Source organism: Rattus norvegicus, chromosome 7 (assembly GCF_036323735.1).
Source record: "Rattus norvegicus strain BN/NHsdMcwi chromosome 7, GRCr8, whole genome shotgun sequence".
In the NCBI taxonomy this organism is placed as follows: domain Eukaryota; kingdom Metazoa; phylum Chordata; class Mammalia; order Rodentia; family Muridae; genus Rattus; species Rattus norvegicus.
In genome coordinates, this window is record NC_086025.1 from 125,937,125 (window position 1) to 126,007,889 (window position 70,765).

A 70,765-nucleotide genomic window follows, 5' to 3' on the forward strand; every position below is an offset into this window, starting at 1 on the left:
TTTGTTCTCATGCTGCTGCAGGAGAAGGATCCACCACCCTTCTTTTTCTTTTAGGTGAGGAAACATGAGATAACTTTTACACCATCTCTTAGCTGACAAGCGGGCATGGTCAAGAATCACACTCACGTCATTCTGATTCCAGACTTACTTTATACAAAGATAATGTTTTACGAACTATTTCTCTTCATGAGTTCTTAAAACTTGTAAAGTAGAGGCTGGAAAGTTAACTTAGTGGCTAAGAGCACTTGTTTCTTGCAAAGGATCGGGTTCAATTCCCAGCTCCCACATGGAGACTCACCCCTTCCTCCGGCCCCACACATGTATGTGGTACACAAACATATATATGCTGTCTGTGATGGTTTGTATGTGCTCAGCCCAGAGAGTGGCACTATTAGAAGGTGTGGCCCTGTTGGAGTAAGTGTGTTACTGTTGGTGTTGACTTTAAGACCCTCCTCTAGACTGGAAGCCAGTATTCTGCTAGCAGCCTTCAGATGAAGATGTAGAACTCTCAGCTCCTCCTGCACCATGTCTGCCTGGATGCTGCCATGTTCCTGCCTTGATGAAAATGGACTGAACCTCTCAACCTTTAAGCCAGCCCCAATGAAATGTTGTTCTTGTAAGAGTTGCCTTGATCATGGTGTCTGTTCACAGCAATAAAACCCAAACTAAGACAGAAGTTGGTACCAGGAACTGGGGTATTGCTGTGATAGGCCTGACCATGATTTTGTTTGGAAGAATGTGGATTTTGGGAGTTTGGATTTGGAAAGCACTGTAATGCTCTAAGAGGGACTTAATGGACTATCCTAGAAGGAATATAGAAGACTTTGTTGCTGTGAGCGATTTGAACTGGGCAGACCTGGCCCAAAGGGTTCAGAGGAGAAGAATTTCAGTATGTGGTGTAGAGAATATTTTTGTGGTATTTTGTCTGAAGAGTCTGCCTGAATCTAAGGTAAAAGAACTCAGATTAATTGCACTGACAAATGAAGTGTCAAAAGCACCCCACTTCTGGTACCAACTTCTGTATTAGTCAGAGTTCTCTAGAGTCACAGAACTTATAGGTAGTCTCTATATAGTAAGGGAATTTGTTGATGACTTACAATCTGTAGTCCAACTCCCCAACAATGGTCAGCAGCAGCTGTGAATGGAAGTCCAAGGATCTAGCAGTGGCTCAGTCTCACAAGGCAGATAGGTAAAAAAAGAAAGAATCTTCATTCTTCCAATATCCTTATGTAGGTCTATAGAAGAAGATGTGTCCCAGATTAAAGGTATGTACCACCATGCCTAGATCTGAAATTTGCTTTGTCCCAGATGACCTTGAACTCAGAGATTTCCTTGCCTTAGTTTCCTGGGATTCATAGCCACTATGCCTCAAAATGTTTGTTCTCTGGTTAAGTCTCACGAAGAGCATTTTAAACAAGCATAGAAAACTGAGAAAGGAAAAATATAAAATATATGGTTCAAATATTAAAGGGGAACCAGGAAGTGAAATGGAACTGAATTCTGTGTTCAAGGACATTAAATTGAATTAAGGGAGTAATGACCTTGTGGCAAGATTCCACCTAAATTTAGGTCAAGGCATGGTAGTACAAAAGCCTTTAATCCCAGGAGGCAAAGACAAGCAGATCTCTGAGTTCAAGGCCAGCCTAGAACAGAGCAACTCCTGCAAAATACTCATACACAATAAATCAATCTAAAACAAAAAGAATATACTTTTAAAAAAGCCACGTAGAGTAGCAAAATAGATTTCTAAAGTTTTGTAAGGTATCTTAATACATAGAGGAAGAGGGTTCTTCTGAATGTACTCAGAATGAAAGAACCTCTGATAATAAACTGCATCCTATTAAAGGTAGAAATTGTCACCTGATGTCAAATACTTGTCACCCATGTGAGAGATTCAAAATGCTTTGTATTTTCTCCCATGGATAACCTTTCAAAAGATGTCATGATAACCTTTCAAAGGAATCCCAAGTTCGCATGGTAGTGTTTTTTTCCTATAAGAGCAGAAAATATAAATGTAATTTTAAAGAAATTTGAGACATAAACAAGAGTCATTAAGTTGTCAATAAGCTATAAGGCTTTCGCAGGCTTTTGACACATTATGCAATGCTTTCAGATAATTTTATTATTTTGGCCATAATCCTCTAATTGGGCACTCAGAAACTAAGATACTTGCCTTAACACAGAGCGTAGGAAGCTCAAGAAGGCCACGATGCCTGTCCTGTCCCAGGCAACATGGATTTTAAATGATGTTGGTAGATCCAGCAGAGGCTTTCAGACTGTGCCCAGATTTAATACAAATGAATGTTTATTGTTTGGAGACATCAAGTACGAAACAGGAAACCCTCATGTACGAAGCCCCAAAGCCCCTCCCCACAAACAGAATGGTGTCTGGGAGCCCGTCTGAGTTAGAGGATAATACCCCACTGCAGAGGACCTCACAGACATGGCCGAGTTGCACAGTGTAGAGAAATGAGTTGGAAACTGAGTTGTCCATTTTTCTCTCTGCTAGCTAGGGGTTTCGTTGTTGTTGTTTTTGTTGTTTGTTTGTTTGTCTTTGTTCTCTTAAATTATCTATTTTATTTTGGACATTATAGCAAAATCACCTCATTTCCCCCTCTTTCTTTTCTTCTTCCGATCCTCTTAAATAGCCCTTCTTGATCTTTATCAAACTCGTAGCCCCGTTTTCTATTAATTGTTGCTATAGGTATGCACATGTACATGTATACATGAATAGTCCTACTCGCTCAGTATAATGTTACTTGCGTGCATGCTTTCAGGGCCAACCATTTGGTACTGGGTAACCAGCTGGTGTGCTCTTCCTTGGGGAAATCTCTTTCTTCATCTCTCAGCATTCTTCACTTGCTCGTTGGAGGACCCGGCTGAGGGTAGCAGTCCACCATGTCAAGATAGCTCTCTGATCTCGGCTCAAAATGGAGGACTCCCTTTCTTGGTGGGGCTCCCTCTTCTCTGCCTGACCTTAATTACAGAGTGTGTCTAGCACAGATTCCTAACCTTTTTGGAGGATGACCCCACACTGCGCTTCCTGTAAGTGTTCCATGAGTCAGCATCTGAGTCTTGCTCTTTCCTCCCGCCCCCCCCCCCCATGATAATGAGACACTGTACTATGACCTTTCCGGCCTTCCTGCCCTTATGATAATTGGGTGCTGAGTTACTACCCATCAGCTCTTCCCACCTATAGCCCTAAGAGCTCTTATATCCCTCACCCCTGGAACAATAAAACGAGCCGTCTCTCTGTAGCTGACTCTGTCTTACTCACGGCTGTCTGATCCTTGCTCACTCCTTCTTCCCTCTCCCTAGTGGGCTTGTGGCTGATGACCCACAAGGAAAAGGGAGACCCACAGTTTTCCATTGCTCTTTGTGTAGGTTCAAAGCCTAGTGGGTTTTTTCATGTCTACTTTGGTATGTCCGTTGCTGGTGCTCTTGTTCAGCTCGTGTTTGGGCATCCATGTTGCTAAGACTTTATGGGCGTAGCTCCTGATATGACCAGGAGGCAAAAATATTATAGCAAAGTCACTGACATTCTAGCTCTTAAATTTATTATTCTACAATGAGGTTGTGTTGTAGACTCACTGGGACTAGGCTCCATAACTCTGCTTTCTGTTTGATTGTACTTTTCTATAATGGTCTGTTATCTGTTGCCAAGAGAAAACTTCTTGACCAGGGGGAAAGACTACACTTATCTGTGAGGATAAGGTCAAATATTTATGCATAGTCCCTAACAGTGTAGTTATGGGTTATCCTGAGTTAGTAAAGAGGTGGTTGTAGGTTTACCTCCAAGATTCATGACTTTACTATCCTAGAGTGGTTGGCTAGGTTTCCAGTGTTAGGCATGATTTCCCTCTCGTTGAGTGGTCCTCATGCTGCCGCAATGTGTATGTCATGACTGCACCTTCAGGGTCAGCACATCATGCCAGCCGTTGCCATGGTTCACAGTCATCCCACCTAGGTAGGACTGTTGGTTGATTCACTCCTTGGGAAGTTTGCATGGTGCCTTCAGACACCATGAAAGATATTTCTCAAGAAGGAGGCTTTCAGGTCCGTTCTAGCTCAGTGGTCTCTGGGTCCTGTTTCTAAAGTACATGGTGTCTTCAGCAACGGTGACTTACCTTCCACCCTGCCTTAGTTAGGGTTTCTATTGCTTGGGATGAAATACCATGACCAAAAAGCAAGTTAGGAGGAAAGGGTTTATTTGGCTTATACTCACTCAGTATAATGTTACTTGTGTGCATGCTTTCAGGGCCGACCATTTGGTACTGGGTAACCAGCTGGTGTGCTCTTCCTTGGGGAAATCTCTTTCTTCATCTCTCAGCATTCTTCACTTGCTCGTTGGAGGACCCGGCTGAGGGTAGCAGTCCACCATGTCAAGATAGCTCTCTGATCTCGGCTCAAAATGGAGGACTCCCTTTCTTGGTGGGGCTCCCTCTTCTCTGCCTGACCTTAATTACAGAGTGTGTCTAGCACAGATTCCTAACCTTTTTGGAGGATGATCATAATGTATCATTGGAGGAAACCAGGACAAGAACTGAAGCAAAGCCGGTACCTGGGGGGGTAAGAGTGGATGCAGAGGCCATAGATGGGTGCTGCTTACTGGTTTGCCAGCATTCTTAGGGAACCCAGGACCATCAGCCCAGGGATGGTACCACCCACCATGGGCTGGACCTTCTCCTATTGATCACTAATTCAGAAGATGAATTACACATTGCCCTTTACCACCCAAGCAATGGTCCCTTTCTACTTTCTATTTTTGTTGTTTCTCCACATTTAAAACTTTGGATCTAGGAGCAAACCACATGGAGGCATTTTCTCATCTGAGATTCCCTCCTCTCTGATGTCTCTAACTTGTGTCAAGTTTCAGACACACAAAACCAGCCAGTACATACCTCTTGAAGGGCAACCAAGGATAGTAACTATAGTCTGTAATTTGGGGGAAATCTTTTGGACAACACTGACTAACAATTCAAAAGAGATTCTCATGTCTGGTGTTAGGGCTTATTTTGTTAGATGTTTCTGACCCTGGCTGGGGCAGGGGGACATTTTCTGTCCAAATGTGAAGATTTTATTTAAAACTAAATATGTATATTTACAAAGACTCACATGTATTATACTTAAATAGTTAATATGGTTCTTTATGACTTTTTCAGAAATCCTGATCATTATTTTACTATCATTACTTACTCTGTATTTATCTCCCTGACCCTTCCCTAATTTCCCATTATCTGATCAGATTACTTGAATCTTGTTACTCTTCCTCTCTATTTCCCGTTAACACCCAAGCAATGGTCCCTTTCTACTTTCCAGATTTTTGCAGTTTCTCCACGATTGAAACTTTGTACCTAGGAGCCTCTAATGACAATGGGAATTTGACATTTTGCTTTCTGAGTCTGAGTTACATTACCTCATTCTGTATTATCTTTCTTAGTCCCATCCACTTACATGCAACGTTCATAATTCATTCCTCATTACATATGACTATCATTCCATAGTGTGTATCTACTATATTCTCATTATACATTTGTTGTTTGAAGGATATTTGAGTTATTTCCATTTCCTACCTATTGTAAATAGAATGTAAATTAACATAGATTAACAAGTACCTGAGAAGCATGATGCTAAATCTTTCTGGTGCATGTCAGGGGATGTTATACATGGGCCATATGATGGATTTATTTCCAGCTTTTTGAGGATTCCTGAGACCAATTTCAATAATGTCTGTGCCAGTTTTCAGTTCTACAAATGAACAAACAGGGTCCCCTTTCCCTACACTCCTTCCAACGTTTCTTCTCAGTTGTTTTGTTCATCTCTGTGTTTCTGACTGTTGTAAAATGAAATCCAGGACTTGTTTTGATTTGCATTTTTTCTAATTGCTAAAATTGATGCACAGTATTTTTTTTTTACATATTCCTTAGTCATGTTTTCTTCTTCTTCTTCTTCTTTTGAGATATGCTTGGTTCCAGGCCCATTTTTTCCAAATGGGTCATTCATTTTTTTGACTTTTTTTTATTTCTTTATACATAATAGATACTAATCCTCTGAAAGATGTATATCTGGTAGGTATTGTATCCACTCTTCACCTAGCTGATAATTTCTTTCGCTGTGCAGAAGCAGCTTTTTAGTTTTATGGAGTCCCACTTTGTCAATTGTTGGTCATAATTCTTAGGCAAATGGATCCTATTCAGAAAGTCCTTTCCCACTTCTTTATCTTATAAGGTCTTGTCTACGTCGTTTTCTAGCAGTTTTAGTGCATAAGGTTTCATATTCAGGTCTTTGATCCATTTGGAGTGAGTGTTTGTGCAAGGCAATAGATCTCTGATTTAATTCTGGTTAAACCTCTGGTTTCATTCTTCTGCATGTGGACATCCAGTTTTCTCAGCACCATTTGTTAAAAGATGCTTTCTCTTCTGCGGCTTATATTTTCAACATCTCTGTCAAATACATGTGGCTGAAGTTACATGCGTTCACATTTGGGCCTTCTATTTTATTCTATAGGTGCACAGGACTGGTGCCCATGCCTGTCGTGTGCCAGTACCATGTTGCTCTTGTCACTATGGCTATGGAGTGTATCCTAAGATCCTGAATGATAATCCTTCCAGCATTGTTTTTGCTCAGGACTATTTGGCTACCAAGGATCTTTTATAGTTCCGAGTGAGATTGATGATATTCTTTTCCTATTTCTGTTCATTGGGATTGTGTTCACTCTATAAGTGGTTCTTGGTAGAATGGCCATTTTCACAGTATTAAGCCTTTCAAATCAATGAACGTGGACCCTTTTCTATTTTCTTGTATTTTTCTTTCACTCTTTCATCTCACTTTTAAACCTTTCGTTGTAGAAATCCTTCACATCCTTGGTAACATTTATTCCTGGATATTTTTTTAAAGCTATCGTGAAGAGGAGCTTATTCATAATCTCTGTCTCCATATGGTTTTTCGCTAGTACATAGAAAAGCTGTTGATTTGTGCAAGTTGATTCTGTATCCTGCCACGTTGCTGAATTTATCATTTCTAGAAGTTTTCTAGTAGAATTTGGGAGATCTCTAATGTAGAGTACAATGTCCTCTGAACATAGGGATCGTTTGGTGTCTCCATTTTCTATTTTGATCCCTTTAATTTTCCCTTGCATTGTTGCTCCAGCTAGTATTTAGAGAATAATGCTGAAAACAAGTTGAGCTCATTGACTTCCCTGGTTTGTCCTGGCTCCAGCTGGATTGTTCCAAGCTTTGCTCTGTTTGTGACATTGTTAGCTGTGGGTTTCTCACATATGGCTATTATTTTGCTCAGCTGTGTCCTCTCTAGACCTACACTCTCTGGAAAATTTATAATGAGGGCATGTTGTATTTTGCTACAGACTTTTTCTGTGTCTATGGAGGTGTGGTGTTTGTCTTTAGGAATATATCTGTGGTTTACTATATTTATTGACTTGAATACATTGAACCATCTCTGCGTTTTATGTATGATGCCAACCTTGGTCATGGTAAAGAATATTTTTGATGTATGTCTGCTTTCTGTTTGCTTACTGGATACCTAATCTCTATGGCTATATGGATTGTACCACACCTACTGAAGGACAAAAGCTAACATCCACTTATAAGAGAAAAAATGGAATATTTTCTTTTGGGGTTTGAGTCACCTCACGCAGGATGATTTTTTTTTCCCTGCTCCATCCATTTACCTGAAATTTTCATAAATCATTTTTCATAAAATTTAATTTTATTTATAAAGATGTATTATCTGTAAATCAAGATGCTTTGACTTCTTTTTTCCTATATTTACCCCCTTGATCTCCTCGGTAGTCTGACTGCCCTTGCTAAGACTTCAAGTACTGTATTGAATAGATATTGAGAGAATGGGCCACCTTATATTGATCTGGTTTCAGTGGAAATGCTTTGTGTTCTCCAAGTTTATATACGTGTTGGTTATTGGTTTGCTGCAAATTGCTTCTATTATTTTGACATATGTCTCTTTTATCTCTATTCTCTCAAGGACTTTTATCATAAAGGGACGTTAGATTTTGTCAAAGTCCTTTCCTACATCTAATGAGATGATATATGAGTTTATCATTTACTCTGCTTGTATGGTGGGTTATATTTATCCATTTATGCATGTTGAACCATCCCTGCATCTTGGAATGAAGCCTATTTAGTCACAGCAGATGATCTTTTTGATGTGTCCTTGGATTCAGTTTCCAAGCGTTTTATTGAGATTTTTTGTGTTCACGTTCATAAGAGGTATTGGTCTGTAATTTTCTTTCATTCTTGGGCTTTTGTATATCAGGGTACTTGAGGCCTCATAAAATGACTAGGAAATGTGTCTTCAGCTTCTTCGTTATGGAACAATTTGAGGAGTACTTGTGTTAACTTTTTTTTTTGAAGGTCTGGTGGAATTTTACACTGAACCCATCTGGACAGGAGCTTTTGGTGTTGGAAGACATTCAATAACTATTTATATTCCACTAAGGGTTATTGCTTTGTTTAAATGATCTTGATTTAACCTTGTAAGCTCTATACATCAAGAGATCCATCCACCAATTTACCAGTTTGCAAGAGTACAGACTTTTAGAGAACGTCCCTATGGCTCTCTGGATCTCTTGCTGTCTGCTGTGATATCCCCATTTTTACCTGTAGTTTTATTAATTTGGATATTCTCTCTTTAATCTTTAGTTAATTTAGCCAATGATTTATCAATCTTATTGATTTACTCAAAGAACCTACTTGCTTCATTGATTTTTTTAATTGTCTTTTGTTTGTTTGTTTCTGTTTGTTGAGTTCAGGCCTCAGTTTGATTTTTTTCTTGACATTTACGCATTTGAGGTACAACTTCTTCTTTTTGTTCTAGAGATTTCAGATGTGCTTCTAAGTTACTAATACAATATCTCTCCATTTCTTTCTAAATGTGGACACTTAGTACTGTCAGCTTGTTTCTTAGAATTGCCTTCATTGTGTCCCATAGATTTGGGTATGTAGTATTTTCATATTCATTCATTTCTTTCCTAATTTCTGCATTGACTTGTTTTTTCATTCAGTAGTAACAGACAAGTTTCTATACATTTGTATACTTTTTGTTTGTTTCTGTTGTCCATCTTCCGCTTTCATTGGTGGTGGACAATTTTCAGATAGGACAATTTTCTTATGTTGAGCCTTGCTTTTTGAGGAAACGTTCTATAGTTATCTACTAGGTCCATTTGATTTATGATGTTATTTAACTCTAGAATTTTTCTAAGTTTTTGTCTAGATAATCCATCTGTCGGTGAGAGTGATATATTGAAGTCACCCTTTATCATTGTGTAAGGGTCAATATGTGATAGATTTTAGACACATTAATGTTTCCGTTATAAACATGGGTGCCCTTGAGTTTGATGCATAAATACTTAGAATTGAAATATATTCTTGGTTGATTCTCTCTTTGATGGGTGTATAGGGCACTTCCCTATCTCTTCTGGTTAGTTTTAGTTTGAAGTCTGTTTTGTCAGACTTTTAAAATGGTGACTCCTGCTTGCTTCTTGAGTCTATTTGCTTGAAATACCGTTTTACATCCTTTTATCCTGAGGTGGTGTATATCATTGATGGTAAGGTGTGTTTCTCAGATGCAGCAGAAAGACGAATACTGTTTTCTAATCCATTCTGTTGGTCTTCATCTTTTTATTGTGGACTTGATACCATTAATATTGACAGTTATCAAAGGAGTGTTTACTATTCCTGTTATTTTGTTATGATATAGGCTTTTTCCTACTCTTTTGGCTGGTAGTCTGGTAATATTTATCCCTGTGTTTCCTTAGGCATGCTTTACCATGTTAGACTGAAGATTTCTGTCTAGTGCCTTCTGTTTGGTGCCTTCTGCAGAACTAGATAGGATACTGCTAAAATTTGGTTTCACCAAGCTGCGTTTTCCTTTCTTCATTGATTGTAACCAATTATTTTTCTGAGTTGGTACCTGTGGCCTCTTGGAGTTTGTAGAACTTCTGTCCAATCCTTTCTGGCTTTCAAAGTCTCCATTGAGAAGTCAGGTGTTATTCTAGTGGGTTTTGCTTTTGTATATTACTTGATCTTTTCCCACTGTAGCTTTTCATAGTCTTTCTTTGTTCTGGAAATTTGGTGTTTTATTATATGTCAGAGACTCCGTTGAGAAGGCAGGTGTTATTCTAATGGGTCTGCCTTTATTTATTTACTTGATCTTTTTCTCTTGTGGCTTTTAATATTGTTTCTTTGATCTAGACATTTAGTGTTTTGATTATTATATGTCATAGGGAATTTCTTTTCTGGTCCAATCTATTTGGTGTTCTGTATATTTCTTCACAGGCATTTCTTTCTTTAGATAGGGGAAATTTTGCTGAAAACATCCTCTGTGACTTTGACCTCATTCTTCTATTCCTTTTATTTGTAGTTTGGTTTGCTCATAGTTTCCCAGATAGTCTGTTTCTTTATGAGGATGGGGGGTGGCTAACATTTCGCTTGAGTGAGGTATTGATTTCTTTTACCTTATCTTCAATGTCTGAGGTTCCATTGTCCACCTCCTGTACTCTGCAAAGCTTACATCTGAGGTTTTGTTTGACTCCCTTTATTTTTCATTTTCAGTTTGGGCTCTTGTTAGTGATTCTATTTCTTTGCTAAATTCTACTTTCATGTCTTGAATTTTTTATTATTTCATCCCACTGGGTTTATTTTGTTGTTGTTGTTCTCATAGACTTCATTAAGGGTTTATTCGTGTCTTCTTTAATGTTCTTAAACGTAGTCATCGTTGCTATTTTTGAAGTTTTTGTCTTGAGCTTCAGTTATATTGCATTTCACAGGTCCTACTGTAGTAATGTTACTGGGTTCTCTGGTGGAGGCAAATTGTGCTGGCTGTTAACGCTTGTGTTTTTGTGCTGGTCTCTGGGCATCTGAGTTATGATCATTGAGGTGGTTCAAGGTGTTGTTATCTTGTGTTTGTTGGGAGAGTATTCCATACCTTTGTTTTAATGGCTGTCTTTGGATCTCAAGTAAGTGCTGTGATTCTGGTTTCCTGGTAGAGAGCACTTTTGCAGGTCAGTGGGTAACAGAAAGGAATAGAGATGAGAAAAGGCTAAGAGAGGCTGTAGGAAAGAGATAAAGGTCCACACCATGATGTAGGTCCTCAGGGAGTTAGAAGGAGGAGGAGATGTTGGTAGAGATAAGTTGCAATAAGACAAATAATACATCTAGAGGTACAGGGTGAAAATGCTAGGGATCCCTGGGTCTGTACCAATAGTTGGAGCTTCCAGTGAATGGAGATGAAGTACAAGAATGGACATCTGAAAGCAGGTTGCTACAGAGCCTAGAATAAGAGTGGAAATATCGTAATGGAGGACAGAAGGAACAGTGACATTCACTTACCTGACTGAGTCCAGCCCCATGTGGTCACAGTGTTTCTAGGTTATCAGCAGCTGATAAAAATGAATAGGGGTGAGTTAGAGATGGGAGAGCTGAAAGGGTCCACCAGGTTCACCAGGAAATGGAAACTATTTATTTTATAAGTTGTTTCGGTCACAGTGACTTATCACAGTAATCGAAAAGTAAATAATGCCAAAGTCAGTATTGAGTCTATTGCTGTGATATCTCTGACCAGGTTGTGTTGTTTGCTTTTGCTGCTGCTGCTGCTGCTGCTGCTGCTGCTGCTGCTGCTGCTGCTGCTTTTAAGCAATGTGGGAAACTTTTACAACTTTGTATAAAAAAGTGTCGGGATGCTGTAACGGTGCTGAATGAAACATCCTAACCAGAACACAGGAGACAATCACACTAAGAGCAATGCAGATTTGTGGATGCCAGATCAAGAAGTCTTATGGGGAACAGGATTAACAACTGTGCTAGATTCCTGTGGCAAAGAATGTGTCAACTTTTTGCCTTTGTGTTAGGACTATGCCTGAGGCTAAATTGAAAAGTATGAACTAATTTCTCTGGCAGAGATTTCAAGACAGCCTAATATTGGTTCCCCCACACGGTTATTAGCAATCACTCCTATGAAATGAAAATAAACATGTGAGACAAAAGCAAATACAAAATGTACAGACATTGGCTTAATGAGGAAATAAAAAATCAGAAGTTGTATTTGCAGGATCCACACACATTTTCAGACATTCACTAGAGGAGCCGCTTATAATGTATCATCTTGGATAAGGGAGACTCGGATATTTATAGCACAGAAATGGGTCAACAATACGAATCAGGACTTTCGCATCACTATGGTCGGTTTCGACATCAACCTGCCTCTAAGATCTCTTGAGTAGGGAGCCTCAGTGGAAGGACCATCCTGATTGCCTGAGTGGATGAAGGCAGACTCACCTGTATTGTGGGCAGAACCTTCTGCTATCATAAGTCTAAATAAAAAGTATGCAGAAGGAAGATGGCTGGCCACCTGCCCAGTCAGCCTTCTATCTTACTGTCAAGGTGATTTATGCTGTTCCTATAGCCACCGAGGCCAGGTTGCCGTCATGGATTGATGACCAGAGGCCCTCCAGAAGCCTTTCAGGTTTGTGGTGTCAAACTGACACTCCTGAGGCACCCTGTGAACTGAGCAACTATCAGGATGCCAACCTCCCTCCCCCACTGAGAGAGACAGCTCCTGTGGGATTATTCCTACTGCTGCGGCACCCAACCCTGAGGATCAAATGACTACTGATTTTTATACTTTTGGTTATGATTCAGACATTATTCTTTTGGCGTAAACTGAACGTGAATCCTCTAACATAATTAAATTCATCCCATTGGTTCTGCTCCTCTACAAAACCCTAACCAATACACCCACATATATTACACATGGTAAATCGTACACAGTAGAACATCACTACACACTCAGTATGCTTTGGTGTCCTAATAAAAAATAATAGCAATGACTTCTTTGTTTAGGAAAAAAAGACAAATGGGGGCGTATATAAAACCATAACTGGCTAAAAGTATCCCAGTGACATTGAAAGGTGTGTCGCACCTCCATTCTGTCAGAGATGTGGAATGCTTCTTTATTGGTTCTCTTTTCTATTTCTAGAAGTAGCTCATTAGGATTCATTTTATAGCTAAGTTCATTAACAGAATAATAGCAATAGGTTTCCCCACAGGGACCATGACCTATCGAACCTCAGGATCTTAATGTCATAACAGTGTGAGGTATGGATTATACTACACGGACTAGGACTTTTAAGACAATCAAAAAGTGATTGGTTGCTCAATTACATTTACGTCACTATTGCACCTGTAAAGTTGGGGGCATCTATGGGACATCACTGACTGAGAACTCAAAAAGAGAGAACTTATTCTTAGTACTAGGGTTTTTATTTGGTGTCATATAGTATCTAATTGGGGTATCAGATCCCCCATTATACAGTAACCCCATTTAAGCTCTGTTTTAAATCTATGCAAACGTTTTAGGAATCTTCTATAGTAGCAGGCTTCCACATGGCTTTCTCAAAATGCCTCTAGTTAGTTTTACCGTTTTGATAATGGCCCTATCTCACCATAAACTTGCCCCTTATTCTTTTTCACTGACCTGGTGTCTAAGGGGTAAGAACCAATAAGGGGCATCAGGAAAAACAGGGTCCCTGTTTCAAAACTCAAGAGAAAATGGACATCAAGGTTGATTAATAATATCCAGAGTATAATGTTATATTTTATAACTACTAGAACCAGAGTTATGTAGGTATTAAAGCTACTTTTGAGTATCAGAGGTTGAGTATCTCCCTAATGAACTTTGCATACCTTTTAAGCATCTGAGATAAAGTTTAGGAAGGGAAAATGTGACATTTCATAGCAGAAGAACTACCGAGGTTCCAGAAGCAAATTCAGTTGTCACAGCCATGTGAGATCACTGATTTGCTATGTTCATATTGTGTAGACAATATGTGATATGTGATATGCAGTTTATTATGTGAACTATCTGTGCAAGAGCAGAAACTACATTCATTTGAATGTACTTAGAGTAACAGCCAGCACAGATCCAAGCCTGTTTCCTACATTAAAAAATAATGACCGGGTAAATACCATATTTTAAGGGCTTAAAAAAATCCTCGCCTATTATATTTTTTATCATTTAACCCTTTGGTAGAGTCATTTCAGCTAATGAACCACGTAGTTGAATGTTGCTATCAGATAGCATCAGGTAAGAGTGACTCAGTTGAATAAAATCATGAAATGCAAGCAGAGTCATGCAAGCCAGAGATACAAACGTCAGAAACGCACACCAGACTACCTTAAATTTGCCTCAAAACCTTTCTTCTTTTTCCCATGCATCCTATGCTGTGTCAGCTATCTGGTACTTTTAAGTTCACCTAGAACCTGAACATGTCCACAGCAAGTCTTGGATCCTGCCAGTCGTACCACTCCGCCCTTAGCATTGGTGGCTGAGTAGTTTTAGATGCTGGGCAACAATGCCAGCTGATCTTGCCACCACCCGTGGACTTACCTGACCTACCAAACAATATCTCTGCTCTACTCTCCCTCCACAGAGTTTCTGATATAAACTTCTCATTTTCCCCATTCTTCTAAAGCCCTATACATCTTCACTGTCACTGAAGGATGTCCTGTCTCCTATGTATTCAAGAAAAGAAACGCTGCCCATACATGAACTCTCTCTACCTCCTTCCGCTTGTTAGCCACTCATCTGCACAACACCGTGCTCCAAATACCTGTCTTTTCCCTTGGGGTCTTCTTTCCCTCTCTCCCTCTGCAACCTCACGAACTCACACAATATAATAGCACAGAGATCTATCTCACTACATGTTCCCCTATGTTGTCACATGACTGTGAGGTATTCTTAACTAACTCTTTACATTCTAACACCTTTACATACTCTCAAGTCTCCTCTACTTGTGCAGAAGTCAAGGGCAACTATACATTACTGAGTAGTCATCTACAGTGAGCGTTCTTTTCCGTGCTTAGCACCAAAACTCATAGTCCTTTCATTGTATGGGCTCTACCAGACCCTTCGACTTAGTCCAGTGGTAAACTTGCTTTGGCTGTTTTACTTAGAAGCTTGCTTATGCTCTGAAATGAACTTGGCGTTTTTCTTCTCCTCCTGCTGACTTGCCTATAAATCTCTTAAATGATAACCTACAGTTGCTATAACACTCCTCTGTAGCAGGCTCCCAACACTGAGGTTGGACCTATATTGAGTAGGCCCAGCTCTTGAAGGCCATGCCAGCCAGCTGTCACCAAATGTTTCCAGGTGGATGTCTCGGCTAATCGACAGACCCGGTGGAGAACAAATCTAAATACAGTGACTCACAGCAAAGACAATTCCCCATTCTCTTCACAGTGCAAAGGCAAGGTGCCCAATGCAGCAGGTTGCATGTTTTTATCCATAAAAGGTATCATTTGTCAAAATCATTTTCTTTGGACACTTTAATGGAAACCTTTGGCAGGTACACACTAATGTTTCATCCCCTACCCCTTTGCACAGCTCAGCTTGTCCTAGCATTCTGCTTCCAAGCCATTTGTCAGGGCCGTTTTCCAAGGAGAAGACTATCTCCGCTCTGTCTGAAGTGCACTGAGGCTCTCCCTGGTGTGCTATGCCGAGAGCACTAGGAAGAGGCCCATTGCCTCTGGTCCGCTGTTTGGTAAGTTCTGGCAAGCCTGACCCATGTAGCCCCAGAACAGCTGAGAAGAAAAGCCAGCCATGAGTGAGGCACAAGGAAGTGAAAAGCAAGTTTTCAAAACTGAGAATTTTTTTTAACCAAGTATACTTTATTAGGGGTGACTTCTGAATTTTACAAATGTGGTTAGGATGCTGCCGAATGTTAGTTTCTTCGTGATTTTCAGAAATAAATCTCGGAGCAAATATTTGTAAAGCCCTTTGTTGATAGTGATAATCTGGCTGCCAAGTTTTAAAATAAGAGAGTAGGAAAAAAAACAAAAACAAAAGCAAAAAAGAGGTATGTTTCATTTCTCACATCAGATACCATGAGAGCAAGCATCAGGGTCCAGTGCCCTGAATCGTAAGCTAAGTAACTGATCACATTAAAATTCATGTCACATCCAGGTCTGTTTCTGCTGCACACCGCTTGATCTGATAACTTATCAGTCAGATTTCAAGTAGCACTCCTCCTTTTACTTCTAAGAACTCGATAAGGTCTCCTGTCGAGCCATCAGACTAATTTGGCTTTTCTGGTTTTCTCATTCCAAACTGCTTTTTGCCAAGGGACTAGGTAGCCCTGGGCAAGCCTTTGGCTCCCAGGCAAATGCTGGCTGCCCTGCCCTCACTCCAGCCTTCGTGTCCTCCAGGCCTCCCTTGCCAAAGGTAAGCCATACAAACTCCATAGCCACAACATGGTTTCCTCCTTTTCTCTCTCGGCCCATGAGAAATTCTCAAAGGGGTTTTATTCAATGCCCCGAGAGGCGGAAGTGGTACAGGAGCGATATGGTAATTGCATGTGAGCTACAGTTCAGGCTTAATGAACATTATGTTTATGAAGAATGTAGCTCTGATTTCTAAAAGCACTTTGGTAAATTATACAAATTAAATATTCATTACTTTGTACTTCATCAGTTCATATTTGGAACACTTTTTCTTCATTACAGTAGGCGGGAGTAAAAGCTTTTAGAAATACCGTTTATTCTGTTATTTTTCAGAAACTTTTTACTTACATTATTAGGTCCAAAGTGCCTCCCCTCCCCCAATACCCAGGGCCTATGCTAATCATAATTCCTCTTTTAAAAATAATTTTAGAAAAGGCAACTGGATATTTATTTAACACAAAGGAAGTAACTATGTTGTCTGTCTGTGATTCTTATTGTTAATGGTCAACATAAAAACGGGCAAAGCTTGAATGCTAGCTTTTATTCAAAGTGTATTTATTTATTTATTCCAACAAAAGAAATGTAATTTCATTAGGAATAAACCTCGGAACTAAGCTAAGGGACGTGCGTTCTCCAGGATTAGAATAACCTTGCCAGGATATTTCAGTCTTCAGGCACCAGCGTAAAAATCCTTTAAGCAAAAGCTGTTTGTCTGAGGTAGGTGATAAATGGCAGCCTTTCTAGTCACGTGGATGTTAAAACAGAAGGGAGGATTATGATGGAGCTGCTTGCAAACACCCTAGTCAGCTAAAAGTGCATTCTTCCTGGGAAAGACTCAGCAAACTGACAAGAAGCCCTGGCCAAGAGTTGGCCGCACTGTAAACAGCCGGCATGGAAATGGATTGAGGGTGTGCCCATGGGGCCTGGCACAAAGGTGGAGGTCAGAGGACAACTTGAGAGCTCCCGGGAATTGAACTCAGGGTTTCAGACTTGGCAGTAGGTGCTTTTACCCACTGAGCCATCCTGCTATCCTTTGTTTCTTTTAGTCTTTGCAGCATCCCTTAATCTTGTGAAACGCCGATGCTCTAGAAACTGACAATATCCGCCTCTGGCTTGCCGTGCAGGTATAGTGAGATTATAAAGTTGGTATAGAAAACAAAAAGTCCCTTGGAAACCAGGGGGTTGGAATGATGGCTCAGCAGTTGGCCACTGTCTGCAACCATAAGTAGCTAAGCTCAGAACCCAGCACCCACACAAGGTGAGCACAGTCTCCTACACTCTAACCACAGTGCATGAAGGGCATGGGGTGGGGTCAAAGAAAAAGATAGCTGGGATCTGCTGGTTGGCTGGCTGCCAGCCTAGCCCAAGGCTCACCATGCTCTAGGTGCAAGAAGAGATGGGGGACATTCAATGCCTTCTTCCTCTGCCTTCCTTTGTACATGTATGTACAAACACACATACCCAGACACACAAACACAAACACACACTATACCAGAAAGAAAAACTTTTCACATGTCAAACGCTCCATATATTCATGACATTAAAATCTCAAACCATATCCACACACTAAAATATCCCTAACCAAATATGAACTCCAAGGAACAACACTAAATAGACATGACAAGTTGTATTTGTCTGTTTATTCATGTATATGTGTAATGATACTAATTAAAGAACAAGGAGTAAGAATTTGAGAGAGAGTGGGGGAACGTGAGAGAGGATTGAGGGAGGAGAAGGAAGGGGGTGATGTAAGTATATTTTGATTTAAACCAAACCAAAACATGAACTCTGATTGAAAGCAGACGAACTGAAGAGACCTTGGCAGCCAGGCAAGCATCCCTTCTCAGTGCTAAGGAATCCTATTTAGTATGTAAACAGTTTACATACTGTTTAGTATGTAAACATTATTCGTAACTCGTAATCCATAAGCCTGTTAGGGCAAGGTGGTTTTACATCATTTAAAGGAGAACTTATTCTTTTGGGTTTTTTTTTTTTTGCTTTTGTTTTGTTTTGTTTGTTTGTTTGTTTTTCTTTAGCATCTATTTCAACTAACTTTCCAGCCATAATTTTCTTTAAAAAAAATACAGTTTAAGAGGGGTCAAATGATGTTGGGGGGAGGCAGGAGGACACCTGGTATGGAGATAGGGAGGAGGCTCGGGTGGGTGGGAGGGTACAACATGAGGCAGGGATGAGGGAAAAAAGAACAAGAACAAATGTGTTTGAAGATGTCATAATGTGCCCCACATGAATGGAAAACAGAGGTCCAAGAAGCTTAAGTAGGAAAATGAAAGAAATGAGCACAATTAGCCCTACAGGTAAACCTAGTAAGGTCCAGAAAGGGGAAGGGGGAGGGGAGAACAGAAACAAGGTCATGACACAGAAAGACTAGAAGAACAGAGCTGTCAGAGTTTGCTTGTGTGACACATTACAAAGGGTGAAGTCACCAAGGGTGAAGCAAGCTCAAAGGGAGGGCTCCTCTCAGAAGACTGCTTAGAGACTGGCTGGAACCAGTCTTCTGCATGTTCCAAGGAGAATGGTGGAAGCATAGTAAGAGAAGCCAAAACGGCAGCCTATATATAAAGTCTGACATCTTGAGGATAGGAAACACAATGTATTCTTTGTCTTTTCTCTCAACACAAAATCTCCATGATCACTGGTAACTGTACAGATCTTCCCCCACTCTCCAACGAAGAAGGCAGCAGACACCTGTGGGGGTCTTCTAGTTCACTTTCAGTTCTGACGCTGTTTACTTAGAGATTGCCACAGATTCCTCAGGTCCCCAAACTGCCCCCCTCAGGTCCCCAAACTGCCCCTTCCAAAGTGCCCTGGGTGGCTTTTGTCAACTTGACACGACCATAGTTACTCATATCTGGAAAGGGGGGGATCTTAATTTAAAAATAAAAAAGCCTCCATAACATTGGTTTGTGGATAAGTCTATAGGGCATATTTTTTTATTAAAATTGATGTGGGAGGGCCCAGTTCCTGGAGGCAGTGCTACCACTGGGCAGGCGGGCCTGGATTGTATTAAGAAAGTAAGCTAAGCCAGCCAGTAAGCCATACTCTTCCATATTCCCTGCTTCAGTTCCTGCCTCCTGATTTCTGTCTTGAACTCCTATCTTGACTTCCCTTCATCATGGACTATAAGCTGAAACAAACCCGCCTCCTCCCCAAGTTGCTTTTGGTCATAGTGAATCACAACAATAGAAAAGTTTCTAAGACAAAGTCAGTTATCAAACCCAGGTTGCCTCTACCTCCCATCAACTACCTGCAAACCAAGGTTCCCAAGGTTCCTTCTAAGCTTGCTTAAGTTTTTCTGGAGCAGCCCATAGACCTTGGGAAAATTATTTTCATATATCCACCTATTAGAAAGCTCACGGTAACAAATGCAAAGGAACACTGATGTCAGAAAGCTGCATGGACGAGCCACAAGGAAGGCTCCGAGTTCCTATCTTCTCTGTTCGGGAGACATCTGCTTGTTCAGCTTTCTGGGGCCTCCGCAAAGTCAGTCCTTTGGGGGATTTAGGACTGCTTTCTCCCACAGATGTAACTGAAAAAGAAATTATCCTCAGTTAGTCATCACCTCAACAATCCAAGCTCCTCTCCTTTCCCCAGAGGTTGAAGGTGTGGTTTTGAAGATCCAGGACCATTAACATCTTTTTCTTTGGTGAACCAGCCGATTCTCAACTACCTAGGAACCCCCTTTACTAGGTATCCCGCTAGCATACAAAGGAAGATCCCAAGGGTTTTAGAAGCTATATAGCAGGATATGAGGACAAAGGCTGGGTGTCCGTTTCACAAAATCTCAAGCATCTGATAGAACTTAGGAGACAGACGAAGGAGGAAGGGGTTGCCCTAAGTTTGAGGCAAGCCTTGAACCCTTCAATCTTGAACAGCGGGTTACACTGTGAAACTCAAGTCTCAAAAAGATGTTTGAAAAAGAGGGAAGGAGGGGAGGAGGGAGAGAGGGAGGGGAAGGGAAAAGAAGAGAAATCAGCATCAGTCAATTCATTTGAAGAATGGAGATGGGGAGCAGTCAGATATGGGGAAATTGGAGGTCAGAATGAGAGATCGGATAAATATTAGGGCTAATGCAGGCTCGAGGGATAATGTGATCTTGTTCTCTCTGCTGATTAATCCCTGAAGATTTCCCTTTATTTAATGAGCTTTTCAGAAAACCACAGAATCTCAGCCTCTAGCAACCCCAAGTTGTTCATCTAGCCATCTACCTTTCAATTTCCTCACTAGCATCCTAGCCGGGAGTCTGGTTGTTGTGTAAACATCCCCAGGATGGGTACTCACTACTGACTAAAGCAGCATACACCACACTCAGCAAACTGCTTCTGAGAGAAGTCTGTAGGTTACAGTGAAATTAAACTTGGGTTTCTTCCCATTGGGCCATTTCTAACTCCTTCAGATTTTCATGCTAATGTCCACCCGGTCTCCTGAGTTCTGCATTCCCTTACTACTCACATTGAGCAAATGTTTACGCAGATGTGTCCCCTTGTATTTTCGGAGTGGTAACAGGGGTCCTCCACTAAGCTCTGTGGTTCTGAAACAAGCACACACTTCATACAATGGTTTGGACAGAAAATGGTTCCCCGAGTCTCAGGTGTTGAAGGCTAGTTTACCAGTGCAGCTGGGTTTAGGGTTGAGCTTCCTGGAGGTGTCTGGACCAGAGGACTCTGACCTCATATGTAGATTAATCCATGGATGGATTCATAAGTAGATGGCATTACTGCATGGTCGTGGAGACTTCTCTTTGGCCTATTGGGAAGAAATGGATCACTGGAGTGCCCCCCTCCTCTGTGTGTGCGTGTATGTGTCTTTCTCTAGCGCACGTTTTTTCACATGTGTGTGTTTACCAAATAGCACCTTTTCAAACATCCTTAGTTATCCCTTCTCCCCACCGTGCCTCTCTGCCTTCCCCTCCCACATTCCTCACCACTTAAGCATCTCTGTTACCGGCAGAGCAAGAGTCACAAGTTATCAGAGCATTCGCCTCTGTGGGCTCTAATGAGGGGACAAAATTCAATGATAACTAACATGTTTCTGGGAGATCAGTACGGACAATCTCAGAGTTAGGTCTCTCAGGGAGTAGTCACAAGGTACCGACGATGACTATCAGACAAAGGTTCTGCTTCTGATCCTGCCATGAAAAAGAGGAAACTGAACTATAATTATCATCATCATAATTATTCTGATGATAAGTGTGTGTGTGTGTGTGTGTGTGTGTGTGTGTGTGTGTGCACTCACGCTTGCTGTGGGAGCTGGCTTATATGCATGTGTGCATCAAGGTCAGAGGACAACCTCAGGTGTTCAGGAATGTCACCAACCAAGGGCTCTCTCATTGGCCTGGAGATTACTGTTAGGCTGGGGCAGCGAGCCAACGAACCCTGGGGATCTTTCTTTCCCTACCTCCCTGCGGTGCACTGGGCTCTCAGGTGCACAGCAGCATGTCAGGAACTTTCACTTGGGTTCTGGGGAACTTTACTGGATGAGCCATCTCCTCACCGTGGAAACCTATTGCACACCACAGTGCTTTGCTTTAGACTGGGGATGGGGTGAGGACCCAACTCCAGATCCTCTTGCCATTGTGCCCCATATAAAGGTGGAGATGCCCTCTTGTGTTAAACTGGGAAATGGATAAAGTTCAAGGTCTGTCTCCCAGACCCTGCATAAGACCAAGACCCAATCAATGCCCATTCCTTCTCCTACAGATTACCACCACGTCACTAAGGATCTACTTGCCAAGTCTCTTCTTTTACACAGTATTTCATGTCCTTTGTTCAACAAGGAAAACCAAAGGGCAGAGGGGTAACAAAAACCACTCAAAGAGGATGAACAAGTGTAAGACCAATCAGATATGAAAGGGACATTGGTAGTGTCAGACAAGAATTTTAAAGCAGTAACTGACATGCTGAGGTTCAGTGGAGACACAGACGGCCTGAAAAAAACAACATAAGCAGAAATGTGAGACTCCTAGGAAAAACCTCAGAACAGAAACGCTTGGGACATACAACCCATGACCGAACTAAGAAATGCCTTAAAGGTGGACAGCCTAACCAAGGAAGGAATCCCTGAGCCCAAGGACATGACAGGAGGAAAGGGAAGGCACACAGATACCCCACTGCTGCTGGACAGCTCCAAGTGGGGACCTACACAAGTAACAACAACTGAGCCAGGAAGAAGAAAATAAGAAAAAGCACTGAAGGGCATAGCAGGTGACTGTCTCCCAGGTTAACATCACACAGCCATGGATGCCAGATATTCTGAGAATAGGCACCAAAGCACCAGTCCTAGGAATTTTATATTCAAAGTTGAGAAAAAGTAGAAAGGGCCAGTGTTGATCAAGACCAGGCACATCTATTTCCCTTATAAAATACAAACTTTGTAGTGTGTGTATGTGTGTGGTGTGTGTGTGTGTGTGTCTGAGAGAGAGAGAGAGAGAGAGAGAGAGAGAGAGAGAGAGGGAGGAAGAAGGGGAGGGGAAGGGGAGGGGTAAAGGAGAGATATCTTATTTTGGAACTATTGCATCTTCAAGACAATTTCTTTGAAATATTTCTTGGTGTTGTCGTTTGTGAGGACTTAGAAAAGGACAAAGATCACATTTTCTCAGGAATATAGAGTAGTGAAAATTGCGTCAACAATTAACAGTGTCAGAACTTGAAACTGTGCACAGGAACAACTGAGGGGAGGGAGAGAAGTGGGTGAGGGGAGGAGAGGCAAGGGAGAAGGGAGAAGGCAAGGGGAGGGAGGCATACCTCCTGGTTTTATCTGTAGATATCATTCTGAGTTTCAAGTTCTGACAGTCCCTGTTGAATATTTCAAATTATGGTCATAATAAGCTATGCTCCCAAATGGCTACGTTATCAGCTATGTAAAATCAGAGGCATAATTTCAGAAAGGGAGGTAAGAGAGGCGCTTTGTTACGCTCACACTGACAGAACAATGCCAGTAGTGCAAAATACAGTCCTCTGCTTGCCTCATAATTGTGCAAATCAATAATACATGAGCATGCAGGGGTTCCTTTAACGATTTGAAATTTGTTATAAAACTGTACATTCTTTGAGAATTCTTTTTAAGTGAGGATACCTTCTATATTCGAGAATCAGGGCGTTCTGGTGCATCGAGAAAGTAGCTTTAAAATTTGATCATTGAAACAGAATTCACTAAAACTGATTTGAGGGTTTTGAAAGCCTTCAACTATTGGATTTCAAAAGTGCACTTTCTATTGCTTAGAGTTACTCTCTGTCCTGTGGGAATTGGGACACTGACACTAGGCCAGGTCACTTCCATTACCTCAAAAGCCAATCAGAGCTGTGCACTTCTCTTACCTTCAGTAATGATTACTTTCGCCTTGCATCTCCATCGCACCTAACAGCAGAAGCCTCATCTTTATGAAGGAAGAAGGAAAATACTTTTCCTTACCAATTTACACTGTTTCCTTGGCAGACAGGATCTTGTGCACAAATTTGGGACAGATTTTTAACAAAGGCTTTTACAAGCCTGTCTGGGTCTTCGGATTGTCCCCATGCCTGCTACATTAGACAGTCTTCAAACAGAATCCAGAAGGCATCCTGTTTTTCACCTGGCCGCCAGCAACAAATTTTAGGCAAGTTCCATGATTCTTTTAGGTAGCCATATCTTCCCAGACCACCGCTGTGTCCCTCTTTGAAACGTGGGCTTACAGACAGGATGGTAGCAGGATGGCTGAGGTCTTCTCGGGAGCAGTTATACCCTGAGGGTGAAGCCCCGTAACTTTAAGCAGAGTTCTTAACGTAACTTCCTCAGAAATCAGGACATCTGATCTCACCACCAAGAAGGGTTCAGGAATGATCTCAAATTATGCTTAAAAATGATGGCTGAGTTTAAGCCTTGGGCGTGCGATGGGATGTTTTAGTGGACACATTGTGCCTTATGTACTCATGGGAGTCTGGTGCAGAAGTCCAGAGGACTGGTTAATTTCCTTCTGCCTCAGAAAACAGGTGCTGAGCAGAATCTAAAGGCCCTGTTCAGGAAAGCCCATTGTCCTTCCCTTGGAATCTTTATCTCTCTGTGACACAAAGACAAGCTTCCTCGGAATCAGGTACTTCTACCATGGAGATTGTCTCGCAAAACTCTTGACCTTAAATACTGCCAGGTCCTAGACTTCGAAACCAAACTCGAAAGGTATTGAGACTCAAAGAGTTCTCTGTGGAACTTTTATCTCTACCGTACATTTAAAACATTTATTAAACAATTTAAAGACTTACTAGGTAACTTGAAACATTCCAGAAGTGTAATTTATATACTTCCCCATGTTTTAACTTTGAAACATTTTGAGCCAATCTGGCTGATTATAAAATGAAATTGTCATTTAATGACCAGAAATTACATAGGTAATTTTCTCTGAGTTGTCAATAACTTTAATTCAGCATTACATTTTGTATACTTGATTGGAGAAACTGGAGTCTTGTCAGATTGTTTTGTAGTCTATTTTCTGATTTCCTCTTAGCATAAGCACTTTCCTAGTAGTTCAAAATTCATTTTTCTCATGCAAATGAAATTTTAACCATGAAATTGGGTTTGTAGCAAGGGCTAAAAAATATCTCCTCTATCCAGATTTTGGACAATGTTGTTAGCATCTTCAGGTTATTACAAAATTAAGCTTTCACCCTCACTTAGCAGTACATAATTTCTGATAATTTTGTTTCACCTATATTATTTCTTAAGAAAATTTATTTCAGTTAATTTTACCCAAACTAACTTCCGCAGGGAAAGGCTGAGTCTGCTTTCCCAGATTAACAGACTACAAGTTAAAATTTTGCCCCATAATATAAAAACATCTTTATTAGTTTCTAATGTGTTAATCCTAGTCTGTCCATTCGTAACTCCAGACCCATGCTTCTCAAAGGGCTCTTCAGTTAAACAGAAACAAAGAAAACAAAAACCAAAAAAGGAAAAGCAAAAAACAAAAACAAAAAACACCCACGAAATGCATAAGTATATTAACAAAAATGTTTTTAAAAACTATGACTTGTAGATAATTTCTGGCTCAAAACCATCATTGGCGGAAATAATGAATAATGCATATTTGTGATTAATGTATCAATATCTAAGAAAATAATAAATGGGCCCTGACACTCAGCAAACAACTGTCTAGGTAAAGATATATAAGCACACACGTAGGAGTCCTTTAAAATATGATTTTGCAGCTTTATTCCAAAAAACCTCCCATATATTACATGTATTCATATTTTCAATGGAGACAGAAATAAAATCTTTATATCATAAGGCAAATAAAAATGAGTTTTGCCCATATCAATATGAGTAGATCTCATAAAGATAATGTTAGGATAAGAACACAGGACAAAACCTCAGATTAATGCAGAGTCTGGTGTGAATCAGACGCATTTGAAAGTGCGGAAGCCATCGCAGTGGGATGCTGGGACACAGAAGACACATAGCCAACAGAAAAGGGCCCTTAAAAATACAACCGATAAGTTTTTTCATGGACAATACGGATCATTTAATGAGGAAATAACCATCTTTGTAACAATGGTGCTGGGCAAACTGGATATCCATGCACACACACCCCCCCACACACACACATGATATTAACATAACTCAAAATGGAATAAACACCTGAAACTACAAAACTCAGAAGAAAATATTGGGTTATTTCTTGGCTATGATATCAAGGGTCCACATAATAAAAACGGTAGATAAAGTGGAATCTGTGCAACACTATCATCGGATACTATTGATAAAGACGCTGTGTGTGTGGGGGGGGGATACCAGCAAATCATTTGGTCTGATAAGAGACCTTCCTAGTTTGGTTTCTGTCGCTGTGATAGACACCATGACCAAAAGTGACGCGGGGAGGAAAGGGGTTACTTGGCTTTCAGGATATGGTCATCATGGAGGAAGGTCAGGAATCTGGACACAGGAAGAAGCAGAGACTGGAAGATGATAACGTACTGACTTCCTCCCTGTGACTTGCTCAGCTTTCTCTCCTGTACAACCTAGTACAACCTTCCTGGGGATGACACCACCCACAGTGGTGTCATTAATCAAGAAACCGTCCCCCAAGATAGGCTCATAGGCCAATCTGATAGAGGGAAGTCGTTAATTAAGGTTTCTTCGCCCCAAGGGACTCTAGTTTGTGTCAAATTGACAGAAACCAAACATCACGACTGGGCCCTTGTCAACCAGAGAAACAAATACGTCAGCATTATACCATTATACATTTTCTTTCTTATATAACCCCAAGATCTCATGTTAATATCACAGTATAAAACATAGTGTAACTTTAAAAGCCCCGTAGTCTTTGCAAAAGTCAAACCCTGTGGGGAATGTCAGTCTTTTTAAAATATCACAAATTTCTTAACTGTTAGTCCTTGTGAAATCATAAACAGGTTAAACATTTTCTTGCTCGAAAAGGGAAGAACCAGAGAATAAAATAACCACACTTAAGCAAAAAGAAAATCCTGCAACATACGTAAAATTCTGAAACTTAACATCCAACGTCTGGACCTTACTCCTGATCTTCTGAGCTTCAAACTGCTCTCTGCTGTACTGAGTTTGGCCTAATGCTGCTCGTATTCTGATGTTTATTTGGGTCCTCCAAACCGTACATAGCTTCTGGAAACCTGCCCCCAGTTGGCTCTGATTGGTAAATTAAAATACCAACAGCCAATAGCTGGGAAGGACAGACAGGGTGGGGGAGTGGTGGTGGTGGTGGGCGTGGGGTTGATCTTCCTGGCCTTGGGACCAAGAGGAGGGAAAGAAGGAGGGGGATCCCATGCCAGGAGAGTGTGGAGGAGAGGAGAGATTCCATGCCTGACAAGACTGCAGGACAGAGAGGCATGGCCGCCTTGTGAAGGAGCTGGGAGAGCTCAGCCCAGAGCGTGGCCCAGTGGGGCAGCCCTCTGGGTCCAGAGCTGCCAAGATAGAATATAGTGTTTAGTAATACTATATTATAGTATAGAGTAATAACTCGGGATTATTGGTGGGGGCGGTGGAGTGGCTCAGCTATTGAACTGATTAAGGCATATCAAAATATAAAGGCTGTGTTTTTCCTTTGGGAATGTAGAGCATTGAGGTGGGTAGTGAACGCCACGCCGGGATCAATTAATTAAATAATCAATTCAACAACCTGCGGCACACAGAGCTTGCTGCATAAGCTCACGCCACCTCACCCTACACCCTGAGCTGCCTTGGTGCTCACCCCGTGGTTCAAGCCATCCTGCTGCAATCTCCATGGCAACTGAGGCAGTCCTCAGCACGTTATCTTGTCCTCTTCAGAAACTCCTGCCCTGACATAAGGTCCTAAGCCTCAGCTTCTCTTTCCTGGACCCTTCAGTCCTCCAGCTTCCACTGAAACGGAGACTCCATCTTTACCAGTGGCTTCTTCCGGACTTTCTTCCAAGATGCTCTAGCTCCTACCACACAAGGCCAAGTCTCGGCTGCTCTCCACAGCCCTGTCATGCCTTCAAAACCAGTACCATGTGGGAGAACAGTATACATCACTTGCCAAGTTCTGCTGTAAACTTACGGGCAGCCTTGACAACCCCTCCCAACCTTGACAACCCCTCCCCCTCCTACCCCCACCCCCGACCTCCCCATCCCTCTACCCCCCCAGCAGATTCCGCGTGATGACCTCCAGAAAACGCTCCCCAGAAGGTTAGACCCAGGTGATGCCGTCCTCTTCTTTATCACAGACGGTTTTTCAGTCCTAGCCAAGCAACCTAAATTGCCCCAGTCAAACAAAGGTTTTACCTTTTAAACCGATACTTAAGCAAACCTGATTCTTCAGCCCCAGATTATCTGAAACCACTGATTCTTAGTGCAAAATATGACATAAACGACCAAGCTAGAGTCTTTGAGGGATTCTCAAGTCTGTCTCTGAAAATGCCCGAGCCGTGCCCCCACAGTCTGGTTTCCTCAACTCTTTTCTTCCAATCTCCCACAGAACAGCTCTGAGAATGTAATGGCGTCTCCATCCCAAAGCTGCAAAAAATCCTTCTACAGTTACGGCAAAGCACCAGTATAGTCGGGTCCATCGCAACATCCTCCCAGCCTCTAGGACAAATGTTCATACTGGTTAATTTTCTTTAGCTTCAATCAAACTCTGGGACCAAATGCAATATACGAAAGAGTTTATTTTGGGGTCAAGTTGCAGAAGGAAGTAGTCCGTCACATCAGAGAAGCATAGCCGCCAGCAGCGAGCACTGTGTCGGGAGCAGGAAGCTGAGACCTCACACCTTCAGCCTCAAACATGAAGCAGGGAAAGCAGCCTAGACATAGGGTAAGGCTGTGAATCCTTCACGCATGCTCCCAGTGACACACGTCCTCCAGCGACTGCGCTATCTTCTCCACGGCAACACCCACTGGGAACCGAGTGTTCAGATGACTGAGACTTTCAGGGGACATGCTCACCCAACACAGTGTCCAGATGATGGTGCTGGCTGAGGAGGTAGTGAGGGACTAATAATACAGTGATCAAAGGGAGGGAGAAATGGGGAGGCGTCATTTAACCAGGGTAGAATTTCTCTTTAACAAGACGAGAAAAGTTCAACATTGTGGATGTATTTAATGCTACAAAGTTGTACATTTTAAATTATTGAGATGGTTAAATTTTATATGACTTTTTTAATAAAAAATTATATAAGTAGCACATTTGATACGCTAATATTATTGTCTGTATAAATTTTGAAAGTGGATGCCTATAAAGTCTTTCCCTAAAATGTAAGGTATTCTTGGTCAAGAGTTTTTGTCTGTTTTATAAAAATTAGACAATGATATAATGAACAGTAAGCCTACTGGATTAACATCCTTGTTGTGCATCGTTGCAGAATTTCTTCAGTAAAATACTAGCAAAGCTAATTCGGTATATTTAAAGGATCATCCATTTGCTATAGGCAAGTGGAACGCATGCCAGGATGGACGATGGCTCAATATATATAATTCAATATACATGATATATTCACACTGCCAGAGTGAAAGAGAAAAAGCATAGATCATCAGAAACCTATTTGATAAAATAAAAATTCTTCCCAAATGAGAACTCCTAACTTAATAGGTTTGGGGGGGGGGAGATGTACCTCAAGATGAAAGGCAGCATGTGTCATGCTGTAGCTGATATCATACAGAACAGAAGACAGCCTTTCTTCTGAGAATGGAAGAAAGATGGCCCTTTAGTCTGGACAAGGATTTTCTTTGATAAGACCCCCAAAACTGTGCATGCCTGTGATCTCAGCACTTGAGAGGGTAAGACCAGATTGCTGCCACGTGTTCAAGAGCGCTCTGAACTATAGGTAAGGCTAGTCAGGGTTACTAAGCATGACCTTGTCTCAAGGAACAGCTAAGTAAATAAAAGGGCCTCTAAAAGTACAGTTAACAAAAGCAAACAGAAGCAAGGGATCACGATGAACTAAAGAGCTTCGGCTGAGAATAGAAGTAATTAAAACCATATATGTCTGAAGAAATAAAGTCCGTGTGCAGAAGGGACACACCTGCAACGTCATGTTCATGAAGCCCTACTCACCATCGCCAAGGTATCAAATCAAACTAAGTAGCCATCAACTTGACAAGACACAAAGGGAAGTGTTTCATGTCCTCACGATGAAAATCCCTTGGACCACACGCTAGAACTCGGTCTTGTTATTTCTGGCAGCAGGGATCAACCTGGAGGACAGTTGGTTGACATACCTAAGGTACGTGCAAAGTGACCAACAATGCCTGCTTCCCACCAGATGGCGCTCTTACAGGAATGGAGTGGTTACCTGAGGCTGTGCAGGGAGCAGGGAAGGGGCTAAGAAAAGTGGTCAGCAAATACAAGCAAACAACTCAGACAGGAGAGATAAGTCTGACTGGTCTACTGCCTGGAGAGAGAGCTGCAGATCACAGTCCTGTATTTCAAAATGAGTATGTTGTGAGTGCTCTTATTTAAAAGGGAATGCTACATGAGGATATACGGCAAATACCATCGTTTGACTGTTAGCAATGAATGTACACATAAAAATCACACCATATTCCAAATTTATGTGCAGACATAAAAAACAATATAAGGAATATATATATATATATATATATATATATATATATATATATATATATAGAGAGAGAGAGAGAGAGAGAGAGAGAGAGAGATAGTAATCACCTGCGGCTATACCTAATGCTTAGTAATGGAGACTAGAAACGTGCATTCAAGTTACTGATTTCCTAGAAAGGGCCTGGGATGCACATGAAGTTCGAGGATGTGTCTGTCATCCAATATTTATCTTCTCAAGGGGAGGGAGGATACGTTTCCATCAATAACTGTTTTCCATACCTTCCCAATACTCTTATCACTCAGCGTCAGATACAAGTCATGGTGTTAGAGGACACACACCCCGATCATTAGAATATTTTAAGCCAGGCATGGTAGCCGCACTCACCTATAATACTAGGACTTGGCGAGCGAGAACAAGAATATAAAGCCAGTTATATGAGTATAAAGTCAGGTATAAGGTCAATTTGGTCTCTCTGAGAAAATGCAAACTCAAAAAAAAATTAACGAATGAATAAATAAAAAGTGATTTTGGTGAAATCCATTGGCAACGCTCTCACTAAATTCTAAATTTACTGTTCCGGTTAGACTCTAGCTATGTCAAGTATGTTCATGGTGGCTTCTCCTTCCCATGGTGAACAACTCGTGCTAAACGTCTGTCTTTCCTTTCTCCCTTATTTCTACAAGCTCTAAATTCAGACGTCAGAATATCTGGCTCCTACTCCTCTTGATTTCGACTGTGAGGGAGTGGTCCCGTCAGCTTGGAACTTGGTAAAGGAGACAAGGCAAAAGGATGGCATTAGAGATCCTCCCGTGTTTAAGGCCAGAGATTTATAATCTGCATTTCCCTTCAATCAAAACCGTGATCCTGCTTTCCCAGCTTCTTACTCCATATCGCTTTTGTTTACCCTTGTGGGAGCAGCAAGCAGGCCAGCCCCGCCCCCAATGCAGGCTGTGAACTCGTGAGTGAGACAGCACAATAAGCCTAGAATGTCAGTTATGGTTTTGGTTTTTTAAAGCAGAGGAACTAATGTCAGCCATGTGCATTCATTTACTCTAGGTCAATTCCAGACACACAGTTGTCGTGGAAGAGGCTGCTGTTCTTGGGTAGCTCGCCTACAGCAAATCAATAGTGGGCCAGGGAACACGGTCTACTTTGTCTCCGCCACGCCAGGGACTGATAGAACATGTGCAGTGCCTCTGAGCCATCGTACATCAAATGGCATGTAATCATGGCTCTCCCTCTCTCAGCACAATCCTTTTGAAGCCAGTGCAGAGATGGACTTGTTTCTGTGTGACTTTCAAGTTCTATTTCCACAGTCTGGCTTGAAAATCCGGTTGCCATGGTGACACGAACCTCCGCAAAGGCTCTCCTCTCTCCTCAATAACGAAGTTAACGCCCTGTTGAGGAAAAGTGGTGTCTATGGCTTAATGGTTCGGCGAAGGCGACAGATCCATGCTCCGATTTCCAACTGAGAGGTTTTTAATAAGCACTTTCGGCTCCTGGAATCTGAGAAGGTGGTGAAGGAACGGTTCCGAATTCAGCAGGGTCAATCTGAAGGCCTATTTCCTTTCAGGTGAAAAGATGAACACGTTGAAGTATGCTGAACTGGCATGCCACCATTGGGCTTGTTTCTGGAGCACTAGAAAGGAAGAACAACTGTTTCAAAATGAGCAGAAGGGGCTGTGTGAGTAGCTGACACACAGTGCTGTGCTCCCCTAGAAACCCTCTTGCCTACCCGCTATTCAGCTATTCAACCAGGCACCACCCACTAGGCTACCTCTGCCTTGTTCCTGGAGCCTCACTATCAGGAGGCAGGGCAGTGGAAGGGGGTGGGGGTGGGGTATCAGTTCCCAGTCCAGTTGAGGAGTGATCTCGGTGTCAGAGTGGTCTCTGAATGGATTTCCTCTTGAATATGGCCACATTTCATTGGAGTATTGGATTCCAGAACAATGTGTGTTACAGGCTAGGCAAGATTATGGTTGGCTAGCCGCATCAATATCTCTATACATATGTGACGACTGGTTTTGAATAATAGTTCTTTCGAAAAGAACTCTCAAAATACAACTTACTGTGTTAGATAACTTTGCAGCTCACTGAAACACAGACACCTCCAAAGACAAACTGCTGCCTTTCTTTTTTTTAACACATCTAAAAATTATCATAATCCTCACTAGCACGACGAAAGGCTTGTGGTACTTAATTGTGTTTGGGATAAATATACGGGACACACAAATAAAGCTAATGTAAAAGCCCTCTGATACGGCAAACGTCTTGAATTATGCTACACGTGTTTGACATATTTCATCGTTAGCTGTTTTCAGGAGAGAATTTTCTAAAGCCTAAAAAAAATGTCTTCCAGCCAAGCACTCCCATGCAGGTCCTAAGAAAAAAACCAAAAGCAAGGAGAGTCTGTGCTAATGAAATGGGCCAGTAAAGCCTACGTTTATGATCATAGACTGCAAATTAAAAGGGTCACAGTCTACAAATAAGAACATCTGATGGTGTAAGCATTAGCATCTCAAATTAATATCTGCTCTGAGGTAACCAAGCAGCTCGAGGAAGCGTGGGCTCTGGCAATTCTCCAGAAGTGATAAGGGCTGAACCAGCATTCGTCTTTATCATTCGATACATCCTCCACCTTGGAGACCATGGCTTAATTGTGATCTCCATATAAAATTACAAGTCCAATAATGGGTCCAATAATCACCTTTAATACTATGGCTTGTTTTCTTCATTCTGATGAAAAAAATACTCCTTGATATTCTGTGTCTCTCTGTCTCTCTCTCTCTCTATGTCTCTCTCTTCTCTCTGTCTCTCTCTGTCTCTATCTCTGTCTCTCTCTGTCTCTGCCTCTCTCTCTCTCTGTCTCGTGTGTGTGTGTGTGTGTGTGTGTGTGTGTGTGTGTGTGTGTGTGTGTTTGGAGGCTGGTTTCAGAGTTTCAATCAGTCATGTGTCTTTGTTGATTTGAAATCCTTCCTCCTCTGTTGCTCAAGTAAAAGCAAACAAAACAAAACAAAACAAAACAAAACAAAACAAAACACACTCTCCCAATCAAAAGGAAGAAAGGAAGTCAGGCAGGAAGGGAGGGGATAAGGGAGGGAAGGAGGGAGGGAGAAAAAAGGAAAGAAGGAAGGGAAGGAAAGAAAGAAAGGAAGGAAGGAAGGAAGGAAGGAAGAAAGAAAGAAAGAAAGAAAGAAAGAAAGAAAGAAAGAAAGAAAGAAAGAAAGAAAAAAGAAAGCTCATCATCTAAGTGGACAGTGTCCCAGCTCATCAATAGATAATCACAGTTTCTTTGCCCTTGGAGGGGGAAAAAACCTGTCTATACATCAGATCCACTAATCACGCAGTTTTTTATCCGGACATTTGGCAAAACATATTAAAACAGATTTCTAAAGCAATAGAGTCAGATGGTTTCCTCCTTTACCTGTCAGCAAGCCTGTGTCCTGGTTCTTCCTCTGAACTCTCTGTGGCCTCACCCTTTCCCTCGGGTCTCAGTGTGAGCACTGATCCAGGTGCTGACCAGGGCAGTCCTCCTCCACTCTGTGTCAGGATGCCCAAGAGCTACCTTTCTAACCCACCTTCTCTTCTTGGCTCTGCAGCTGCTGTTAGACAGTTCAGTACACAACAGACCTAGACAAGAAACAAGAAACAAAAGTCCTCCTCCCTGTGGTAGCCTCCTGTGCTCTCCTCAAATTATGTCTGTTTTAGAAACTCTAGCCCCAAATCTTGGACTTGATCTCCATCCTCTCACGTCTGTCTCCACAAAAACTTAGCTGTACCCCGCACAGTGAGTATAATGTATTCTGTTTTGTATCCTGGCTTTTCTACTCCAACGGTCTGAATTCAAACTCCCCTTCCCTTCCATGTACACCGGCGCTTCTCAATCGTCCTAATGCTGTGACCTTTTAATACAGCTCCTCATGTAGTGTTGTGGTGACCCCCAAGCATAAAATTACTTCATTGCTACTTCATAACTATAATTTTGTTACTGTCATGAATCATAATGTAAATATCCGTGCTTTCTAATGGTCATGGGCAATCCCTGTAGAAAGGTCTTTTGACCCCTCCAAAAGGGTCATGACCCACAGGTCGAAAGCACTTGAATACTAGGGGTATTCATTCACCTGGTCACTCTACTCCTTGCTTCAGGAAACCAAATCTGTACTACCCTACTGACTTAGCCACATGAAATATAACATACTACAATTTACACACCGCTGGTGGAAATGCACAACAGAACAAGCACTGTTGATAATTTCTTATAAATAAGGCACCTGCCGACCACCCATCCTGGCCATTCTTCTCCTAGCTACCTGACAGAAATCATTTAGCCCTGTTTTGTCACCCTAAAGAAAACTAACCAACATTTAAAACAGCGTTTTTCTACCTATAACCATGGTTTACGTGTGGAGTGTTCCACGGGTTTTCTACCAAGTATTTTCATGCACTTGAAGGAAGGAGAACTCAGAGGATAGTATGTTTGGAGGAACAGGCACATCCTCTGTAATTACATTAAAGAAACCTGCAAGACTGGAGTGCTAACTTCATTACTCTCTCTCATGACATTGAACTTGCCTTTGGTTTTATTGGCAGACACGATGTGCGTTGCGTTTCCTTGCTGTCTTGTTGATCCAGCTGTTCCCTTTACAGTAGACAGAGCTAATGAACACGGGGAAGAGGTGACAGCTGCAGTCGCCAACAGGCCTGTTAGTCATTAAATCTGTACAGACCATGTCAAGTTTCTCCCTCTGAATACCTCAGAGCCTTTACAAATGTCACCTCTTAAACCTTTTCAACAGTGATGGCTGCAGAGTGACTTACATCACCATCTCCTTTGCAAGTCTGGGATCTCGCACAGGCATATACTCACACAGGCATATACTCGCACAGGCATATACTCGCACAGGCATATACTCACACAGGCACATACTCACACAGGCACATACTCGCACAGGCACATACTCACACAGGCATATACTCACACAGGCATATACTCACACAGGCACATACTCACACAGGCACATACTCGCACAGGCATATACTCACACAGGCATATACTCGCACAGGCATATACTCACACAGGCATATACTCACACAGGCACATACTCACACAGGCATATACTCACACGGGCATATACTCACACGGGCATATACTCACACGGCATATACTCACACAGGCATATACTCACACCGCATATACTCACATGGCATATACTTGCACAGGCATATACTCACACAGGCATATACTCACACGGCCTATACTCACACAGGCATATACTCACACGGCATATACTCACATGGCATATACTCACACAGGCATATACTCACACAGACATATGTATACATGAAGGTGCGGGGGGGGAACCATCCCTCCCCAACACACACACACACACAGAGGCATGTATGTACATGAAGGTTCAGGGCTGGAAACCATTCCCCCCACTACACACGTGCAGAGGTATGTGTGTACATGAAGGTGCAGGGCTTGAAGCCACACACACAGGTATGTGTCCACATGAAGGTACAATGCTGGGACACACATACACAGGTGTGTGTATACATGAAGGAGCATAGTTGAGAAGTACAAACGCACACAGAGGCATATATGCACATGAACATGTATGATGACTGGGACATATACACAGTGAGTGCACACAAAGGTGCAGAGCTGGGAACTAACTCCCCTATGGGTAGGTGTAGACATGAAGGTGCAGGGGGCACACACACACACACACACGAACACACACACACACACACACACACACACACACACACACACACCCCCACACACCACAAGACACATGAAGATGCTTGCTTATCAGAGAAGCTAGAGTAGCAGCTAAATTCCTTGTTTCAAGTCCTTGGTGTCCAGACTGCAGTCGTCACAAGGTGACCTCAGGTAGGACCAACTGCACAGGACAAGGGAGGCAGCTTCCCAGGTGCCTGATGTTGCAATGGTGTCACCGAATACGTGCTGTCTAACTGTGACTTCAGGAGGTACATGGTGTGTGGCTTTCCCCTCATCTTCTCTGTATGTTCAGTAACCTTTTAAATTACACTTACATAGGAAAAAAAGTCATCCATTTAAAATCCGGAGAATACATTCTAGTAAATGTGTATGGTGAGTGTCAGGACTGTCACGACATTCCAGAATTACGGCACTTGGGGAAAGCCCCAGGTATTATCAAGTCCACCTGCAGCCAAGCTCCACTCCTTCCAAGACAGCAGGCAGATGCTGACCTGTTTTCCATTCTTACAAATTCCACAGAAATCGGATGTTACAATGTACGCTTTTTGCCTGTCTTTCCTCCACTCAGAGTGCTTGGTGAAGCTTCATTCATGTTTCCATACGCATCAGTGCTCTGTTTCGGGTGATCACCATTTCACTGTGAGACTCTTCTATATTTTAATTTTCATTTAACAGTTGATAGAACCTTGGATTTTATTTCTCATCTATAATGAATGAAGTTACTAAAAACACTAGCAAGTGGATATATATTTTTCCTCTGTGATAAGTACCCACAAAATGATATCAATGAATCAGGCGATACCTACATGCTCAGCCCTTATGAACAGTCCAAACTGTTTTGTAAGGCACCTACGCCACTACAGCCATGAGCAGTTTATAAAGCTCTCAGGTTCTACACGTTTCCCCAACACTTACACAATACTTTAAATCTTTTTATTGCAGCCATTTTAGTATTCGTGCAGTGGTTTTTTTTTGTTTGTTTGTTTTTTTGTTTTGTTTTTTTTTTAACTGTGCGCATGTTTTCTTAATAGCTTTTTAGAAGAATAATTGGGACAAAATAAACTGAATATTTAAAGTATACAATTAAATACACTTTGTCATAAAAATGGACTAAACCACAAAATAGTCACTACATGTCAAAAGGAGAAAGAGACAAAAAGAGAGAGAGACAGAGGGAGGGAGGAAAGGAGGGGGAGAGAGAGAGAGAGAAAAGAGACAGAGGCAGAGACAGAGAAGGCATTCATTCCATGTCACAAAAGGGGTGTCCTTTTGATCCTGATCATTCCTTCCTGGAAAGTTACCAGAAGGCCAAAGAGCTATGTCTGTTAATGTGAGGTTATTGGGTATTCCAAAGATTTTACTAAAAAAATAAAATAAAATAATATGGTGCATGTGTGTGTCTGTGTGTGTGTGTTTCTCTGTGTGTGTTTCTCTGTGTGTGTTTCTCTGTTTGTGTGTGTGTCTGTGTGTGTGTTTCTGTGTGTGTGTGTTTCTGTGTGTGTGTCTGTGTGTGTGTCTGTATGTGTGTGTGTATGTGTGTGTATGTGTGTCTGTGTGTGTGTCTGTGTATGTGTGTGTGTCTGTGTGTGTGTGTGTGTGTGTGTGTATGTGTGTTGGTTGTGTGTTGCTTGTTTCATTAGGCAGAATTATTCTGTGAATCGTCGAGAATTGCCTAAGTTTATATCCCATTAGAGTTAAACATTCTCCAGTGCTGGGTATTGCTCCATGCGGTAGGCGGGACCACAGGTAGGTTTGCCCGTCCATCTATTAATGGATAACCACATGTGTACTCTCTCATAAAAACGAGCCTGTACGTATGGAATGGAAGACCCATATGACAGATGTATGGTTTTATCATTTGCCACACGCCCATGCTAACATTAGAGCTCTAGCTGGCAGCTTTGGTCACGTCATTCTATTTCTATATCATTTAAACATCCCAAGACGTAAAGGGTATGTGGGGGCACTGCTTACATCTCCTACTGCAGACAGAACTGAAGTCACCGAGATTCATGTGGTGAAGCCTCAGCCACTGATGTAACTGAATTTGAAGACGGGTTCTTTAGGAGGTCCTTAGGTCAAGGAGAGTTTAAAGGCATGGACCCTGATTGGTAGAATTAGTCTCTTCCATGCAACCCATGCTGGGCTCGAGCTGGAGTTCCCAACTGCCCCATCCCAGAAAGGACAAAGCATCCATCAGCAAGCAAGAAAAAGAGGCCATGACTGTTAAGGAGAAATCCTTAAATGTTCAATAATAAAAACAAATATGGATGTTCTAATTGATTAGGATGAAGGCAGAGGATGTCAGAGGAAATGAATATATATATATATATATGAATATATATGTGTGTATATATATATAATGTGCTGAGTGACAGAAGACCTGACCAGAGCACATCTACAGAGTCTTCTTGCTGTGGAAAGTAACATGTGTACACGTTCTGCATTTGATGTGCGAAAACTGAAAGGACCATTGTAACCTTTATGATGAGTAGCATCCCCCAACAGGGAGATTGCACTGTCATTGTTATTTTATCCAAAACACTCTCTCTCTCTCTCTCTCTCTCTCTCTCTCTCTCTCTCTCTCTCTCTCTAGTTCATTTTTTATTCATTTCTGCTTTTGTTCATCATTCATTCTGCATAATTGTACTATAAACACATACTATGTCTGTCATTGACTTCTAATTAATTCCCTCTTTCTAGAGGACACGCTTTGCATCATTCAAATACTTTAATCGGTTTAGGGTTACGTTTTAAATATACTTTATCCCACCATTTACCAATGCTGTCCTATGAACATCCGCTAAATCCATTTGGCCGAGAGCATTCCTCAAGTCTCCAACATTTCTATCTGATCCTCATCTTACCTGTCAGTTGTTCGGTATTGGGTTCTATATCTAAAAATACAAACTTGCCTGCTTCTCCTTGTATTTAATCACAGTTGTATCACGTACTCTGAACATCTATCCAGTCCGTAATGAATAGGGCTGAAGTCCCTGTCTTGCAATGAGCAGAAACGTTTATGATCATTGAGACGCCTCTCAGTCTTTGCCGAGTCTTTGCTGGAAATACGCTTTGATGGTGACAGCCATTTTAACATTGTTCTGACATCTACAGAAGCTGCAGAGTGTCCTGTTCCTTTAATTCACTTTTCTTCTGTCCATATCTCATCTGGCATTCTCTTTTTAAATAAAGTCCAGTATTACTGTTATCCATTTGTCATCCCGATATTTAGTTTTTTCATCTGTCACAGCCTTCCTTTATTCCCCCTTCTTTCCCTTGTTTTGAAGGCTTACTTTATTTTATGGTGAAAGTGTTTTGGTTTCGGCACAGAATCCCCTGTAGCTAAGCTCACTTAGTTGAACATGTGGTCCCCAGGAGATGGTGCTGCTTGAGGAAACTGTGGATGTAGTCTTTGGGAGATGGAGCCTTGATGGGGATCTATGTAACTGGAGTGGGCTTTGGGAGTCTGCAGCTCTTCTAGTCTGCCTTCTATTCTCTACGTGTGGTATAGATGTGATTTCTCAACTTTCTGCTTCAGCCGTGTGCTGCTATGCATCCTCTGCTGTTAAGGACCCTTCCCTGTGTCAAAAGAAACTCTTCTGTAAGTCACTGTGGATCATGGTCTTTTATCAGAGCAACATAAAAACCAAAAACGGATAAAGAGAATTTTACTTAAATGTGTGTGTGTGTGTACATGTGCAGTGTGCATGCAGTTTAAGCAGAAGGTGCTGGATCTTCTTAAAATGCTTGTGAGCTGCCACGTGGGTGTTGGCCGTTTAAACTAACACAAGAGCATGGAGAGCTCTTAACCACTGAGCCACCTCTCCAAACCCTTCTCTTCCTTCAGACAGAGATGTCTGCAAACACCACTCCTCCCCTTTGCTTTATCACCTACGAGCCTTGTCCACATCTCTCTTTCATCTCCCCCTGGTACTTCAAACTCATGTGTGCATGGTTACTTGACATTCTCACACAGGCCACCAGGTATTCTTTCTTCTCGTTCAATCAACCCCTTTTCTACTTCATTCAATTTTTTATTTATTCAAGCCCATGAATCTTTTCCTTCTATTTTAAATCTAACCTGGCATTTACTTCAACTCATGAACATGTTTACATTTCTAAAAAAATTTTATTTTTTTCTCTCCCATGTCTTTACTTAATACATTTAATCCCAACACTGCATTTTCCTCTTGTCTTGAATGTGTGGGATGCAGTTAGAGCTCAGGTTCCGTCTGTTTTGCTGTGTCTTTCCTCTCTAGATCAATTTCGATTGGTTATTTTTTCCTCATCATGCATCACATATTTCTGTTTCTTTAAAGATATTTACATGTCTTAATTGAATACTAGTCATTAAGAATTCTACATTTTAGGATGTCCTATCATTTCTGGGATTCTCTCTTTTCTCATTTCCTATCTTCATGTCTTTAGTGTATTTGTTGATCAAAGAAATAACGGCAAATGTTGCTTTCCATTCATACTTGGGGCAAAAACTAATTTTCTGAAATTCCGGTGTTTATTGTTCCACTTTGAGATGGAATCATCTCTTTAACTTTTAGAGTAGAAGAGAGTCCCTGGTACTTAACACGGAGTCTTCCAAATTGAACTGTTCTGTGCTTTGAATGATCATTAAGTTTGAGTGTTGGTTCTGAATGAAGAGGAGGAGAGGAGAGGGAGAGGGAGAGAAGAAGATGGAAAGAGGGAGGGAAGGAGAGGGGGGAGGAAGAGAGACAGGAAGGGAGAAGGAGGACAAAGGAAGGGGAGAGAGGAAAGTGGGGAGAGGGAGGAAAAGAGAGAGAATGGTGGTAGTGGCACCAGTGGTGTGAAGTTATCTTCATAATGAGAACAAATATGCTGTCCCTTCCAAACTTTTCTATGTTCTTCACTTCTCTTTTGGAAGTACTTTTGAAAATTTCCTTTCAATATAACAAGAGAGATAGCTAAGTCTCCTATTTAATCCATAGAATACCTATATTAAAACATCATGGTGATGTAGAAAAGGATCTGGGAAAATTTGGGGAGGAAAAAGAATATGATCAAAATATATTGTATGGAATTATCAAAAAAAAAACAACTAAAAATCTAAAGTATCCAGAACATACACAAGAAAATAAGGGTTCACTGGATGTCTACTAGAAAGCTACACTGACCATGGTAAACACATTTTCCTCTCAGCAGTAATATTCAAAAATTATTAGAAGAGATGAGAATTCCTCAGGGCCCTGCACTTCTGGTGGATTAAGGGTTCAGTTTAATTGTGTAGCAACCTATAGGATTAATGATTGAGTTGAAAGAAGTCTGGGGTGAGTATAGACCTCTCTACAAGGCCATTTCCATGAGGCAGAAATGTTTAATTGTACTATCAGCATTAAGGTACCATACTCAGTAAACTGCCCACAGTTCTGCTTCAAATACTCTGCTATAGACCATTTCCATTTTGCCTCACGTTGCTCTACCAGCAACCACTCATGGCAAACACTTGTACCTAGCAAATGCTGCTTTGCTCCTTTTCTTCGTTGCCCTCCCCCTCCCTCACTTTGCAGTGCAGAAACGTTCAGAGCAATGAACATTTCAGCTGCTCAAAAACTATTCAGAAATTTATGGCAGAGTCAGTTCAATTTGGAAGGGCAGCACAGATGTATCTACACAACAGAAATGATATTTTAATAAAAATACTCATTATTAACAGGGCTGAACTTACTAACAGTATTTCATGATTTTCTTCCCACCTCCCTATAAGCAGAAAATCCAAGTCAACAAGATTGTTAATCATGCTTATTATCGTGAGAGACAGGGCCTTGATTAAGGACCAAAGACTTCTCCAAATAGCGGACACATGTGAAAAAGGACAGCTTAGTATTTCAGTACAGTGATTAGCAAACAAACATGGGCACCTCTGGGTGTGGAGCTATGGAAGATTTCATTAGGAAACTCCTCATAGCAGAGGTATTGTATGAACTGTACTGTGAAGCAAGAGTAAGTCCGCCAGACAAATGTGAGTGTAAGGAACGTTCCAGAAAGAAAAGAGGTTACACCTACCAAAAACTAAAAGGCAGGAAAGACCTAAGTGTCTGTTGGGTATATTAACAAGATCAAACTTTAAGTGTAGATTTCCCAACTCTAAGACAGAAAATTTTAGACAACTTCTAGGAGGGGATATTTATTTGGACTCACAAGCTCAGAGTTTCTGTTCTTGGTCATTGTCTCCATGATTTGTGGGCCACTGATGAGGAACACATCACAACAAGGACTCTCATATCATCACATCATTGGGTTAAGAAAGGAAAAAGACAAGAAGAGAGAAAGGGAGGGCAAAAGAACCAGGGGAGGGAGGGACAAAGAGAGAGAGGGCAGCAAGGAGAACAGGATGCAGAACCCCATTTAAAGGCATGTGTTTCCCATGACCTTCTACTAGGACAATGCCTCCTAAATTTGTCACCACCTCCCAGCAGCATTAATAACAGAGGACTAAGCTTTCAAGACAGAAGCCTTAGAGACCCAGTCTAGGTCCAAGCCATAACACCAGAGGAGAGATTACAAAGGCAAGTTGTGGAAGGTTCTACCCAAAAGATGATGGTTTACCTGTGCCTCAAACAACGATATGATGATGATATTAAAACAAACATAGCACAAGTGAATATGACAGGATTTTTATATTGTGTGTGATCCAAACTGGGATCTCACTGAGTCCAACCAATCATTGTTTCAGGATCCTGGAAGTCCAGACTTCAACAAACTCCCTCCTCTTGCACAGCCTTTGTACTAACAAGTCACCTGATCTGACAAGTCAGATGGACTCGTTTTTTCTTCAGAACTTCAATTCAGTTAGACATATTGTGTATCTCATCTTCTAATTCAAATAGACACATTGTATATGCCATCTACTAAGTCAAATATACTCATTGTATATGCCACCCACCTACTAAGTCATATAGACTCATTGTATATGCCCCCTACTTACCTTGATCTCTCAAAACCACTGTGCCCCCCTTTCACTACCTCGTGAACCATACACACAGTCATGCACACATGGGGATGGGGGTATGACAGAGACACAGACACACAAAGAGAGCAAACTGGTTCCTCTCCTGTGCCTCTACTTTCCCTGGCTGTGTTCATCGTAGATTAGAATCTTGTCACAGACAATTAGCAGTGAGAAGTCAAAGGATGCTTTCAATTAAAGGAAAGAGGATAGAGTCTTTAACTGTATTAATGCTAAGCCTCTTACTATAATATTAAAACAAAACAAAACAAAACAAAACCCAAAGCAGTTGTCATTAAAAGACTGGAGTTCGGGGCTGGGGATTTAGCTCAGTGGTAGAGCGCTTACCTAGGAAGCGCAAGGCCCTGGGTTCGGTCCCCAGCTCCGAAAAAAAGAACCAAAAAAAAAAAAAAGACTGGAGTTCTAAGAACTCCAGAGAAGAAACCAGCAAGATTTCTCAAGTAATAACCTGTGAGTGACAGGTTCTTACAAATTAATTAAGAGTATAAAAATATACCCAAACATAGTAAGAATAACACACTCTTCTGGGTTTTTTTTTTTAAATTAAATATTTGTCAACCATCTATCTTATCCTCCCTCTCCCATCCATTTATGTGAATTTCATTAATCAAATTAGCATGTGAAGCAGAGGAAACTGGGCTGAGAGTGAAGGGAACACTCCAAGATAACAAATACAAGTTCTCATTTCCAGACTGCAGTGCAAAATGATATTAAAATCCCAATCTCAACAGCACGAATTTAGGGGCGATTTGCATGGTATCAAGAAGTCATTTATTATTAGTTTTTCTGCACTCACAGATAAATGAAGTCAAGAATATTTCCATTCCCCAGCTGCAAATTTTCTGAGCATGGTAGAATACTAAGCAATTGGGTTGAAGCATTGTCCGCTTTGGCTGTTAGCTTTGAATATAACATGAGTAATCAACCCGAAATAGAATTCTTGGGCCTTTCGTTGTAATCAGCATGTTATTGTTAAAATATTATGGTATCCGAGTGAAGTAGTATCTCCTCATTCTTAATTTTTGAATGTGCTTTAAGAATAAATTACAATAATTTCCAACTGCAAGAAGGACAGCTTTGTGAGATGACATCTTTCTTTTAAAAATGATAAGGAGCTGGCTGAGTCCATAATACAGAGTCCATTAAAGGGGACAGGACAAGGACCTCTTGGAGACCTCATCAAGTGGAAACAATACACAGGATTAATTCACACCTATTCAAATCCCCACCTTTAAATGGGAATTGAGCTTTGACGGACAGCTTTATTTAGAAAGTCAAAGACTGCCGAAAATTTTTATGAAAAGGTGCAACTTACATGCAAACCAGGAGATTTTTATTAGGAACATTTGATGCAATAGAGTGAAGAAGAAAAAACTCATTAGGTGTCAGTTAATGAAGGGTATGAAATATAAATCACTTGCAAGTTTGAGCTGCATGAAGTCATCTGTGTTTGCAACCACGGCCTCATCTCTGTGTTTATTAATATCGATCCCATTTATTGCCCCATCTCCTATTATATCTAACTAGTTCGAAACCATAATAGTCTCCCATAATTTGGTTTTATTTAAACTATTGTTGATTGTTTAGACAAACATCCTTAGAAATTAGTTTGTAACTACAACTCAAGAAGCTCAGATATTTTGTTTCAGTCGAGGAAAACAACACATATTACGAACACAGGTATCATATACAGGAACATACAAAATGAGGGCTACTGGTATTATGTAACTCAGAACATTGAATTTTAGACTTTGAAAGGGTTAGTAAAAATAGTCCCGTGTAGATAAGTTACTTAAAAAAAATCCATTAGCGATAATAATGCAATAAGTTTTATTATAAAAATAGAAGACCAAATATTATGTGTATATTCATTATATATGTATATATATGTATATATGCAAAGTAAATCTTTAAGCAAGAACATGAAGTCAAAGGTAATTTTTATCAAAGACATTGCTACTGTCCTGACAAGACAGTCTTCTCAGAGCCACAAAAATGTCTTACATAACTCAGTGTTTTACATTGACTTAGATGATTTGCAAACACACAAATCCCACAGAAGGCCTTTGTGTATGCAAAAGACGTTTTGAAAAGGAATTGTCCTTATTTAGCCACTTATAAGTTGCTCATATGGTAACCAAGATATACTTTTAAAATCGGAAGGTGGTTAGCAAATCCACAGTAAACTAGTTTACATCCATTTTTTTAGATGTGCCTGCTCTGTGTTAGGTTCCCTGGGAGGGGCCCATTCCCTGTACTCCAGGTACCCACATGTCTACCACACTAGCCCATCACTGGATACAGACCAAGAGACAATCACCAGTCCAAATGACAACATGCACAGAGCAGTCCCCCAGCACTGAGGGTGTGTCCTTCTGCCCTGCTGAACCAGTCGCATGTTAAGATTAAGCCAGTTGTCTGATGAATGAGACCTGTCCCAATATTCGGTTGTGTGTTCTAATCATCATTTTGATCCCTTGGACACAATACTTGCTCTAAACAGGCATTAATTTCAAAGATAGCCAGCATCAGTATTTTCTGAGGGATAATTTGTACCCAAACTGCATCCTCTCAGGAGGCCCATGATGGTGAGTTTCCCAGCTGTGAGTTTGGTAACTGAGTGAGAGTGGTGGTAGGGACCTCTCCCCTTTGGGATCGGCAGGGCATCTAGGGGTCGACACTTGATACCTATGAAATCATTTGCCTGGGGTTTTGCCACCCAGGCCTCATGCTTGCTTGAGTCAAATATGTTATTGGAAGAGTTAGAATGATTCAGAATCGTGTTATCCTCCTCCTCCTAAGTGGCATTCATTTGTCAAGCTACCTCCACAGAGACTTTTTTCCTTAGCCTGCATTATATCCCCCTGAAAAGACAAAGGCTTAATCATTTTCATTTAACTACTAACTTTTCAATAAACTGGTCTAATAATCCTTCCCAACCAAGTGGTAAACCAAGATCACGCTTTCCGTTTGGGGACTTGTCAGCCGCTCTACACTCAGTGACCTTCAGGTCATTGCATCCCTTCAAATCGGTTCGCACGTCACTTTTTGTGAGTCGTGTGTATTTCTGTGTAGTGGGGTGGGTACGTCCTTATGTGAGCACACGCATCTAAAGGTGCCTGAAGAGGGCAACGGATCCCCTGGAGCTGGTGGAAATGCAGCAACTTTACAGCTTTGTTGGTGTTTATCCTTATAAACACCAGTGAGCATAGCCCTTTTAGAGTCATGTGGGATCATCGCTCTTTCTTCTGTGTGTTCTGTTACCGGTTTGCACTCCTCTGTCCACATCTGTACCCACCCTGGAGGTTCATTTGCTCTAGTTACAGCCATGCTGTGATTGGAGTGGGGATGCTCTACAACCGCTCAGCCACACACCTTCTAATACCTGCACTGTTTCCAACTTTTTCTTTTTTGCCGACACATAATTTGCATTCTAATTTAATAATTATGATACACCTAGGCCTATCCTTTCCTTTTTAATATTATGAAATCGAACTCCAGAGAACTTGGGATTTTCCCCCATCACCACTTCCCTTGGTCATCTTGGGTTCCCTCTGACTTCCAGGCATCTTTGTAAAGAGAAAAACAAACACAAGGAAAGAAAAGCAAACAGGAAAGTCATCCTACACATTTCTGGATGCATCTGGGTTTGCGAGGAGGGGCTGGGCAGGAAGTTTGAGCTGGTCTCACCCTGGCCCTGCTAGAAGAGCGGAGCTTAAGGCACAAGGCCTGTGTGAGAAAAGACAATGGTTGTCTTTACTGTGGCAGTCTTTGTGGAGTTACATGAAACAATACAGATTTGTTAATTTTGTCCTATACTCACTCATGTGTCATCTATCAAATAATGAGTAACTTGAGTCTTGGCACGACAGAGAATTATCAACAAAAGGAAGAGTAGCACACGATTAAAATTTTACTCTTGAGGCCCTAATGGATTGTCTTGACCATGGGATATTTTGATAGGCGAGAAATTGGGCGGAACTACAAAATGACTACTAAGATATCACAATTTTTAAGAAGTCCAATGAGGGATGGCATTGCCTCTCTGAAGGGAACATCTCAGATGGCTGGATGCAGACATTCTGAGCTCCTATTCCCTGATACTCTGGGGAACAGAAGAAGGGCAATGAATTGAGTCTTTCTCTAAATAGAAGGAGAATAGAAGGCTTCCTTTCATTTGAATTCATGTTTAATTTTCATCAAGTTTCTTCTCCCTGGGAGATGCGTATGCCGCAAAGTTTTCACCTCCCTGACCCGTTATGACAGTCTATCTCTTTCCCGTTCATCTACAGTCAGAATTGGCAGCACTGTCCTTATACTATGAGCTACTTTTAAATGATATGCAAGAGAAAAAAGACACCGCAGTTAAATATATAAAAATAAATTTTCTTGGCTTACTGGGGTAGCCAACAAATATCTATGAGTAATGCCCCTATATCACAAGCTAGCAGGGCACTTAATAAAACCCAAACAACTGTCACACAGAGGTTATAAGGTCATTTCTCACACATAAGATAAACTAGAAATCTATCCAAAGGATAGAATCAGGGAGCACGTTATGAAGTTTGTTGGGAAAGAGCGAACGAGCTTCGTATGTTATTTCATTTCCCAAGGGCACATTGATAAGCGTGCACACATATTGTCAGCGCATCCTGGGACCCTGGGCGCCATGGCAATGTGGAAAGCAAACAAGTTCAAACCCATAAATACCATTTAGTAACAAATTAGATATTTGCCATGGGAGACAGGAAGACAAATAAGTAAAATAAAACTGTATATTGTTTTTACTGCCGACGATGTGGAGAATGATGGAAATGTGAAAAAGGAAATGAAGATACTGTCCTTCAAGAAGATAATGATAAACCTTTTATTCATAGCATTTGCCTCAAAAGAGTCACAGAGCCTCGTACCCATCAGGGTTTGATGAATGGGTGAACAGACCTAAGCACTGTAGGAAAAGCAAGTTTGTTAGAGGTTATAGGGGGGAAATGGGAATTCACAGACATGCTTTATTTAAAAAGCAACAATATTTCCAAATGTATAGCCCTACAACACCATCTTGTCCCCCATAGCACAACAGAAAAAAAATTTTAGCTGGTGATACTCAGTGTAAGTCATGTATAGAGTTTAGTTCAACAGTCCTGTGCTTGTCGGACATATGCAAGGCCCTGGGTTCAATCCCCATCATTGAAAATGAATCCAAAACTGGGTGAGAATTAGGATTCACTTTGTGCTTGAAGAATATAAAGAGTCAGATTCCAGCTTGAGACTCCAGGTTTGCGTGTGTCCTCAATTTTGGGACATGGGGTCCATGGAGAACCACTCTTGTTTTCCGGTAGTTATTGTCTTTTCCGGTTAGTTCATGTCCTATCTGACTAGTCCAGAACCATGGCCAGGTTCAGCCTTCTGAGAGCACAATACTGGATCTAGGGGTCAGAACTGAATTTTGAGAATCTGCCTTTAAATTAGAATTATCTCTACAGATGACAACATTTACACAGGGAGTCAGTGAGCACAGGGTTATGATGATGTGGTAAACAGGGAGTTCATGGAGTGAGAATTATGTGGGGAATGAAGAGCTGGACTGTGGCTTACGTCAGACAGACAATGACACTATAAAAAGGCTGAAAAGTCTTAACATATCAGGTCTACTTTCTTTATATTAAAACTTAATTAAAGACCATAACTCAAGTCGCCAGGTACAAGAATATGATGATTGCTTGGTTCTGAATCTCAAATACATAACCCATACCTTCCGAGGCTAAATGGACATTTTAACCAGGAACCTTATACTTCATTTGTTAAGTCAGGAACTGGAAATGTTCAGTGTGCATTTGCCTGACCTTTTCAGGTGCCAGAGCGAAGAGTACGAAGCATGCCCCTTTGAAGCCAGACTCCCCCGTGCACGAGATCTGAAAGGTATTTCTCATGCCCTGGGAGCTGCCGAGATATCAAACAATCGGACATCTCCCCGTAGACAATTTTGTTCAACCATGCAATCCTCTACTAGTAAGAATTTCTTAATACCCAACAGGCCTGTTTAATGAAAGACGCACAGAGCCAGTTAATATACGCGGCTTCAGTTGCTGTCATAATTCCTACAACCCACCCGGTTTTGCTCATAGAAAATACCTCCTGCTTTAAGTATACTTAATTTTTTTGAGGTTTTGGGGTGAAATATTCCTTTTCTTTTTCTCCTTGTTATCTCTAACTCCATACTCTCACTCCTTGGCTATTTTATTTGGTTCTTTTCAGCAGTCTGTTAGTTTATTGTTTTGGGTTGTTTTGTTTTATTTTCTCTCTCTCTCTCTCTCTCTCTCTCTCTCTCTCTCTGTGTGTGTGTGTGTGTGTGTGTGTGTGTGTGTGTGTGTGTGTGTACATGCGCATGTGTGAAGGCAAGAAGACACTGTATTTCAGTCTGATCAATATTGACAGTTCGGGCATCTGTTGCTGGGCTATCCTGTGTATTTCAGGATCTTTGCAGGATTTTTGGCCCCTAGCTTTCAGATAACAGATGCCCGGACTGTGACAACTAAAACCATGTGCAGACATTGCAAAGTACTGCTCAGATGACAGACTCCTTTCCTCTGAGATCCGCTGCTCAGCCAGGGCTGCTGGCAATACTACAGCTTGTCTCTTCCTCCTGGAAGGACAAGGTGGTAATCGACTCTTAATGGATAAACAGGAGAAAAAAGTGAAGTTTTTAATGTGCACAGTAAGGCCTGGAAGGTGGCCCAGTAAGAAACTCACACGTCTTGCATGCATAAGGGTCTACTTTTGGACCCCCGGAACCCACAGAAATGCCAAGTGGTTATAGCCACCTGTTTATAATGCCAAGCCACTGAGACGGGAAACTCTGGAACAAACCAGCCAGCCAGAGTAGCCAGAATGGTAAGCTTCAGCTTCCATATATACAAGCATTCACAACCACCTGCACCCATATATGCACCCACACACATGCGGACACACCATACACATTCATACAGATGCAAACATACATACATACATGCAAACATACATATATAAGCATCACCAATTATACCCAAGAAATCTTAGAAAAATATTTTTAATTATTACGTTGCAATTAAATGTCAATCTATTTAGAAAAAGTGGCTTCCTAAGTGCTAATTAAAAATCCTTTGACATCTTCCATCCCAGTCAGCATTGCCAAGATCGATAAAACAAATGGCAGGAGACGCTGTCAGGGATGTGGGGAAGGGAGAAAATGTATTCACCGCTGGCTGGAGAGCACATTGGCATGTTCATTATAAAAATCAGTATGGACGTTCCTCAAAATGCTGAAAATTGAACTACCATGGGACCCAGCTGTATTACTCTTGGTCACGTGCACAAAGATTCTATGCGTGCTCATCCGTGCTCATTCCTACATGATTCGTAACAGCTAGAATTTGGAAGTAGCTTAGATGCCCATTGACTGATGAGTGACTAATAAAGTATGGTATATTTATACAATGGAATCTTATTCAACTGTTGAAAAACCCATGAATGTTTCAGGTAAATGGATGAAGCTCGAAAGAATGTTCCAGAATGGGGTAACCCACACCCCAAGAGACAAATGCTGCACTCTTTTATGTGGAAGTTAGTTTTCAAGCCTTAGATGAATGTTTCAATCCAAATAACTACAGAGGTTGGATAGATATTAAGGGACCGGGGGAGGAGAGGATCCTCCTTGGAAGGGTAAATGGAGTATAGTGTTATAAAGAAACAAGGGTGGGGGGGGTTCATCCAGAATAGAAGGATTAAATAGGGATAGGGATGTGAAGCCAGGGTATAGGAGGTTAATATGGGAAGAAAAAAGTAACACTAAAAGCCTTTTGAAAAGTGATATGGAAGCCTAGTACTGTAGAAGCTTTCTAATATTCATTTTATATCATATATAATCATATATTGCATATCATATATCACATATATATCACATATCATACATCATATATCAATATCATGTATCATATCAATACCATACATATATATATATATATATATATATATATATATATATAGAGAGAGAGAGAGAGAGAGAGAAGTTAAATGGAGTCACCATATAATGAGGGAGACAATGCCCCAACTAGACACCTTATGACACCATGTAAAACTTCCATTGCCAGGAAGGGAGTCCCGGCCAAAAGGGGTTTCACGGAAGCACCTCAAATATCACAGGCCATTGTCAAGGCTGTTGGTTGTTCTCCACAAGCTAATGGTACAGCCCTATTGCTGAAGACATGACTTACTTGTGTCACTGAACATGGAGAGACAAAGCTGGAGTCTAAAAACAAGGCTCACCTGCACCAACTAGCATAGATAGTGCTGGACAGCACTCGGCCCACTTCCAGATGAGAAAAGTAATCATCAATGTTCCCCAGCTACAATCTCCCAAACCTGCAACAGCGACCTGCCTGAATGGTGCCCTGGTGCGATACTGGCACAAATGTCATGGGAGTAACCAGACAACATCATCCATTGGAGTTAAGGTCCAGTCCGTAAGATAGAGCCCATACCTGACAAAAAACAGACACACTGGGACTCAGTAAGTCATGGGCCTAAGGGCAAACCTACTACTACTACTACTACTACTACTACTACTACTACTACTACTACTACTACTACTCCTCCTCTGATAAATAGCTGAAATGACTCCTAATGACATTTTGCTATACCAATAGATCAATGCCTTGCTCAGCTCTTACCAGAAATGCTTCTTACTGCAGTCAATTGTAATAGACAAAAAATATGACTCAAAGGTAACAGCATCTTCTAGGAACAATAAGACTAATACACAAATGAACTCAGAGGCTGTGCCAGTTTGTACAAGGCCTGCACAAGCTTAAGCCAGCACTGAAAAAGGGAAGGGCACACACAAAGTCCCACTCCTAAGCAAGGAAATAGTTGCGATTGACATCTACTAACAAAGGAAAACACAGTTTTCTCAAATGAAGTGTCAGTCAGTATATTAACCACATTGGCCCCATACCCAGAAGTCGTTGATTAACACAGAACAAGAGTGTGTCTGTCTGTCTGTCTCTCTGTCTCTGTCTCTGTCTCTGTCTCTGTCTCTGTCTCTGTGTGTGTGTGTGTGTGTGTGTGTGTGTGTGTGTGTGTGTGTGAATGTATGTGTTTGTGTGTGGTTGTTTTATTTTGCTTTTTAGGTATTTTTGTCTTAATTTCCTTTCAGTTTGTTTGCGTTGATTTTTCTGTTACTGTTGTTTTGTTTGGGGGGTGGTTTGAATGAGAATATCCCCATAGGCTCGTTATTTGAATACTTGGTCTCCAATAAGAACCATTTGGGAAAACTTAGTAGATGTATTATTCTTAAAGGAGCAGTATCATCTGGGGGTAGGAGGGACTTTGAGGTTTCAAAATCACATGCAATTCCCAGTTAGCTGCTGTCTTAGTTATGGTTTTACTACTGTGAACAGACACCATGACCAAGGCAAGTCTTATAAAGGACAACATTTAATTGGGTTCGGAGGTTCAGTCCATTATCATCAAGGCAGGAGCAGGGCAGCCTCCAGGCAGGCATGGTGCAGGCAGAGCTGAGAGTTCTACATCTTCATCTGCAGGCCACTAATGGAAGACTGACTTCCAGGCAGCTAGGATGAGGTCATGTTCACAGTGACACACCTACTCTGATAGTGAAGCTCCCTGGGCCAAGCATATACAAACCATCACAGCTGTCTTTCCACTTTTGACTTGCAGATAAAAAGTGCAGGATCTCAGTTTCTGCCTAACACCATGCCTGTCTGCTGCCATGCTCCCTACCTTGATGGTCATGGACTCTAACCCTCAGGAATCATGAGCCCCAAATTAAATCTTTTCTTTTATAAGTTACCTTGATCATGGTGTTTTCTCATGGAAATAGGGAAGCAACTAAAGACAGGGTTTTATCTTTGTTTTTGTTTCTTGATGGGGCAGAGAGAGAACATGAAGTTAGGTGGGGAAGGAGATGAGAAGGATCTGGAAGGAGTTAAGAAGGGAAAGAATAAGATAAAAATATTATATTAAACAATTTTATTTTAAAAATTAACAACTTCTTAGTCTATATAACAAAATAATTTATAAGCTAAAGGACAGAAAAATTAAACTACAGATATTAAGTATCTATCACTATAAATTAGAGTAAAAACAAAATGTAAATACTGTAAAATGTGTCTCCCTGTTGAAAAGAACATACAAGATAGAATAAAATGTATATGGCTACAATGGAGAACACTCTAGTATTTTTTCTAATATTAGTCTTCCTAATATTCTGTATGAAGATATTGCAACAGGAGTTAGTAAGTTAGTAAAACAAAAACTTTCAAATTATTTCTAAGTGCCTTAAGCACCTCAGCCGAACATACAACATACAACATACAACATACAGTGCTCAGCAGTCTTTCTGCCACTGCGTCAGTTACAAGCATTAGCTCACGTGTAGGCATTCCACATGCTCTCTCTCACAGAAACGATGCCTGCCACTCATCCACAATGATATTTAGTATTGTTTTGAAATGTGAGAGGAAAACACTATCAATACTGCAATTACCCAGCCTACACTCAATTCAACAGCATACTTCCCAAAGCAATTTAATCTTTATTCCACTTTTTAAAGCCTTCAATTTAGTTTTATTGAAACACCACTGTTTTCACACTCATTTTTCACTGCTTTAAATAATGCGAAACTGAAAAATAATTACGTATTGTGAATCAACCTCAGACAGCAGAGCAAGGCCTAGCGTGGCCGCTGAGGGTGAAGTGTTTGCTTACCCTGTCCTCTTCGCCAGTGCAGAGCAAGTGTTTCCTGTACGTAGCACAGGTTTTGTACAAGAACCACACTTTTACATCATGACTATGAAATGTTTCTAAGGCACAAAGCTTTTCTTTTGTGTGTGTTTGAGAGTGGCTTCGCACTTGGGTCTGTCATCCGTCTTCGATTCTCTCTCACATAGTTCCAAGTAGAGTGGATTTAGCGCTATCCAAAGAGCAGTGTTCAGGCTATGAAAAGACAAACTAGAGCCAAGAGAAAACATTCACAGACCACATCCAGTTACAAGGTTGTATTCAGCACAATATTACCTGAAAACTCATAAATGGCGATAACAGAACAGACTAAATTGTATGACGTACAAAATATTATAGCAGACCTTTCACCAAGGGACATATGCGTGACAAATAAGCATGTAAACTATTCTCCCCATCGTGAGTCTCCTGGGAATGGCAAACATTAACACCAGATGTAAAAGCACACCCATCAGAACCGCTGCAATGAAAACAACTGGCCACACCAGGGAACCACCCTGTGAGTGCAAAGCTAAGCTCTACACCCACTCTAGAGACACTTACACAACGACCATGTTGTCTCACAGGGTCACAGGTACAAGGCAAACATGTGACGTTAATCCCTGGTAGGCACAGGTCTTCTAGACTGTCAGTCTCATATGCCATAGATGTCAATTGATGTGATATTTTCAGAATACGAAATAGCATAGCAAGAGACAAATACATATGTCATAGAGATGTTAACTTTCCCGGAAATTCAATTCCATTATAAACACACCACACACACACACACAAGCACTGCTATCAGAGGTATAAGTAGTTCATTAAGTTCTCACTGACAGAATGTATGTTGCCTAGGAGTGAGGTGTTACTTTACCATCTAACACCAACAGCATTGGGCACGAGACTCTCCTCTGTTCACCATGAAAGCCTGAACACAGAGTAGCCCTTGGTCTTATTTGAACTTAATGCTCAAGAGCTGGGGGAAATCCAAAATGGAAGAGTTGGATCCTTACATGACTCATACTCAAGAGATGGAGTAAAACCATGGTACACGCTTCTGGGAAAGTTACAGCAGAGAGATAGCAGTGTCTCTGGGTATGGTAAGAATAACAAGCCAGTCTTACAGGGGAAAAAAATGTATGGAAGAAAAATTATGGTACTTTTGTTTGTCACAAGACAGACAAACAGAAGACAGATGGACCTACCCAACACACAAACACACACACACACACACACACACACACACACACACACACACACACACACACATCTTACTTGGCCAAGAAACAAAATATCAGAGCTTCCAGAAGCCCTTCTCTTCTCCCCATTATGAATTCACTCCATCCCCAAGTTGTTTTAACCTTGGAGGCTACATGTTCTTGCCTTGTCTTCAGTGGCAAGGCCTCCTGTAGCATCCCATATATCATTAACAGAAATGGAAAGTACCTTGCCAATGCCTCACATCTTCAGGTTCCTTTCATTACAACAGTTTGGCTTTCAGACCGATAACTAAAACATTTATAAAAGTGTTTGGTTGATATCCCAGGGAGGCCTGCTCTTTTCTGAAGGAAAATGGAGGAGGAATGGATCTGGGAGAGAGGGGAGCTAGGGGAGAGGAACTGGGAGGAGTGGAGGGAGGAGACACTGCAGTCAGGAAGTATGTTAGAGAAAAGTATAGATAGATGAGATAGATAGATAGATAGATAGATAGATAGATAGATGAGATAGATGATACAATGAATGAACAAACGAATGAATGAATGAATGAATGAATGAATGAATGAATGCATGAATGAATGAATTCAACCCAATAAGTATATCTTGAAGTAAAAATTATATGGTTTGGAATCTTTATAGTAATACATTCACACAGTAGACTACGTGTTGAGTTCTGAATGTGAAATGTGTAGTATGAATGTTTTCAGGACTTAAAAAAGCAACACCCTTTGCCTTCCCTCTCTCATGCACAGAACCTGAATGCCTATTATAAATCCTGGGCTTCCCTTGGAGTGCAAGTCCAGGGACTTCTCGAACTTTCTCTGTTGCCCTGTAGAAAATCCCCACTGAAGACTTGGTTTGCAGTGCCCGAATTAGAGTGAAGAACTTTACACTGACAGAGAATGGCAGTGAAAACTGAAACCACCAGGAAGATTGGATTCCCAGAAGACAGAGGAGACAGAGGAGACAGGCTGGAGGTGAACGGTTGTGGGATGGCCCGATGATTGGTCTTGGTTGGCAGCTTGACTAGATTTAAAGTCACCTACTGTGTGGGCATCATCAAGAGGATGGCTCGGGGGAGTTGTCCCACCATCAGTGTGCATGGTGCCTTACCATTGCAGAGGAACACAGCACACCTGTGCCTCCTTTCCTTTCTTAACCACATGCATCTCCAGCTGCGTCCGCCATTTTCCACCAGTATGTCTCTAGTTTCTTCAGCCTTCCATCATGGACTCAGTTCCAGCAATTCTCTAACACCCTTCCAGGCAACATTGGAAGAGTCCTGAAGAGTCCATCTTCTTGGATCAAGTAGCTACTTGGTTCTTTGTGTCTCCAGCATATAGACGGCTAGTTTTGGACTCTCCAGCACTTACTGTATAAGCCAGCTTAATAAACCTTTTATTATATTATGTACATGGTACAAATTCTTATAAATGTTTACCCAATAATCAGATTTCTTACCTCAAGAAATTAATTCTGTCCTTCTAGAGAATCCTGATTAATGAAGTTGAAGAAGTTAGATGATTGGCGAGTGTGGACCAGATGCTGGTCATCCTCCAGAGGTGGCAGTGATTCTCTGGTGGAAACAGAAAAAGGTCAGGGATCCACATCAGAGCTTCCACCAATGAGCAGGGCACTTACCAACAAACATCCCAATACCATTTAGAGAAGCCAACAGCAGAAGACAAGGACCAGCCCTCCACACTGGGCTGTAAAGAAAAACAAAAGGAGCCACCATGCCCAAGATAAGGATTCCTTCCCAGTTTGCTTGGGCTAAGGAAGCCCTGAGTTCCTGGTCAAACGGATGAAAGAGAAACTACTTCACATATGACCAGGATTGAATTCCATCTATCTCCATGGGTAGGAGCCCTGGGAGCTAAATTTTATTTACAAAAATAAACACGGTCTTTCTTTCATGGGAAGGGCTGTCAAACATTCATGTAAGTTAGAATTACCATAGAAAAACACAGAAAAGAGGCCATGTCAGACAAGACAAAAAAACCATTGTGGCAGATGATAGGTGTTGATTGAAATTATATAAAAAGTTCATATACCTATTTTTTTAAAAATATAGCAAGACCAGAAATGTGAGGAATACTTATGAAATACTTCAAGGTAAATATAAATCAAAACCTATCTTCTTAGCATAGCACTTCTGAGGGACTGTACAAGTAAAGATTAGAAAGCAGTTGGAAAATAAAGACTTCATGATCTGTCCCATATTCTGAGTGAATGCTTTTCCTTTGTACCTTCAACTTTTATCGTGATTGTATTTCTTATCCGAAAGTTGTGACTGTTATTTTAATGATCTACAGCCAATTCACTTGCAAAGACTCAATGCAACTCAGTTCTTCTATTCAGTGACTTATTTAGTAATCTACTCAAAAATGTTTACCGAGCACATACAAAAGTCCCAGACACCATATCAGATAGTGTTGCAGTAGCAAGTAGAACAAAACATAGATAGAGTGTAAGCACCATCGCACCACCAGAAGGGTTTGGGTGCATTTCTCTCTATGGGATCACAACAAACAGAGCACAAAATTCAATGTAAGGTGAACCAATACATGGATGTCGTGAGTGAAGAATCCACCATCATGGGCCCTTCCATGTGTTTGCTTTAGTGAAACATCCTTTCACCTGTGTCTGCTTTAGGGAAACATCATCTGACATAACTGGCTTTTCAAAGAAATCAGGAAGGTCCACTTCAGATGACATGCTTGGAGAAGAGCAGTCATAAACAAGACAACATGGGCATGTGCTTAACCTAGAAACTGAACTCATTGTCCAACCTGCCCTTGAAGTAGCGCATAACACTCTGTAGGTAGCTGTGGCATTAACAGTCATCAAGCTGAGGCATGAAGGGTATAGAGCAGGTTGAAATAAACAGGATTAGTGGAGATATATCAGAAAATACAGAGTCCCATTTTGAGTAAAAAAAGGAGCCAGCCATACTATGAGAATGGGAGTCTTTTGGTGGGCATGATAGATTTTTTTTATGAGTTATTAGTCAAAGTGTAGTCTCCATGCCCCGACCAATCAGACAATGCAGTATACAGGGAACTCACGAAGATAATGCAGTGTTGCAGCACAGATGATCATAGAAGCCACCAGATACTGAATGCTTAAAATGTCATGGAGAGAGTTTGACTGACAGAGCCAATACTGTGAACAGAGAAACATCAGCAGGGGTTGAGAGAGCTTTGGCACACAAGTCACAGCCACTTAAAGAAAGGGAACATTGCTTTCAATCTCTCTCTCTCTCTCTCTCTCTCTCTCTCTCTCTCTCTCTCTCTCAGTAGTATTGCACATGAGCAAGACCCAAACAAAGGGGCAAGTGAAAATCAGGATACATGGCACTCCAGCCAGTCCCCTGTGGTGGACAGACAGACAGAGAGAGAGGAGCTGGTGGAAGGTATCCAGCATAGACCATAATGTGCAGACTCGATTCGATTCCACACTCCCCTGTCTGATAATGAACCTCAGATGAAACCAAGGTCCAAAGGAGTCACCATCATTGAGCCCATTGCTGGCCACATCTGTCCAAGGTCCCAACAATGTTAGGTGAGTGTTCTACATGATAAATTCAGAGGTATATCACTGCTCCTTGGCTACAGTGTTTAAAAGACTGATAATGGCAATTGGTGGCAAGAATCCAGGGCTACTTGAACTTGTTTGCTCCACTCTACTGGAGCAATCCTTTTGGAAAGCTGGCCCTGTTTCTAAAGGCTACCAACATCACGTGACCATACTAAAATGTATATTCCAAGGAAATGAGTGCACACATACAAGACACGTTACAGTACGTTCCCAATAGTTCCATCCACGGCATAACCCCCAAACCACACAGTGTACAGTAATGAAAGAGAGAGCTGAGTTCTAGTGTCTTCATGTGGTAGGATGCTATTCGAGAATAAAAGAAACGAGATGCTACATTATAATACAGTGGGCGATGTCATGGATATTATAACAAATAGAAAAAGGAAAAAAAAAGCCCATAGATGATTCATCCATATGAAGTAAAAAAATCACAAAAAATTATGCTAATAAAAGATGTACTGACTAGGAAAAGGCATGGGGCACCTCTGGGAATGCAGAAAGGCCCCCTGCCTTCATCAAGGTGACTGCTATGATGTGTACCCACACAAGCACCCCTGAGCTGCACACTTAGCACAAACACACTTTCTGCCCATTGCGTGCATATTGTGTCTAAGCTGAAGAGAGTTAAAAGCGGTCATATCCCACTCCTCAAACCTGCCAAGTCAGGAGAACCTCACACAGACTTAGCAAAATTAAAATGTACGCAGTCCATGGTAAAACTTCGACATGACAGGCCACCACAGATTCCGAGAGCAATTGAATTGACTCGATGCTTCTCTCATAATGAGATTCTGCAAGTTTGGATTTAGCTGAGAGCACAGAAACACTCCAAAGGAGCCATTAAGAACGGTTGAACAAGCTGTTATACTCCTTTTTTTGAGCATACTTTTTTTAATGAAAAGGATATTTGAATGCCTAACTGTAAATGAAATGGACATTTAAATATACCAGTTAGCTAAGTCAATGGAGATTCATTAATGTCCAATAAACTAAATCAAGGATTTACAATGGGAAAGGATAAGAAAAAAAAAAAAAAGGAAGGTGCTTTTTGCTCATTTACGGCCAATTCAATAGTTTTCATGCAGAAACCCAGGGGAATTTTTATCCTTGAATTGTTTCTAGCTAACAGGCTCACTCCTATTTATGGAATCATTTTCCATTAAGGACAACCCTGGAAGGATAAGAATGGAGAACCTCTGTTTTCCTTGAATCATCGACACTTCCTTGGTGGCCTTCATGATTCTCTTACAAAGGTGTATGCTCCTTTTTTTAATCAGCAGAACTGAATCCTTCCAGAAACTGACATTTATATAAAACATAGAGACGATAACTATAAAGAAGGTAACCAGCCCAGAAAGAAAGCTGTCTATGACCTTGACAGGAATCTCCTGGAGCTGGCGGCTACCTCATGCTGATAGATGGTTAAGAATAAGACTCAGAGTCAGGCGGTGGTGGTGGTGGCACATGCCTTTAATCCCAGCACTCAGGAGGCGGAGGCAGGTAGATCTCTGTGAGTTAGAGGCTAGCCTGGTCTACAGGGAGAGTTCCAGGTCAGACAGGGCCACACAGACAAATCTGTCTTGAAAAAAAAATAATGAAATTCAGTTACAGGCAATTCCTCAGGACAGTGCATCTCACTCTGGAGACACTTTGATTTTAAACTGCACCCAAAATATCTCTCACTGAATGTTTCTTTTGAAATCTGAAATGGTTCGGAGGTAAGTAAGCAAAAGCAGCTCTGGTTATAACCCAGTTTAGAAAATAACACACACACACACACACACACACACACACACACACACACCCCTTTTTTTTTAAAAAAATGAGAATTTACACAAGGTCTCATTTATGCCAGAATGCCCAACCTCACTATTACACCCTAGGGGTATGAATATATACATATATATATATATATATGTATATATATGTATGTATATGTGTGTGTATATATATATATATAATAAGTATAATAGAAAAGAAATATATATATTCTTTTCAATCTGGATTCTTTCAGGAAAGGATTGACCTTTATTTTACCTTTTTTCTGGGTTTATACAACTATAAGTTGGAATCAAACCACGGGTTCAAGAGACCAAAATGATTCAAAATACACAGGAGAGCATTTACAGAACTTGAAATCTCTTTTTGAAAACTTCAGTGGATTTTTACCTTCATTGGCTATGGTGGTTTGAATAAGAATGGCCCGCACAGGCTCATGTAATTGAATGCTTGGCCACCAGGGGGTGCACTACGCAAGAGTGCAGCTACAGGATGATGCAACCCACATCCCCGGTTGGGAAGCCTTCCTGTTCAGTCACGACCTCATAGACACACTCTGAGTTGTGTTTCTATGGAGGTTTTAAATCTAAATTGATAATTAACAATAACCATTACAGATCGTTGTAAGTACATTTCAGTCGAGGAGTTCTTTATAGTATTTAAGTAATGTCGAGCTCAGGACAAAGCGCTCCATACTTCACCTATGGATAAAACTTATCTCATGCATGTATCTTTTCTCCTTACGGCATACCACAGCTTTAGGATCGCTTCAGCACTTCAGCGCTATCTTTGGGACTATTTTAAGCAGTAAAATCAACAAAAAGGATGCAAATGCCCTTTTCAAACTGATACTGGGGAAGATTTGCTGCTAGTATAAGAACTAAAACAAGGGGCTGGGGATTTAGCTCAGTGGTAGAGCGCTTACCTAGGAAGGGCAAGGCCCTGGGTTCGGTCCCCAGCTCCGGGGGGGGGGGGGGGGGGGGGGGGGGAGGAACTAAAACAAAACGGCTCAGTGGGACCTCAGTCTCTCTTGCCTGGAAAATGCATGCCTCCCTGTCCCTGTCACCCATTACAAATAACCATGAGAATACAATGAACAGTATTTAGAGGATTTTCATACATTTGAGAAAGGAGGCAAATTTACACATACCTATCCTATGAGTGAGGGGGATTGGCTGCATTTGAGAAACTTGGTGCCTTTCCAGTTTAGTCCTGACAGATTCAGGACCAGAACCCACAGCCTCTGCTTCTAGACTTATCCCTACTCAGCTCAACTCAAAGTGGTTCCTTCTTCCCTCCCTCCCTCCCTCCCTCCCTCCCTCCCTCCCTCCCTCCCTCCCTCCCTCCCTCTTTCCCTCCCTTCCTCCCTTTCTTCCTTCCTTCTTTCTAGCTAATCAAACTAGAAAGCAGAGTTTACTATATTCCTATCATTTTATATTTAAAAAACTCTTTATTGATTCTTTGTGAATTTCACACCATGCACCCCAATCCCAAACATCTCCCTGTCCCTTCACAGCCACTGACTGTCTTTGCAACCTCCCCCAACAAAAGAAAATAAGATAGATTAAAAAAAAACACATCTTGTGGGAGCTATAGTATGCCACAGTGTGCCACACACCCTTTTGTCCACACATCTTTACATGTAAATGGCTTCTGCTATACCATCAATACTGACACCACCCCACCGACTCCTCTTGGATATCCTGTTGTCACCCTGTGTCATGGAGATCCTGCAGCTTTGGATCTGTAACAAATAAATTTACAACACAAAATTTCTCAGGAAAACAAAAGGTCCCTTGGGGTCCACTTTTCATGCAACAAGCAGTGGGGAATCAACAATGCTACAAGTTTAATACGGGCGTTTTTACTCTTCAGTCAATGGGCAATTGACAAAAATAGAAAGAAGCAGGGGTAGCTTCATGCGGATATGCCATTGTCCAAGGTCAATATCTATCTGTCCCTATCTGTACCTGGGCCTGCCCTTATTCCTGTCCCTGTATCTATAGCTGCATCGGGGCTGGCATGGAAACCAAGGTTTTTGGATTCTCCTAATCAGCTACACTCCAGGCTCCACAGCCCAATGTGTTTACAAGTATCTGGGTAATTCAGACCTATCAATAAAAGACATCTAGGCAGAAACAGATCCCATGGGAAACAAGGAGAGAAGAGAGCAGGAACTCTATAAACTCGCCCTCAGAGAAGTCTCTGCTACAGTGTGGTACCTAAAAAGGCAGGTACTGGTTAGTGTTATCCCTTAATCTTTCCCGTTATCCCTAAACTGGCATATCCATAATCATAGAGGTAACACTCGAGATGTGTTGTTAGCTAAAAACATGGAAAAGATCATAATGTTCACTGTTTTGCATCTGTTCTTCAGAATTTCCAGGAGCCTTGGTTGGTGCCATGGGGCTAATTGTGTACCTGAAGCATTGGAAACAGCAGATTGCAGCCAGCTCCCTGACACTTGGCTAGAAAGAGAATTCTGCCCATTGTGCTGAAGGCAGTTAAATCCTGGGAGATGCTCAGAAATGAATCTGTCTAGCATCAAAATAAAACCCACGTTTATAGCAGCTGATTTATTTCGTTGATACACGGTATTGCTATGGTTTATAATTTTTAAGGCATGTGAACTGGGACATCGTGGATATTACAGAAGGAGTGAGCTGATGATTTACAGAACTTCATTTCAGGCCTGTTGACCTTCTCAATAAGAAAGGTTGGTGGTCGTAACAGCCCTGAAAAACACAGCCCTTGGGAATCAATTTAATGTAGAATAAACTCTTTAACAACCGGCGAGATAGCCACATCGGCTGCGCCATCTGCAGATTATGCTGCTACTGTAAAAAGCACGTTTTTAATAAAAAATTCATGCACTTTATTTTTGAAAGCATATGTTTCCCATCAGAAACAATCCAGCAACTTCTCTGATACAAGCATCCTCACTTTATAAGGATATCAAGTTTCAACGACAGACAAATGGAAGCATGATGGGGGGAGGGGTGGGGAAAGGCCATCCCTTTCCCAGTAAAAATGAACGTGGGTACGATTAACCTAATGTCCTAAAAATAAATCACTGGCCTCGAAACAACGATACACCTGTGCGCCCTTTGTTCCGCTTAAAATACATTCATCTGGTCCACAATGCAAAGCGTGTTAGTTCACAGGTACGCCGATACAATCAATAGATGGGTCTAAGCATTGGTGGTGCCTCTCATTAGCGTCCTCACTCAGAAGCTGATCTTTGGAAGTTGTGTCATCTCAGCTATCAGAGTCATATGTCAAAGAAATGCCCGAAGCAGTTAATCTTACCATGTCTCTAAAAAAAAAAAAAACTAGGTAAACATCGGGAAATGTCCATTCTCATTAGCACAAATCCTCGGGACGTGTGTTTACCTCTCTACCACCAGAATGTGTTTCCCAAGCAGACTGCAGCTCCGTGGATGTTTGGCTCTGGTTTTTAAGCGCTAAGTCTCTACTTGAAAAAGATCAAAATGAAAACAAGGTTTTTGTTTATGAAACCTGACTCCCTCCCACACACTCCCAGACATTGGGTCAAGTTGACTTCATATACAAATCTATATACAATAGCTGAAGGAAGTTGGGGTGCACACTCAGGAACACAGAGTGGGGAGTGTGGACAGCCTCCTGCCAGCAGATAGCCTGTGGTCTCCCTATTGTGGCAACCATTTTGCTAGACACTATCTATCCTACTTTGCAATTTCTCCTTTACCTGAAAATCCTGCGTGTGTAACTACCCTGAGATTTATGCTACTATGGCGTGTCACCTATTGGTGCCTCTGTTCACCCATTAAATAATAACCACTCCTTAGTGGTCTATGCTTTCTCTAGGCCTACCATACTAGCTGGCGTATAGTAAGCCCATAACACAATGGCGGCATTATAACTGGATTAAGTATGCAGATAATAGCAGGATCCCTGGGACTTGATGGGAATTTTCTGAAACTCCTCCTAAAGTCACTCCATGAGCTAAAATTTATTATAGAACAAATACCCTTACACCTCTACAGGGAGTCCTGGGAAGAATAAAGAAAACCTGAGGTGCGGTTTTAGCCCTCAAAAAGTCTTACAAAGAATGGCGCCAGAAAGCTCAAATCTAACAAGCTAAGGAACAAAAGGACTTCGGCGTGTCTCCGGCGGATGAGAGATTGGCATGTGAGCCAGGCAGGTAAGAATGGCTACGAAGACAAAGGCAGTTCGTCAAGCTGAAGTTGTATGAGGAGACAAGGCGCTCGGAACAAGCAGGATTTGATGCAGATCATAGAGAGGAAATGTCCGGTGCTTTGCAAAGAAAAGGGAAAATCCAGGAAGGAGGCGTTCATTGAAAGGAATGCTGTAGTCCTTTCCTTTTATACTTACCTCCAGTCAGCGCTGAGAGGAAAGTGGTGGCAGAGGGAGGGTTTCAAAGCGGGCCGCTGGGACGAGAGGGACACGCCACAGTGGATGTGATGGATGCAAAGGTTCTTCCCCAGCGAGCAACTTCAGTCAGCCCCCCATTGCTGGAGAGCCCCAGGACACGTGCCTGAGACGCAGCCCCGAAGCCCACACGGTCTTCTAAGATCTGATCTTTCTAACAGGAACACTGGTTGCAATTAAGCTTTAGAAACGAACATGCTGTGAAATAACCTTCTGAAAGGCAGAGTGTGTCCTACAACTGTTAAGTTTGCCAGATCCGGTGACCTGGGCCTTTAATCCTCAGCTGACCCATGAGGACCAAGAAGGGCAAGGCCTGACTGGACTATAGGGTGAGTTGAGAAAACATGGAGCCTTGACAATATAACCATAATACCTATGTCCTTGAGGAAAATTTCCCAGAGAAATTTTTGAGTGGGTACAATCTTTTCTCTTAGAAAATATCTATCTCTCTCTCTATCTCTCTCCTCCCTCTCTCTCCTCTCTCTCTTCCCCCTCTCTCTCCTCTCTCTCTCTTCTCTCTCTCTCCTCTCTCTCTTCCCTCTCTCTCCTCTCTCTCCTCCCTCTCTCTCTCCTCTCTCCTCTCTCTCTCTTCCCTCTCTCTCTTCCCTCTCTCTCTTCTCTCTCTCTCCTCCCTCTCTCTCTTCTCTCTCTCTCCTTCTCTCTCTCTGTCACAAAAATTCAGATTTCTGAATTTCCTAGAATAATCAGTCACTCAAAGACATCCCCCAAACACTTGGGAACCCTAGTGAAGTGATAATTTTTACAGGGCAAGATGGAGCACTGTCTCCTTCCAGGACAGTTATATGGAAAGTATTTTTAAGACTTGTACAAATGCCCTGCTTAAACATCCTTAACTTGGATGTTCTCCAAGGTGGCCCTTCTCCCACAGGGAACAGGTCCCAGTTTGTAGTTCAGTTTACTTTGTATTACTTCTGGGACACCCTGGCCTGATCTTCCCTAATTACCTAAACCTGGGTTTGAAACCAAGTCACCAACAGATAGAGAGTCCCAGCTGTGACCCTTGACAGAACTCCAGTCACAGAGGATGAAACCAGTCCCAGAAGGACCCATGGGGCATACCCTGCTTGGACATTATTATAGTCCACTCTAAAAGCCCTTTCTTGAACTACTGTAATCTCTGCTACCCTACTCCCATGGTAGTTCATCTTCATTGCCAACTCGACTAGAGTTTAGAATCTCTTAGAAGGTGTGATAGGTTCCTCTCTGGGTATGTCTGTGAGAGTTTTCCCTGAGAAGTCTAACTGAAAGAAAACCCACTGGGACACAGACTGCAACAGAAAGCCCGAGGAGAGCCAGCATTGGCCTCTGTCTGCCTCTTTACTGTGGATCCAATGACCAGCAGCCCTAAACCCTTACCACCACAGTTAGAGGCAGTCTCACCGCCATGGTTTCATTGACATAGTGGACTGTGTCTCTTGAAACTGTGAGCCCAAATGATCCTGTGCTTTCTTAAGGTGTCTCTGTTGGGTACTGTATCACAGCAACAAGGAGAGTACCAATCTCCTCAGTGAAACACATGAATAAATGACTTTTGACCAATACTCTTAAAGATGCATTATGTGACTTCAGCTTCCTACTCAAGAGTTTGGGGATTGATAGGATGCTGAGGCAGAGTGAATCGCACCTCATCGTAAAATGTGATATAGCTTTCAAAGACTTTTCTGGTGAGAGTGGAGCAGCTGCTGTTATGAAATGGCTTGAAGCAAGGAAATAAGAACATGGCTTTGTCAGTAGTGGGGACCCAGAGGCAGGAGGCATAACTCCACCGCCACTCAGAGCAGCCTGGGGAAGTCTAACCAACTAGGGATCTTTACCTAAGCCAGACTTGGATCCATAACTTTGATGCAGCCAAGAATTTCAGGAGTGTCTACCATGAATAAAGATATATGATTCGAATAAAGGCATTTTAAAGTAGGCTTAAGGTGAAGATGAAAAGACAGGTCCTAGAGAGCAAGAACTTGAAGTTGGGAGGGAAAAATAGTAGGGGCATAGGGAGGGTTAAAAGGGGAAGGAATGGATGATGGATTTGATCCAAACACACAGTGTACCTGTGAATATTACATAAAATGTTATGTAAATAAAATAATAATTAAAAAAATAAAGCCGGTCCTCACAAGAAAAATGCACACCAGACCATAGGTGTGCACTTCTCTGAGAAAGAGTTGCAGATCTCTGTTTAATAACCGTCATCCAGAGGAGAGACTTGGAAGCACTAAGTTAATAGGACACCTGCACATAAGCAGAGTTGACAGAGGGAAAATGAATGAGACCCTTCCCAAGATCATATATATCTGGGCCTTGAGTCATGGCTATTTCAAATTAAATGCCCATATATAAAAGACGTATTATCTCTCTCTGGCATCACTTATACCTGATGTTGATTGTGCAGGGACTCTTGCCTCTCAGTGGGCAGGGGCTTCATCAGACCCTTGAGTGAGGAAATCCTTCCCTTTTGCACATCCCATAATCGTTCCTGTCTTTCTATCTCCTGTCTCGGGTTTGGTTTTTATCCCGATTAGGAAATGCAGCCAGGGCAGAGGTTCCCGCCTGAATTCCAGGGCTTGGATGGATACATTAATTGGCTTAGCAAGAAGAGAAGAGGGCCTAGGGAGGCAGGGCAGACATCAGTCATCAACTACCAACAACAGAGTCATGAGCTTCCATTAAGATCTACTGAGATCTGCCTCTGATGTTCAGGGAGAACAGTGGAAATATGTCACGTGTCACCATTCATATCAATCATTACGGTGCTCCAGAACACCTGCAGCGGGGCCAGAAAGCATGCGGAACTGCATTTTTACAAGTGAAGAGACGGGATGACCTGGGATAGTATAAATTTCGTGGCTGAAGAAATCCCATGGATTTAATTTTTTAACAGTTTTAGAAGTCAGAATTCCAAACTTGGCCTCATTGAGCAAAAACTAAAATATTATTGTTAGGTCTCAAAGAAACCTGGGGCAAGTCTCCCTCTGTCCCAGCTCTTCTCACCCCACCTGCCCACTACACACTAAATGTCTCTCCCCCAGGGTGAGGCTTCCTTTCCTCAGCCCGGTCCCTATAGAATTAGGCCTCTTTGACTATGCAGGTCTCTTGGTCTCTTGGTTGGAGGCTCCTCTCTTGCTCTTCTTTCCCCTTCTCCCCTCATGGTTCGGTTTAGTCTGCCAGCCATGTATAGCCTGGACTCTGCCTGCTTTCTCCCTTGTATTTACAACAAAAATCTCTATACTTTAGAAGCAGTCATGTCCTCCTCCTGTTATCTTTTTTTTGTTGTTGTTCAAATTTGAAGACCTTGAGGGAAAATCTATTTCCTCGACTTCTCTGACTTGTAGAGGCCACTTGATCCTGGGTTTATTGCCCACTCCTCTGTCTCAAGGGACCAGACGGTCATATAATTGTCTCTGGAGTCTGACCTTTACTCCTGTCTTTGCAACTCCTTCTCGAATTCTGTCCTTCCTGCCTCCCCAGGATAGGAACAATTTAGATTATGTTACCTGGATGGTAGAGGGCAAACACCCCCTCCATGCCCTGATGTCTAGCACACTAGCATAGATTGTATTCCCTCTATCTGGATGGTAGAGGGTGATCACCCGCCCCTATGCTCCAACGTCCATCACAACGGTGTTTCTTTCATCATACAATCTTTCCGAGGCTGTGGAGATTAGAATGGGTATCTCTGAAAGGCCATTAGTCATTCTATCTTGCTTTGCGTCCTTAGCCATCACTAGAAAGGCCAAGGAGAGACAGGGTGGCATACTGCAGGATGGGACTTAAAGGATAGCCTGTGTAGACAGAAGAAGAAGCTGCATCCCAGAAAACAAAACTAACAAAAAACCCAGAAGGCAAAGCAATTAGAAGTATTCTGGTGGGGCTTTATATAATGGATTTAATATTTGTAAAAACATGTATGGCCTTAATTAATATCTTGAGGATGTGTGGTTCAAGGAATTTCCAAACATTTTCATTTTTCACCAAGGAAGAATTTTAGAGGAGGAATTGTTCATATTGGTCAAACAGGACCAGTAACTATGGTCGTAAAACTCTGAAATCATGTAAGCAGGGCTGATGGTTGGCAAGATCATCCTGTAATGTTGGGAAACTTCTGATAATTCTTCCAAATGAATGAACCTTTGAGTCTTGACTTTGTTCTGAGATATCACTGTTAGGGACTGGATAACAGTGGTGGTCAAGGGATACCAGCAGAAATGGTAGTGGTGTTACCACCCACCAAACAGTGCACATAAATCTCTCTGTGTGTGAGTGCATGTGTGTGTGTGTATGTGTGTGTATGTGTGTACATGTGTATATGTATGTATGTATGTGTGTCTATGTGTGTGTATGATAGATGTAGAGAGGTATGTGCGGATAGTTGTGTGCAGTATATGCCTGTGGTATATGTGCACATGAACATGCACCCCTGTGCTCATACTCTGAAGCTACTGGAGAATGACAGATGTCATGTTTTGTGACTCCCTTATCTTTTTGAGACACAGCCTCTCACTAAACTTACTCTAGCTGGAAGCCAGAGTAAGGCCCCAGCAATCCTGGTGTCTCTACCTACTGGGGTTACAGGCATCTGCGTGGCTGAGACTGACTTCCCACGTGTGTATTAGAATCTGAGCCCACGTCCTGATCCATTACCTCGGTCCTCAAAACTCCCTGAATAACCCCTGATCACTCAGCTTGTCATCAGACACTTTTCAGAGTGGGCTGGCTATCCCTGCGGGAGGGAGGAAGATTAATCTTGACCCATGCATGGTTTCAGGGGGGTTATGTCAAGACATTATGGCAGTGGAAACACATAGTGAAGAGGGTTCCTTACCTCATGGGGGAGGGCAGGAAGTAACATAAGACATCTAAGAGGGAGACGGAGATTCCATGGAATATACTAGAGGCTCAAGAGCGCTTCTTTTTTTTTATTAACTTGAGTATTTCTTATATACATTTCGAGTGTTATTCCCTTTCCCGGTTTTTGGGCAAACATCCCCCTCCCCCTCCCCTTCTTTATGGGTGTTCCCCTCCCCATCCTCCCCCCATTGCCGCCCTCCCCCCAACAATCTAGTTCACTGGGGGTTCAGTCTTAGCAGGACCCAGGGCTTCCCCTTCCACTGGTGCTCTTACTAGGATATTCATTGCTACCTATGAGGTCAGAGTCCAGGGTCAGTCCATGTATAGTCTTTAGGTAGTGGCTTAGTCCCTGGAAGCTCTGGTTGCTTGGCATTGTTGTTCATATGGGGTCTCGAGCCCCTTCAAGCTCTTCCAGTTCTTTCTCTGATTCCTTCAACGGGGGTCCTATTCTCAATTCAGTGGTTTGCTGCTGGCATACGCCTCTGTGTTTGCTGTATTCTGGCTGTGTCTCTCGGGAGAGATCTACATCCGGCTCCTGTCGGTCTGCACTTCTTTGCTTCATCCATCTTGTGTAATTGGATGGCTGTATATGCATGGGCCACATGTGGGGCAGGCTCTGAATGGGTATTCCTTCTGTGTCTGTTTTAATCTTTGCCTCTCTATTCCCTGCCAAGGGTATTCTTGTTCCCCTTTTAAAGAAGGAGTGAAGCATTCACATTTTGATCATCCGTCTTGAGTTTCATTTGTTCTAGGCATCTAGGGTAATTCAAGCATTTGGGCTAATAGCCACTTATCAGTGAGTGCATACCATGTATGTATTTCTGGGATTGGGTTACCTCACTCAGGATGATATTTTCCAGTTCCAACCATTTGCCTACGAATTTCATAAAGTCATTGTTTTTGATAGCTGAGTAATATTCCATTGTGTAGATGTACCACATTTTCTGTATCCATTCCTCTGTTGAAGGGCATCTGGGTTCTTTCCAGCTTCTGGCTATTATAAATAAGGCTGCGATGACCATAGTGGAGCACGTGACTTTTTTATATGTTG

The 70,765-nt window shown here is 41.7% G+C and overlaps 4 long non-coding RNA genes across 7 annotated transcripts; 2 read left to right on the plus strand and 2 right to left on the minus strand.

The window, feature by feature from the left end:
* Positions 1 to 237: 237 nt before the first annotated feature.
* Positions 238 to 27,798, minus strand: LOC103692959 (uncharacterized). Of its 4 annotated transcripts, none has more exons than XR_010053496.1 (4): positions 23,012 to 23,578; positions 20,721 to 21,014; positions 11,364 to 19,797; positions 238 to 1,235 (listed from the first exon to the last, which is right to left on the minus strand). It is a non-coding gene; the product is annotated as an uncharacterized LOC103692959 (long non-coding RNA). The 4 variants fall into 4 exon arrangements; XR_005487326.2 differs by lacking the exons at positions 238 to 1,235; positions 23,012 to 23,578 and adding an exon at positions 23,585 to 27,798 and having other exon boundaries at positions 19,168 to 19,797; positions 20,721 to 20,799; positions 20,879 to 21,014; XR_593684.4 differs by lacking the exon at positions 238 to 1,235 and having other exon boundaries at positions 19,168 to 19,797; positions 20,721 to 20,799; positions 20,879 to 21,014.
* Positions 27,799 to 27,844: 46 nt separating this feature from the next.
* On the plus strand, positions 27,845 to 28,910 carry LOC134479774 (uncharacterized). The gene is made up of 2 exons (XR_010053499.1): positions 27,845 to 27,925; positions 28,204 to 28,910. It is a non-coding gene; the product is annotated as an uncharacterized LOC134479774 (long non-coding RNA).
* A 2,405-nt stretch (positions 28,911 to 31,315) lies between these two features.
* LOC134479772 (uncharacterized) lies at positions 31,316 to 32,213 on the plus strand. The gene is made up of 2 exons (XR_010053497.1): positions 31,316 to 31,761; positions 31,860 to 32,213. It is a non-coding gene; the product is annotated as an uncharacterized LOC134479772 (long non-coding RNA).
* Positions 31,748 to 56,611, minus strand: LOC134479773 (uncharacterized). Its single transcript, XR_010053498.1, has 3 exons — positions 56,497 to 56,611; positions 33,711 to 33,916; positions 31,748 to 31,925 (listed from the first exon to the last, which is right to left on the minus strand). It is a non-coding gene; the product is annotated as an uncharacterized LOC134479773 (long non-coding RNA).
* Between the last annotated feature and the right edge of the window lie 14,154 nt (positions 56,612 to 70,765).